This window comes from Triturus cristatus, chromosome 2_2 (assembly GCF_964204655.1).
Source record: "Triturus cristatus chromosome 2_2, aTriCri1.1, whole genome shotgun sequence".
Lineage (NCBI taxonomy): Eukaryota > Metazoa > Chordata > Amphibia > Caudata > Salamandridae > Triturus > Triturus cristatus.
In genome coordinates this window covers 238,365,313-238,437,401 of record NC_140582.1, presented here as the reverse complement: position 1 = coordinate 238,437,401, position 72,089 = coordinate 238,365,313, and positions in this window count along the sequence as shown.

The following is a 72,089-nucleotide window of genomic DNA, read 5'->3' as shown; positions in this document are numbered from 1 at the left end:
CTTTTTTATTTAAAAACAAAAAAAATCATTTTGGGGAGGGGGGCCGGGTGGCCCACCTCCTGGGCCACTAATAGCCCCGGGGACCCCATCCCCCGGGGCTGGCCTACTCCGTTGGGGACCGTGGGAGTCCCCATTCCCCCCACAGTCCCAGCCGGCTCCCCGCATCCTGCGGGAGCCGGCATTGCTTTTCCACATGGGAAGCAGCTAACAAGCTGCTCCCCATGTGGAAAAGCAATCTGCTTTGCTATTTGGAAGAGAGAGCAGGTTTCCTGCTCTCTCTTCCAAATAGCAAAGCAGTTTGCAATGACAGGGTGGGAGCCGCAAGGCTCCCGCCCTGTCATTGCAAACGGCAGTGTCCCGGGGGTGGGCACCCCGGGACACTGCAGGAGCCGGCCCTGGGGGATGGCGGTCCCCAGGGCCATCAAGGGCTCCAGGAGGGGGGCCGAGCCGCCCTCCTCCCACCTGTTTCAAAGCCCCAGGAGGTGGTGGTCCCCAGGGCTGGGGGGTCCGTCACGGACCCCCAATTTACATATTTAGAGCCCCGGGAAGGTGGCGGTCCCTGGGGTGTGTGGGGGGCTTGAGTCCCCCCACAGGGTATAGTTTAAAAAAATAAAGCCCCGGGGTGGTGGTCTGAGAGCCCTCCCAACAAAGAACTTGAAGCCCCGAGCGGTGGCGGTCCCTGGGGCTGGGGGGGGCCTGAGAGCCCCCACACATTATTAAATAAAACCCCATGGGTGGCGGTCCCCGGGGCTGGAGGGCCCCTCTGGGCCCCCTTTACATAACTATTGCCCCCGGGATTTGGCCCCCCGGGGGCCAATTGCCAAAGAAGCACGGGAGCCCGCGCTTCATTTTCTTTTTATTTTCATCCAAAATTTGCGCTGGGTGCGCGAATCTCGCCGATTTTTTATTTTAAAAATATGCTTTTTTAGGCCCTGGTGGTCCTTGTGGGACCCCCTGAGCAGGCCTAGGGTGTCAGGGTGTTTCTACCCTGCCCCCTTTTTGCGTTTTTTGCGTTTCTTTTGCTGATATCTTGTGCCTCGGTTTTACCGAGGCACACGATGGCTACCAACACTTCCTGATTTGGAGTGTTGACAGCCAATTAGAATACAGCTCGTGCATGGCAGGGTGCGCTTAGGCTGCGCTTAGGCTGCGCTTAGGGTACGCGGACCCTCCGAGGCCATAGATATATAAGTACTTTTAAATGTCATTGTCTCAGGAACTGCTGAACGGATTTACACCATTTAAGCAAAAGGCACGAGTCTGAACTAAGGACTGCCTCTTTGCCAAATTTGGTGTAATTCCGTTCAGCAGTTTGGGGTGTAGCTGTGGCTAAAGGACCTCTGGGAAAATGCATGGGGAAAACACGTTTTGGGACCCCCTTTTTTCTCTGCCCCCGCTCCATGAATCATCCCGAGACTTTCAGGATAGGAGCGGACCAGAGCTGGGCAAAAGTTTTGAAAATTTCGCGAAGATTCGTCAATCGGCGCCAAAGTTATTCCAAATAGAATATTGCGGATTTCCTATGGAAAATAGGCCCTAACTATAACTATCTACTGGCGACCGCCAGTAGATAATACATATATATATATATATAAATTCCCTTTTTAACAAAGGTTACAGGGATGTTATAGTTTTAAACAAAACCATTGAAATTCAGCTGTTATAATGTTATCTCAAGTAAATATAACCCATTCCCTAAGGTAGCTGCATGCCCGCCACCCATTTACAAAAGCTGCTGGGCCCTAAGACTAACCCAGCGTATGCAGCCAACCCATGCAACCCTCCTACCTGTTCCAATTCCGGCCCCTGGTTACCCCATCCCCCAGGGCCAGGCATATTTTTTAGAGGAGGGGACATGTGTCCCCCTTCCTGGGCTGATTTTGGCCCCGGGCACCACAGGGCCTGGTGTATTTTGTTTATGGGCGGTATGTGGCCCTCCTCCCCGGCCCAATGTTTTGCCCTGGTTCCACATCCCCTGGGAACCACTATTGTAGTTATGGGGGAGGGGGATGCAACCCCCCTCCTGGGCTGATTATAGCCCTGGGGACCCCAACCCAAGGGGCCCAGCACCTTTTGTAAATAGGAGGATGGCATGCAGCCCTTCTCCTTGGCAGATTTTGCCCTGGGGTCCTCATCCCCCAGGGCCCAGCACATTTTTTGGGGGGAGGGAGGCATGTAGCCCCCTCCCAAAGCTGATATTGGCCCTGGGGACCCTATCCACAGGGCCTGGCCAATGATTAAAAGAGGAGGTGGTCATGCAGCCCTCCTCCCTTGGCAGATTTTGGCCCGAGGACCACATTCATACAACAAGCAGTGCGCCAGGAGGCATGTTTGCAGAGTGGTGGAGAAAGGAACGGGGCCTTGGATGAGCTCTCAGCAATCCCGCTTAGTGGGACATACTGGCTGTAACAGAAGGGGTTCTTGACACCCAAGGACCGTCAGCATCCAAAGGGACCTCATCCCCCAACAAGTAGTGTGACAAGAGGCACGTTTGCAAAGTGGTGGAGAAAGGGGGCACTGACTCCGATGATCTCTTAGCAATCCCTCTGTGTTGGATTTACTGGAGGTAACAGGAGGGGTTCTTGGCCACAATGGACCCTCAGGATGCAAGGGGACTTCATTCCCCAAGCAGTAGTGCTTCAGGAGGTGTATTTTCAGAGTGGTGGAGGAAGGGGGTGTGGCCTTGGATGAACTTGCAGTGATCCCGCTGTGTGGGACCTATTGGAGTTAACAGGAGGGGTTTGTGAACCCCAAGGACACTCAGCATCCAAGGAGACTTCCTCCCCCTAACCAGTAGTCACCAGGAGACATGTTTGCAGAGTAGTGGAGAAAGGGGCAGGGCCTCATGCGTGCTCTCAGCAATCCTGCTGTGTGGGACTTACTGGACCTCAGCATCAATGGGGACTTCACCCCCCCAGGAGGCCCTTTTGCAGAAAGGTTGAGAAAGCGGGTGGGCCTCCGATGACTTTCCCCAGGCTGACTTTAAAAAAAAAAATTATTAGGGGAGGGGGGACGCATAGTCCCCCTCTCCAGGCCGATTTGGGCCCTGGAGACCCCATCCCCCGGTTCCCTGCCTTTTTGCAATGGGGGAGGGGCACTGCGTGGCCCCTCCCCATGCCGATTTTGCCCCTAGAGGCCCCGTCGCCAAGGCCTAGCCTTTTAGCAATAGTGATGTCATCAGTGATGTCACTGACCATGTCATGAGTGATGTAATATGTGAGGTCACAGCAGTTCATTGTGGGGCGCATAAGTTCTAGTTAGCTCAGGTAACTATAACTGCTGAAAATCTATGCTTTTGCACGTGTGAATCAGAGCCTAACTATAACGTCCCTGTAACCTTTGTTTTTTTCAGGTGAATTTCTAAGTTTTTTAATACTATTTCCTAACTATAAAGACCCTGTAACCTTTGAGTTTGTTAGTGAATTTCAAAGATTTTTCAATTTTATGTCCTAACTGTAACCTGTAACCTTTGAGAGTGAGTGTGTGAGTGGCTGTATATGTCTGCAAGTGGGTATGTGAGTGGTTTTGTGGGTCTGTGACTGGCTGTGTGAGTGGCTGTATGGGTGTGTGAGTGGGTGTGTGAGTGTTGGTATGGGTGTATGTGTGGGTGTGTGTGAGTAGTTTTGAGGTTGTATAAGTGGATTTGTGAATGAGTGTGTGAGTGGCTGTATGGGCCTGTGAGTGGGTGTGTGAGTATCTGTGTGGGTGGGTGAGTGGGTTTGTGAGTGGCAGTGTAGCAGTGTGAGTGGGTTTCTGAGTGGCTGTATGATTTGGTGAGTAGGTGTGTGAGTGGCTGTATGGGTCTGCAAGTTGGTGCATGAGTGGTTTTGTGTGTGTGAGTGGCTGTAAGGGTGAGTGGGTGTGTGAGTGGCTTTATGGGTCTATAAGTGGGCTTGTGAGTGGTTTTATGGGGGTGTGAGTGGCTGTATGGGTCTGTGAGTGGATTTGTGGGTGTGTGAATGGATATGAGAGTGGCAGAATGATGGGTGTGTGAGTGGGTGTACACGCAGCTGTATCGATCTGTGAGTTTGTGAGTGGTTTTGTGGGTGTGTGAGTAGATGTGAGAGTGGCAGAATGGGTGTGTGAGTGGGTGTCTATGTGTCAATGTGTTGGTATGTCAATAGTTATCTTTTGATTGGACCACAACAGAACCTCACCTGCCCGTTTATGCACAAAGTATCTACTGGAGTATTTTCTAGCAGTTCATTACTAAGTGCTACCTCAGTGGATAAATGTGTTTTGCATATGCTATACTACATCTGCATAAGGGACCACTAGGAAATGTCTCTTCTGACCTCGTGTGCATTTCAAAAATGTGATTTTTCCTTGTGTGGATTTATCTAGAAATCAGTGATCCAATAGTGGAGAGAGCGAGACTACAAACAGGTAAATCTCCACAAAACAAGGGTACTTCTCTTAACTCTATGAAGTAAGTGCTTCTTTGTTTTGTGGAGATGTCTTCATATTCCTTGGCATAAAGAACCGGTCACAAAAATCAGCAGGAAATGCGCTGAGGGGCCATTTGGTAAGCTGTTCATTAACGTGAGAAAAGGCAGGAAGATCTTTGCATACTACAAAGGAAAACGGGACGGAACCGAACAGGCGGGCCTTGCAGATGATTTTCAGCATTTGCATACTTAGGGTAATGAAAAGGGAGAACAATGGACTCTGCTCTTAAGACAAGAAAGAAACCACTTGTCACAGTCACTACACATCAGATTGTGCTCCAGTAGATCAACAATTCATTCACCTTCATTAAGGATTTCATTATGCTTTTCCACTTAGAATACGAGAGGAAACACACTTCCTTTGTCTTCACCAAGCGTAAGAAGTTGGGATAATTTGTGCTTTACAGAACAACTAGGGCACCTGCCTTGTTTATATTTCTAAGTGCTTCCAGTTGAGGTTTAATTTCTGTGAAATGAGCATCAGAGCCATGATGGTACCTCATTTTTTCCAAGAAGAGGCCACAGTTTTATCGAAAATGTCGACCCAACTGGATCACTTTCTACTGCTTAATTAGTATGTGCTACCTTGTAGTTAAATGTCTAGCTCGTATTTAATAAACAGTTTTGTAAAGGATCACAAGATAATGTCTCCAGTGACCTAATATGCATGTCATTTTGGCAGTGTGATTGTTCCTTGAGTTTCTTGATCCACAAATCTGTGATGACATGAATCCTCATCAAGGGAAGACAATGAGATTGCAAAGAAGTTAATCTCCACCAAACATGGGTACTTCCCCTGAACCGAATGAAGAAAGTGCTTCATTTTTAGGTGGAGATGTCCTTGTATTCCTCTGTATCAAGAACATGTAATTTGTAGGAAACATGCTTGGGGGCAAAGAATTAATAGGGAAGACCACACGGAACTGGGGACACCAATGGTAGGCAGCATTGCTCCCACATGCAGGGAGCAGCCAAAAATACTACTTACTGTGTGTGGGAGCAACTTTTTTACCTGCTTTCTTGCCAGCTGTCAAGTAAACAGGAAAACAGATAAAAAGTCAGTTCCCAATGAGCGGGAGCAGTTTTCCTGCTCCAGCCTGCTGGGAGCGGACTTCCTGTTGACTCTCTCTTGGCGAGAGCTGTCTTAGTTTCCACCAAGAGAGAGTCCCAGGGGTGGGCACCCTGCGACACAGGGAGCCGGCTCTGGGGGTTGAGGTCCCTAGAACCAATAATGGTTTCAGGAGGGGAGGCACACAGGCCCCTCCTTTATTATTACAGGGCCTGCCACAGTGCGGCTCCCTCCCTTTTACATTTTGGCCAAGTCCGAGGAGGTGGTTGTCCTCAGGGACATAAAGGGCCCTGGAGGGGCATCTGTGCACTTACCCTCCCTGGGGCTGTAAACAGCCTGGGGTGGGGGCTGTGCAGCTCCTCTCCTCCATTTTAGTATATTGGCCTGGCCCTGGGGAGGAGGCGGTTCCCTGGGCCGATATTGGCTTTGGGGAGGGGGGCCATGTGCCCTTCCCTCCCCATAATATTTATTAAATATGCTCCTGGGATCTGGCCCACTCAGGGGCTGAAATACAAACAAGCGCGAGAGGCACCACTTGTTTTGGTTTTTAATTTTCATGCAAATTCACGAATCTGTTGTGATTTTTGTGACAATTAAAAAAAAATGCTTTTTGGCCCTGGCAGAGTCCCTGGAGGACCCGGCCACCAGGCCTAGGGGTCAGGGTAATCCTACCCTGCCACTTCTCTTTTTTGAAACATTTTTGTTTGGGACTCAGCTGAGTCCAAGTTCCCAAATAGCTGCCAACGCTTCCTTGTTGAAGTATACTGCTAGATATCTCTGTTTCTTTTGTTTTCAATATCTCAAAATCTACTGAACACATTAAAACAAATGACAAAAAAGCACTCTTTCTGAAACAAGATCTTGCTTTCTGCCAAATTTGTTGTAATTCCGTTCATTGATTCAGACTTTAGTTGTGCCAAAAATCCCTATGGGAAATTGCATGGGGAAAACATGTTTCAGGACCCCTCCCCTTTTTCTCTGCCCTCGCTTAACAAATCATCCGGAAACTTTCTGGACAGCAGCTGAGCTAAGTTACGTTTTAGTTTTGAAAATTTGGCGATGATTTGTCAGCAAAACAAAAAACGATTTTCCTATGGAAAATAGGTCCTAACTATAGCTACCTACTGACGACCGCCAATAGGTAATTAGCCATTGGCAGTTGTCCCTGGGTGGTTATATGTATATGTATAGTAGGCTGTTATAGTTAGGACCTATTTTCCATAGGAAATCCGCAACATTCTATTCCCAATAAGTCTGGCGCTGGTTGACGAATCTTTATGAAATTTTCCAAACTGTTGGCCAGCTCCGGTCCGCTCCTATCCTGAAAGTTTCGTGGTGATTCGTCAAGCGGGGGCTGAGAAAAAAGGGGGGTCCCAAAACGCGTTTTCCCCTTGCAATTTCCTATAGGACCTGTTGACGCAGCTACAACCCGAACTGCTGAACGGAATTACACCAAATTTGGCAAAGAGGTAGTCCTCAGTTCAGACTCGTGCCTTTTGCATAAATGGTGTAGATCCGTTCAGTAGTTTCTGAGAAAATTAGAGTAAAAAAAGATAGATATATCTATGGCCTCGGAGGATCCGCGCACCCTATGCGCACCCTAAGCGCACCCTCTGCGAACCGAGCGTGCACCCTCCCGATCACGCGCTGAATGCTAATTGGCTGTCAAGTGTCTGTCTACATTCGAAACCAGGAACTGTTGGCAGCCATTTTGTGCCTCGGTAGAAGCGAGGCTGATAAGTAAGGGAAATAAGTGTGTGAAAGATGTAAAGGGGGCAGGGTAGAAATACTCTGACCCTCTAGTGTTGCTTAGGGGGTCCCAGAAGGACCCCCTGGGGCCCCCCTTTTTTTTTTTTAAACGGCGAAATGCTCACAGGGTGCGCGGATCCGGCTAAAAAAGAAAAAAACCCGAAGTGCGGGCTTCCGCGCTTCATTAATAATTGGGCCAAATCCCGGGGGCAAAATGTTTATAAATTAATAGGGGGAGGGGGGCTGTGTGGCCCCCCTTCTGGACCCCTCGAGGGCCCTGGGGACCACCACCCCCCAGGGTGTCCTGGGGTACCCACCCCCAGGACACTGTTGTTTGCTATGAGAGGGCGGGAGTCTCGATGCACGGTGCACGATTTCTCTCGCATTGGGTGCGTGGTTCCTGTCGCGTTGGGTGCGCAGATGCTTTCACGTAGGGATCGAGAATGGTGCGCATAGGGTGCGCGGATCCCCCAAAAAATGGGAAAAAAACGTTTTGAAAATATAGTTTAAATACTATTTTAAAAAACATAAAAAAATATTTTTAAAACAACATTTGTTTTTGAAAAAACAATTAAAAAAATAATATTTTTTAATTTTTAAAAGAATTAATTGAAAAAATAAGTTTAAAGGATGGTGAAAAAAAGTATTTTAAAAAAACATAATTAAAGGAATTGACACGCTGAAATAGAAAAATTTAGAAATCCAATGAAAATCATTAAACATCATAGCTTTAGACATAAATTATAGATAGGAATAAGCATTTAAAAAACCTTTGAAATTCACTGAAAAAACCATAGGTTTCATGCATGTTATAGTTAGGAATTGGCATTTAAAAAACCTTAGAAATTCACTGAAAAAAACCACAGGTTTCAGGGGCGTTATAGTTAGCTGGACATTTCCCTTGTACAAAACCCTAGAAATTCCCCCGTTATAGTTAGTTCAGCTAACTATAACTCGCGCCCCCGCAATGCACTGCTGATGACATCACATATTACCTCACTCATGACATGGTCAGTGACATCACTGATGACATCACTGATGACACACAGGAAATCCCGAAGGAAGACAGCACTCGTGGGGGCAGGTTCCAAAAGTTTATTCACTGAAACGCTGGCACTAAAACAGACGCGTTTTGGCAACGGCCTTCATGGTCCTTTGTTAGTGTCGATAATGGGATGATGGCAGTTAAATGACAGGGAGACCGGCGTTTCCGGTATACATAGATGAAGGCTGTTGCCAAAACACGTCTGTTTTAGTGCCAGCGTTCCAGTGAATAAACCTTTGGAACCTGCCCCCACGAGTGCTGTCTTCCTTCGGGATTTCCCGGGTGTTGGAGGAAAGTTGGAGCTTTATATGTTATGTGGGTGCACCCCCACATTGAGCAGCACCCGCTTGCGAGTGCAACGAGTTGGTGTTCTGGAGCGTGAATATATATATCTATATCTATATCTATATCTATATCTATATATATATATATATATATATATATATATATATATATATATATATATATATATATATATAACCTACTGGCAGTCGCCAGTAGGTAGTTATAGTTAGGACCTATTTTCCATAGGAAAACTGCAACATTCTATTTGGAATAATGTTGGCGTCGATTGATAAAGCTTCGCAAAATTTTCCAAACTTTTGGCCAGCTCCGGTCCGCTCCTATCCTGAAAATTTCACGGTGATTCGTCAAGCGGGGGCTGAGAAAAAAGGGGGGTCCCAAAACGCGTTTTCCCCAAGCATTTTCCCATAGGACCTGTTGACGCAGCTACAGCCCGAAGTGCTGAACGGAATTACACCAAATTTGGCAAAGAGGTAGTCCTCAGTTCAGACTCGTGCCTTTTGCTCAAATGGTGTAAATCCGTTCAGTTGTTCCTGAGAAAATCAAAAGTAAAATCACATATATATCTGGGCGGAGCATAACCACACATCTCATCGTGAGATCTGATTGGCTGTCAGCACTTCATCCAAGAAGTGTTGGCAGCCATCTTGGGACCAATATACATGATAGCACCTCATTAAAAAGCATTGCAGTTAATAAAAGGTTTTAAGACTTTAGTTACATTATAAATCATTTGTTGATGGTACCGTACTCATTTTAGGAATTGTGGTGTGTTCTAAGGTGATTCTACCATGTGAAAAAGCCTTCTGCTGTGATATCATGAATCATGTTTGAGAGAAAACTATTTTCTCCTGCTTTTCCCACAGAGGTTTGGAAGGTGATCTATAAGCTAAACTGAGAGCATATTTTCTGGAAATTCACATTATCTTTCTCAGTCATGTGAGAATGAAGTCTGACATTCTCAGTAAAACATGTACATCCAACAAGGGCAGAGACTTGGCGTTCTACTGCAGCTTCCCAGAGTGTTCTAAAGAACAACTAGAGCGCTAACAGTCCTACTTATGACAAACGTATGGCACACCTGAAGTCATCTTGGTTGGAATAAAGTGGTAACTCTTAAAACATTTAATTTAAATAAGAACAAAATGAGGGGGTTCATTTTGCCATAGAAAGTATGATAAGTGCTGCAGAAAGAAAAATGAGGGCACATTTTGAGTGACTTCTCAAATCCTCTTCTAATTCATAAAAAAATTCTGACATGCAGACTGAAACATGCACTTTCAATACCAGCAGCAGACTTCCCTGGTGAGCAGTAGCTTTACTACAGTGATCTAATGAGCAACTAGCGTGCTAACATTCATAATTTATGGCAAATGTGTGACACATCTGAATGCCTTCTTGATGGAACCAAAGTAAAAAACTGAAAGTATTTCCTACTGAGGAGACTGCAGTAAATGAGGAAATTAGGAAACTTCATAACAAATAAATCTCCCAAGATGGCCACCAGAGACAAAAGAGCCCAAATGTAGCCCAAATATCACCCAGATGTAGCTCAAGTATAGCCCAATGACAGATTGTCCCAGAGTGTTCTAACGAACAACTAGAGCGCTAACAGTCTTACTTATGACAAAAGTATGGCACACCTGAAGTCATCTTGATTGGAATAAAGTGGTAACACTTAAAACATTTAATTTACAAAGGAACAAAATGAGGGGGTTCATTTTCCCATAGAAATTATGATTAGTTCTGCAGAAAGAAAAATTAGGGCACATTTTGACTTCTCAAATCCTCTTCTATTTCATAAACAAATTCTGACATGCAGACTGAAACATGCACTTTGAATACCAGCAGCAGACTTCCCTGGTGAGCAGTAGTTTTACTACAGTGATCTAATGAGCAACTAGAGTGCTAACATTCCGAATTTATGGCAAATGTGTGACACATCTGAATGCCTTTTTGATGGAACCAAAATAAAAAACTGAAAGTATTTCCTATTGAGGAGACTGCAGTAAATGAGGAAATTAGGAAACTTCATAACAAATAAATCTCCCAAGATGGCCACCAGAGACAAAAGAGCCCAAATGTAGCCCAAATATCACCCAGATGTAGCCCAAGTATAGCCCAATGACAGAATGTCACAGAGTGTTCTTAAGAACAACTAGAGCGTTTACTGTCTTACTTATGACAAAAGTATGGCACACCTGAAGCCATCTTGATTGGAATAAACTGGTAACACTTAAAACATTTAATTTAAAAAGGAACACAATGAGGGGGTTCATTTTGCCATAGAAATTATGATTAGTGCTGAAGGAAGAAAAATTAGTGCACATTTTGAGTGACTTCTCAAATCCTCTTCTATTTCATTAAAAAATTCTGATATGCAGACTGAAACATGCACTTTTAATACCAGCAGCAGACTCCCGTGGTGAGCAGTAGCTTTACTACAGTGATCTAATGAGCAACTAGAGTGCTAACATTCAGAATTTATGGCAAATGTGTGACATATCTGAATACCTTCTTGATGGAATCAAAGTAAAAAACTGAAAGCATTTCCTACAGAGGAGACTGCAGTAAATGAGGAAATTAGGAAACTTCATAACAAATAAATCTCCCAAGATGGCCACCAGAGACAAAAGAGCCCAAATGCAGCACAAATATCACCCAGATGTAGCCCACATGTAGCCCAATGACAGAAGTGTGCAAAACACTTATTTTTTGTGTATTTGCAGTTTTATATAGTGCAGACTTATCAGGTATTGGAGTGCTTTACATGAGCATTGGCTATATCACACAAGATCAAATTCATTTTGGTTGTAGACATGGGGAGATTAAGTGATTTGACCAGAATCACAGAATGTTGAGCTGAAGCAGAAACTCCAACCTGGTGCCCCAGTTGCAAAGTCTGCAGCTCTGGAAGTAACATCACATCCTCTCCCCTAGGTGCAACATTTAATCAAGTGGTCAACTGGATAATAAAACATAAAGATTAGAAATAATTTAAAAGTTCTTTGTCGCTATTTGAAACCTCAGAAAATATGTCCTCATTTTAGTTTTTTAGAGCACTAACCATGATTTTGATGCAAAGAAGACCCTCTCATATATGTAATTTCTAAAGGAAATACTCTAGGTTTTATAGTTTTGATTACATCAAGATGACGTCAGGCGTTCCACACTTTTGTAATAAATATAGAATGTTAGCAATCTAGTTTTTCATTGGTATACTTTTGAGAGGCAGAGACCAGGGGCACGGACTCTGAAAATTGAAGGCAGGTAGGAGAGTGCAGAGGCAACAATTTGACCACACTGGGCAGGCAGGAAGGGCAGTGGCAGCACAACAAACTATGGAGGGCAGTGGAAAGGGGGGCAGGGGCAACAAACAACAATACAGGACTGGCAAGAGAGGCTGTGGCAATATAATAGACCATTGTGGGCAGAAGGAAGAGGCAGTGGTAGTACAATCATACATGCCAACAGACCCGTTTCAGCCAGGAAACGTCCAATGTTTTTAAGCTCAAATGGGCTTTATTTGATCTGTCTCCTGTCTACAATCTCCTCTTTTTCAATGTAACTCAAAGGGGAAAATCAATACCCCAGTTTTTTTTCAAAATCTCCCTCTTACAAAGTTCAAAATGTTCGCAAGTATGGTACATTGGATCATGGTAGGCAGGAGGAATTGGGGTAGGGACATGGACTCCGATAACAGAGGACAGGAGGGACATGGAGAGGTGCACCAAACTGACCCTACAGGGCAGGCATCAGGGTTTGCAGCAGCACAATACACGACACAGCACATGCGGGACGGGAGTGCAGGACAACAATTCATAGAAAGCAATAGGGAGGGGACAGGACCATGCACATGGACAACAGAAAACAGATGGGAAAGAGGCAATGGTAGCTAGCTGACCATAATGGACAGACAGGAGAGAAAGCTGCAGCATAACAGACCATAAAGGGCAGGAGGGACGCATCAGGGGCATTACAATGGAACAGACAAGCCAGGAGGGAGGGAATAGTGGTCTGCACATGGAAACAGAGGGCTGGGGGCAAGGGGGCAGGGCAGGAGCAGCAATATGACCATGGAGGTCAGGCAGGATGGGCACTAGAAACAAGACACACCATGGAGAGCAACAATGAGACTATGGTGGTATACACACAGACCATGGAGGGAAGGTGGGAGGGGGTCATGGTAGTATAGGGGCTATGGCAGCACAGAGGACCATGCATGGCAAGCGGGAGGGTTAGTGGCAGCACAATGGCTATGATGGGCAAGAAGGAGGGTGCAGGGGCATGCACAAAGGACCATGGAGGATAAAAGATAGGGTCAGGGGTAGACGCGCGAGCGCGCGATTCAAGATGGCCGCCACCCGGTGAGCTCCTCCGCGTTTTCGCCCGTTTTTTCATTTAAAACGACGATTCTCTGTCAGAATTTTGCTTAAAAGGAGGTCGCTGCTAACACTATAGGCTTACCAGCATTGTGAAGCGTTTTCGGGCCTTTTTGATCGTGGGAAGTCGTGTTTCTGGCTCCCTGGTTCCTGCTCCGAGCTCTGCATTGAGGTACTGCCTGGTTAGTCTGTCAGGGGGGCGGAGCATACTTCAGGAAAGGGCCTGGCTTGGGCCTAGCCACTCCCCTAGCCCAGTTTAGCTGCTGCACCAGTATTTTTGAGGATTGCTTTGCATCTTTTCGCTCTTTTTACTCATAATTTCTTCATTTTTATTCAAATTTCATTATTTTTCTCAAAAATGGATAATAAAAATCCCCTCAACAATAAAAGAAAACAGCAGATTTCACCGCCCCCAATAAAATCAAAAGTGGTGGAGTCATCTGAACCTTCGCTTTCTTTAATTTTGGAGGAAATTCAGGCTCTTCGTGCGAATACAGAAACTATTGCGACTGAAATAAAAAATGTACGAAAGGAAATGGCGAGTATGTCGATGAAAATCTCAGACAACTCAATTAAAATACAGGACAATAAAGTTAAAGTCGACGTTTTTACTCCACTTGTGGCGAAAATATCTCCTCTGTGCTCACAACTTTTGGACATGGAAAATCGCAATAGACAATACAACCTTCGCATATTTAATTTACCAGAAGAGGTTGAGGGTTCTAACTGTCGACTATACTTAGAGAACTTAATTCCTGGTCTTTTAAACGTCAAATTTCCAGAAAAATTTGAAATTGATAAGGCTCACAGAATTCCTTCACGTCGCAATCCTCAACATACCAAGCCTAGACAAATGATATTTAAAGTTCTCCGTCATCATCATTTGGTTATGATCAGAAAAGCAGCTGGAGAAATTCCTTCATTGTTGGTCAATGGTCACAAAATCTTTATTCATCAAGATTTTGCCAAGGAAACTGTTGCAACGCGTAAGGGATTTACTGATCTTCGCCCTCGATTGAGAAGCCTTGTATACCAATATGGCCTTTTTGACCCTTCAACTATGCGCATTTGGAAAGATAATTTTTCAAAATCCTTTCAGCGTCCCAAAGATCTGCGACAATTTCTGGATCTACAAATACAGCAAACTATGGACACTCAGGGTCCTACCACTTGATTTTTTCCTGTATGATCTTCTTTGACAGAGTTATATAACTCATAATATTTTGGGCTCCAGCGGTTCTGGCCATGCTTGTAAAGCGTGTGTGCGTCCCAATGTTCATATTTATGTCTTTTTTGCTATATTTTATTTCTTCCATTCCCTTTTGTGTGTTCTGGAGCTACTTTCTTCTTCACATTTGTGTCTTTTTCTGACCTTCTTCTTTCTAATCCTTCTCTCCTATTTATTTTGTCATGGCTAATATTAAAGTAGTGTCATTGAATGTTAAAGGTTTACGCCATCCTGTGAAACGTACAAAAATTTTGGATTATTTGGGTAGTTGCAAAGCTGATTTTTGTTTTATACAAGAAACTCATATAGATGATAAAATTTTAAACTATATGAAGAAAAAATGGGTTGACAATATTGTTTCTTCTCCTGCTAATGGCAAGAAAAATGGTGTAGCTATATTATGTGCGAAAAAAGCGCATTGCCAAGTTTTGAGCAAAATTACAGATACGGATGGCAGATATTTAATTGTTAAGGTTAAAGTTCATGATTCTATCTTATTTTTATTAAATGTTTATGGCCCTACTGCAGATGACCCTGTTTTTTGGTCTACTCTTTCAACGGAGGTTGTAAAAATTGGTAATGTACCTTTAATTGTTGCAGGTGATTTTACTGTCATATCTGATCCTTTATTAGATAGATTATCTAGTACTAAATTGCACCCCCCTAAGGTTTATTTTGCTTTTAGATTATTTCTTCAAACCACAAAGTTAGTTGATATTTGGCGTTTACACTTCCCTACAGAAAAATGTTTTACTTTTTTTTCTAACCCACATAATTCTCATTCTAGGATCGATTACATATTAGTTTCGAAGCAGCTGATCAACTGTGTTAGTAACCCTAGGATTGGCAACATTGACGTCTCTGACCATGCTATGGTTTCTTGTATTTTAAATTTAAATTCCACCTTTACTAACCAGCCTAGATGGAGAATGAATTCTGGTATAGCTCTCAATGAACTTAATAAACCAAAGCTCCTCTCTGCCATTCATGATTTTTTTCAATTTAATCCTGAAGGTACTACCTCATTGGTTAATAGATGGGATGCTTTTAAAGCTTATATTAGAGGGGTTACTATTTCTATTATGGCTCACGAAAATAAGATTTTTAATGCCAGTATTAAAAAGCTAGAAAAGCAAATAGCGGAAAATGAACGACTTTTTATTTCGTCTAATGACCCTCAATATAGAAGTAAGTTGCAAAAGCTTCGATATGAATTTAATACAATTCTTAGTAAAAGAGCTGGCGTTCAGATTTCTAAGGCCAAAGCTAAATTTAGTTTTAATGCAAACAGATCTGGAAGATTGTTAGCGAATTACTTGCGTATCAAAAAAGATAAAACTCAAATCACTTCTATTCACGGATCCAATGGTAAAAATGCTATATCTCATAAAGATATTGTGAATGAATTTTTGGATTTTTACTCCAAGTTATATGATAAACCTGATTTTCATAATGACTCTTTAGTTGATTCTTTTTTATCTTCATGTGGTCTACCTAAAATTTCTCCATCAGATAAAATGGGGCTTGACTCTCCAATTACTAAGGATGAAATTTTAGTCGCTATAAAATCTCTTAAAAAAAACAAATCTCCGGGTCCTGATGGTATCCCGGCGGAGTTTTATAAAGAGTTTCAATCCCATCTTTTACCCTTATTATTTCAACTTTTTACAACATTTGGCTCTACGGGAATTACTTCAGGATCCTTTACTGAAGCTTTAATTATCGTTCTTCCCAAACCTGATAAAGACCCCACCCTTGTATCTAATTAACGCCCTATCTCTTTAATTAATCAGGATTGTAAATTATTTGCCAAAATATTAGCCACACGATTATCCCCTGTACTAGATTCTATTATACATTCGGATCAATCTGGTTTTATGAAAAATAGACACTCTGCAAATAATACGAGAACTTTATTACATGTCATTGAACAGGGTCATACGTTAACTACTCCTGCAGGAATTATGGCTCTGGATGCTGAAAAAGCCTTTGATAAATTGCATTGGCAATTTTTATTTCATGCTTTATCATCATTTAACTTTGGTGATAATTTTATTCGTATGATTTCAGCTCTATATTGTGCTCCTACTGCTCGTCTTTTTATTAATGGCCAAGTTTCAAATCAATTTTCCCTATTTAGAGGTACTAGACAAGGATGTCCCCTTTCCCCGCTATTGTTTTTAATTGGCATTGAACCCTTCCTTACAGCTATAAGAAAATGTGATAACATTAAAGGAATTATTATTAATGAGATTATTATTAAAACTTTAGCGTATGCTGATGATGTACTTTTGTTTATTAATGACCCCTTATCCTCATTTCCTTCTTTATTAGAGATTATAACAAAATATTCTATGGTGTCTGGTTACAAATTAAACACTAATAAAACTGAATTTTTCCCTTTAAACATGTATTGTACTCCTGATATGATACCTATGAATGAAATTGTTTGGCAAAAGACTAAATTAAAATATCTTGGTATTTTATTTTCCTCATCCATAAAATCTACAATGACTTTAAACTCTAATTTTGTTTTAGATTATATTAAAGATAAAACGTCTAAATGGGCATCATTACATCTTTCCTGGTGGGGTAGACTGGAATCTATTAAAATGAATATTGCTCCAAAAAATTTCTATACTCTTTCCATGATTCCTACTCAGTTCCCATTAAAATTTTATAAAGATATTGATAAACTTCTCTCCAAATTTCTTTGGAATAACAAATCACCTCGCATTAGTTATAAAAAATTTAAAATGTCTAAATGTAATGCTGGATTTGGTATCCCAGATTTTTTTCTTTATCACAAAGCTTTTATTTTAAAACAAAGTGCCATATGGTTTATTCATTCTCCTTTACATAATCCACCTTCTTGGCTCCAAATTGAAAAATCTATTGTAAAGCCGTTCCCATTACCAACTCTGGTAACTATGTCTAACAACTCCTCATTTTTTCATAAATCTATCATTCTCAAATCCACTAAAATGGTTTTTAATGATCTAGATTCCATTTTTCTATATCCCATGTATAACACTGTTGAATTATCATTATGGTATAGCAATATCATTAAATTAAATAGGAACATTAGATTTTGGTTTTCATGGATTAAAGCGGGTATTTTTTATCTTGGAGACATTTATTCCAACAATACCTTTCTACCGTTTGAGGATCTACAAACAAGGTTTGGTTTAACTCAATCTGATCTTATTAAATATGGATATTTAATTAATTAAATTTTAGATTCCTTTCCACAAGCTATTCCGACTAGTGTTACAGCTGACCTATCCGTGTATATTCAAACTATATCGTTGAAAGCTAATGGTGTTTCCATTTTATATAACAAATTATCTAACACTCTAGGAAGTAACATAACGATGATTGCAACCTTCTGGAATAATGAACTTTCACTTACATTGTCTAATGATTCATGGGAAATTATATGGATTAGAAATATTTCTGGTTGGTTACCTGTCTCACTTTATCAAACCAATTCCTATATTTTATTTAATACTTTATGGACTCCATTACGTTTATTCCAGGCTAAACTCCTTCAGGCTGACACTTGTTGGCATTGTAAATTACATCCTGGTTCGTTACGACATATGCTTTTTGATTGTCCTTTAATTGCAAAATTCTGGAAAGAAGTTTGGGATGTTATTAAGAAGTTGTTAAATATCCAGGAAGACTTATCTTATAAAATGTTAATTTGCAAATCAGTTACATTATCACAATCTCTAAGTAATCTTGAATGTAGGCTTTTTGATTTTTTGATTTCTGCTGCGTTAAAATCTATTACCTTTTGTTGGAAAGATGTTTCTAAGTTATCAGTTCATGCTTGGTGGTCTTGGGTTATCTTTACAAGAAGAGGTGCTCAATTATCTTTGTCTGGGGTTAATCATAATCCTATTTCCTATCATTCTTTTTGGATTCCTGTTGATATCTATTTTGCATCTTAGGGGTATATTTATGTATTGTAATGCTTTTTACGATTTTTATATTATTTACTATGTCATAGTAGCTCTATTTATTGCTTACACAATAATTTGGTAGTATATGTTTCCCTTCCCCCCTCCTTTTAAGTTTATAAGAATATGACTATTTTCTTTTCTATTGAAATGAATTCGATAATGTTTTTATACGCATTGTATTAGATATTTTAGTTTATTATTACTCTTTTTTGTATGTTTATGTTGTTGCTGTTCATTATAAAATTTCAATAAAATATTTTGAACAAAAAAGATAGGGTCAGGACCTGGGAACAGACAAGAGAGTTCAGGGGAAGGGGCCTTACAACAGACCACGTGAGGCAGGCAGGAGGAGCAGTTGCAGCACAACAGACCAGGGAGAGCAGAAGGGTGTGGTAGTAAAATGGACCATGGAGGACAGTAGGAAGGGGATAGGGGCATGGCATGTGGACAGGCAGGGTGGAGGTGGCAGGGACAGGTTACAGTCATCTGACAATGCTAGGCAGGCGGGAGGGGAGTGACAGCTCAACAGAACACTCAGAGTAGATAGGAGTGGCAGGTCCATGGAACATGGTGGGCAAAAAGTATGGAGCAGGGGCATGCACAAAGACATCGGAGGGCAGGGGGAAGGAGAATAGGGGCAGCAAGCTAAGCACAGAGGCTAAGCAGGAGGTCAATGATGGGCCATAGAATTGGGCAATGGAGGGCAGGAGGAGTGGACTGGTACATCATGCTAAATGGAGGGCAGTGGCAGCACATCAGACCATGCATGGCAGGAGGGAGGAGGCTAGTCCATGGATTCAGACAACAGAGGATAGGGAGGAGGTGGATGGGGCAGAAAGCTAACTGTTCAGAGAAGGTGGGTATTAGGAACTTTATTGTTTTTAAAATGTGTGTCTGTGCGAACTACTTAAAATATGAACAAGTATGCAGCATAATCTCACTTTTATTCAGGAAGAAGAGGACGTTTGTGACTGTGACTCCGGGCTCACTTGGTAGAAACACCCCCTGACCCTCCACCCCCCATCGCAAAATGTAATGCCCGTGAAAAGGGTAGGTGGACGCAGTGTTGTATAGAACATAGTCCTGAGAGCACGAATGAAAATGAAAACTAGATATAGTATATGGTATACACTATGCACCAAAAAGTGTGATATAAGATGAACCGGGGGTGAAATATAATATGCAATACATTGTGTGCAATAACAGATTCATTGGAGAGCGCGAGATAGCACAGGCACTAGCGCGTGCTATGCGAAATGCGCCTTGGAGTGTAATATGCACAGGGCAGTGTTGGGTAACCCAACTAGTCTCTAAAGTTGTAATATAAAATATGTGCTGGGGAGTGTAACATTGCATATGCACTGTGACAAAGATATGGATCCTAGATTGTAATATGTATGGCTTAGCGCTGTGTGTTATAAAATAGGCATCGAGGAAGGCACGTTGGATGGGGCAATATAACCTGTGCGAAGGCAAGTGTGGCATGACATATTCACGGGGTGGTGTTACAGTGCACATGGGCTAGAGAGTGTCATAGCATACACACTAGCTGGTGGAATACAACACAGAGGTGTGAGGCACTCGGCGGGCACTGGTGGGTGTAATACAGCATTGGGCTCAGCCCGGCGCACGCTGTGACTCTCAAGTGAGGTTCGTCTCCTTTCCAGAGAGTAAAATAAAAAGTATTACACATCCGGCGGTGGATGTGTGTTATATTAACCGTGAGGGGGGTTTCTTGCATAGTTTGGTCGAATTTTTGTCGAATCCCCTTTGAATGGCTTGGTGTGCGTGTATATTAAATGTGCCCGTCAATAGCTACCCATGTTTGTATAAATAAACGACAAGGGTGTCTACTTGGAGAGTACACACCGGCGGGGGTGCCGGGATTAGGCACGGTAGGGCGTCAGACACGTCAGAGGTTCACTAGCGGTGTAAATACATTCCATGTGGATTCATTCTATGCATAGTCACCTTTTAATGAATATCACGCAAATCGTCATGGTGATAGGTACATACGGTTTGTCCAGCATGTCCTAGGTGTTTCTATAAATATATATTTTTTTAAAATAATAAAAAATAAAGACCGGCCCTGGGGGATGGGGTCGCCGGGGCCATAAATGGCCTGAGGAGGGGGGCAACGCAGCCCCCTCCTAAAGAATTTTAAAAAAACAAAAAGGCCATGGGAGGGCCAAATTAATTTTTCCAACAAAAAAATTAGGGTGCAGGCCCTGGGGGATGGTGTCCCCAGGGCCAGTAAATTAGAAAAAGAAGGGGGGCCACACAGCCCTCCTTCTTAAAAATATAAAATAAATAAAAGACCGGCATCGCACTGGAGGCCATGCCCCTTCCTTGCAGCACTCTGCAAACGCACCCCCTGGCCAGTTGTAAGTTGGGGAATTAATTCCCCTTCAATACTCAATAGGGTCCCTGAGGGCCAACTAGCCCAACAGGTATCTCCAGTATGCGCCAGGGAGCTGCGTTGCAGACAGGTGTTCTGAGGCCACGCCCCTTTTTACACCTCTATGCAACGCAGCTCTGTGGCGCTTACTGGAGGTACCTAGTGGGCTAGTTTGACCCTTGGGGCCCTTAGGATTCAAGGGGACTTAATCTCTCAACTTAGAATGGCCACAGGGCGCATTTACACAGTGGTGAAGGGAGGGGACGGGGCCTGAGGTGACGTGTGAAAACACGTCCTGTGGCGCGTTTTAAGTTGGGGAAATAATTCCCTTTCAATCCTGAGGGACCCTGGGGGCCAACTAGCCCTCCAGGTGCTTCCAGTAAGCGTCACTGCTCTGCGTTGCAGAGAGGTGGTGCAGGCCGTGCCACTTTTTACACCTCTCTGCAACGCAGCTCTGTGGCGCTTACTGGAGGTACCTAGTGGGCTAGTTGGACCCTAGGGACCCTCAGGATTCAAATGAACTTAATCTCCCAACTAAAAACGGCCACAGGGCGTGTTTACACAGTGGTGAAGGGAGGGGGCGGGGCCTGAGTTAACGTGTGCAAACAAGCCCTGTGGCACGTTTTAAGTTGGGGAAATATTTCCCCTTCAATCCTGAGGGACCCTGGGGGCCAACTAGCCCACCAGTGCTTCCAGTAAGCGCCACTGCGCTGCGTTGCAGAGAGGTGGTCGAGGCCGTGCCCCTTTTTACATCTCTCTGCAACGCAACTCTGTGGCGCTTACTGGAGGTACCTAGTGGTCTAGTTTGACCCTAAGGACCCTCAGGATTCAAGGGGACTTAATCTCCCAACTTAAAATGGCCACAGGGCGTGTTTACACAGTGGGGAAGTGAGGGGGCGGGGCCTGAGGTGATGTGTGCAAACACGCCCTGTGGCACGTTTTAAGAGGTAGTTTTAATCCCCTGCCCTATTATATACTATTGGCTAACAGAGGAGGTCATGCTGATCACAGGGGGACCCCAACGCATAGTGTTCCCTAGTGTATGTAGGTGTTTTCACTGTATTCTGAGTGTCTTTTAACATAGCACTGGCTCTAGGACTGGTTAGTCAGACTCAGTTACCACCAGTATCCGTCTGAAAAAGTTGAGGGTACAAGATGATTTTGCAACAAGGCTTCTTTCTGCTCTTCTGTTTGTTCTTTCTGCACGTTATCCTTCTTCCTGCACTTTTCTTCGTCTTTGAGGACTTCTGTTGCTTCTTTCTGCATTTCTTTTTTTTCTCTCTGTGCGTTTTTTCTTCTTTCTTCACATGTCCTATCTCTGTAGGCATAGTTAGAAACTAGCATTTAAAAAACCTTTGAAATTCACTGAAAAAACCATTGGTTTCAGGCACGTTATAGTTCGGAATTAGCATTAAAAAACCTTAGAAATTCACTGAAAAAACCATAGGTTTCAGGGGCGTTATAGTTAACTGGACTTTTCACTCGTACAAAACCATTGAAATTCCCCCGTTATAGTTAGTTCAGCTAACTATAACTCGCGCGCCCGCAATGCACTGCTGATGACATCACATATTACATCACTCATGACATGGTCAGTGACATCACTCATGACATCACTGATGACATCTCAAATTCCTAACTACAACGTGCCTGAAACCTATGTTTTTTTCAATGAATATATATATATATATATATATATATATATATATATATATATATATATATATATATATATATATTCACTGAAAAAACCATAGGTTTCACACATGTTATAGTTAGCTGGGTATTTCCCTCGTAAAAAACCAATGAAATTCCCCCGTTATAGTTAGTGCAGGCAACTATAACTCATGCGACTGCAATCCTCTGCTGATGACGTCAGATATTACATCACTGTATTTAGACACTTATTTACCCATGTCTTCTTCCATTCATCTTTATCTATACATATATTACATTTTTTTTTTTTTCAGAAAGACACATATGTCATCAGTGATGTAATATCTGACGTCATCAGCAGAGGATTGCGGTCGCATGAGTTATAGTTGCCTGCACTAACTATAATGGGGGAATTTCATTGGTTTTTTACGAGGGAAATGCCCAGCTAACTATAACATGTCTGAAACCTATGGTTTTTTCAGTGAATTTGCAAGGTTTTTTAAATGCTAATTCCTAACTATAACGTGTGGGAAACCTATGGTTTTTTCAGTGAATTTGTATGTTTTTTAAATGCTAAGTTATGTATTTATTAATATATTTTTTTAAACAAAATTTTTTCACGGCGCGCTCGCGGTGGGCACACGGTGCGCATCGCGCACCGCGCGCCCACTTTACGCAGTTCGTGCGCGCACGGAGCGCTTCGTGCCCAAGGGCCAAATACATTTTTTTTTTCCGATAAATCGCGGAGTGCGCGCACGCTGCACGAACTTCGCAGAATTTATTCCGTTTGGGTGGTGCGCACAGGTTGCGCGCACTCGGCGATTTTTCGAAAAAAAAATAAAAAAAATGTTGGCCCTTGGGGGTCCTTCTGGGACCCCCTGACCACGGCTAGGGGGTCAGGAACTGTCCACCCTGCCCCCTTTTCACGTTCTCCACATTTGTTTTTCACCCCCTCAGAGTGCGAGAGACAAAATGGCGGCCGACACTTCCTGGTTTCGACCAATTCGAATGTTTACTAAGATCTAACAACCAATCAGAATTGCGCTCGCGCACGGCAAGGTGCGCGCACCCAGCTCGCACGCTGCGCGCATACAGATATATATATTGATTTAAATGCTATTTTCTCTGGAAATACTGAACAGATTTACACCAAACCTGCAAAAGGCACTTCATGGACCTTATGGCTACCTCTCTGCCAAATTTCACGTAATTCTGTTCAGCCGTTCGGGCTGTAGCTGCGACTAAAGTCCCTATGGAAAAATCCATGGGGAAAACGCGTTTTGGGACCCCCATTTTTCTCGCCCGCCGCTTGACGAATCACCCCGAGACTTTCAGGGTAGGAGCGGAGCGGAGCGCCCCATTAGTTTTGAAAATTTCGCGAGGATTTGTCAATCGGCGCCAAAGTTATTCAAAATAGAATTTTGAGATTTCCTATGGAAACTCGGTCCTAACTATAACTATCTACTGGCGACCGCCAGTAGATAATATATATATATATAAATATATATATATATATATATCCAAACAAAGAGAACTCCTCTGGAGATCGTAGCCCGTTGGGTGATGGCACGACGCCGGTGGTGTAAACCGGTGTATTCTATAATTCACGAAACGGAGTTCCAGTTGTGCGCTAGGGTTTATGAGTAAACCCCTTTTGAATGACCCTTGGATTGTGGTGAATTCTTTTGAAGATCTGAGCGCACGACTGGAACTCCGTTTCGTGAATTATATATATATATTCACTGAAAAAACCATAGGTTTCACACACGTTATAGTTACGAATTAGCATTTAAAAAACCCTGCAAATTCACTTAAAAAAACATAGGTTTCACACATGTTATAGTTAGCTGGACATTTCACTCGTAAAAAAACAATGAAATTCCCCCGTTATAGTTACTGCAGGCAACTATAACTCACGCGACCGCAATCCTCTGCTGATGACGTCAGATATTACATCACTGTATTTAGACACTTATTTACCCATGTCTTCTTCCATTAATCTTTAGCTATACATATATTACAAGTATTTATTTTTCAGAAAGGCACATATGTCATCAGTGATGTAATATCTGACGTCATCAGCAGAGGATTGCGGTCGCGTGAGTTATAGTTGCCCGCAGTAACTATATAACGGGGGAATTGGTTTTTTACGAGTGAAATGTCCAGCTAACTATAACATGTGTGAAACCTATGGTTTTTTAAGTGAATTTGCAAGGTTTTTTAAATGCTAATTCGTAACTATAACGTGTGTGAAACCTATGTTTTTTTCAGTGAATTTGTACGGTTTTTTAAATGCTAAGTTATGTATTTATTTATTTATTTATTTTTCAGGTTTTACACCGTGCGCGCACCGTGCGCGCTCTGTGGGCACTCGGTGCACTTCGCGCACCGAGCGCCCACGGTTCGCAGTGCGTGCAGGGTGCGTGCACCTCGCGATTTTTTTTTAAAAAAAAAATTGTTTTTTTCTCCCTTGGGGGTCCTTCTGTGACCCCCTGACCAAGGCTAGGGGGTCAGGAACTGTCCACTCTGCTCCCGTTTTCACGTTCTCCACCTTTGTTTTTCACCCCCTCAGACTGCGAGAGACAAAATGGCGGCCGACACTTCCTGGTTTCGACCGATTCGAATGTTTACCGACATCTAAGAACCAATCAGAATTGCGATCGCGCACGGCAGGGTGCGCGCACAGTGCGCGCACGGTGCGCACGTATAGATATTTTGATGCTTTTAAATGCTATTTTCTCAGGAAATACTGAACAGATTTACACCAGACCTGCAAAAGGCACTTCCTTGACCTTATGGCTACCTCTCTGCCAAATTTCAAGTAATTCTATTCAGCCGTTCGGGCTGTAGCTGTGTCTAAAGGTCCTATGGAAAAAGGCATGGGGAAAACGCGTTTTGGGACCCCCCTTTTTTCTCGGCCCCCACTTGATGAATCACCCCGAGACTTTCAGGGTAGGAGCTGAGCGGAGCGCCCCATTAGTTTTGAAAAATTCGCGAGGATTCGTCAACCGGCGCCAAAGTTATTCAAAATAGAATTTTGAGATTTCCTATGGAAACGAGGTTGTAACTATAACTATAGTAGATAATATATATATATATATATATATATATATATATATATATATATATATATATATATATATATATATATATATATATATATATATATATATATATATATATAGTATATATATAAAATCTTTACTTGACTTAGTGGATAGATTGTGCTCACTCTCTGTCAAGGAAGTATATTTTGCGTCTGACAACTCCATGACACCGTTTTTTAGCAGATTCATATAGTGCGAACTCGACCCCAAGGTATTGGAGCGCTTTACATGAGCACCAGTTATGTTACACAAGGACCTATTCATTTTGAATAGGATCGGTGAGATTAAGAGATTTGGGCAGAATCACAGGATGTTGAACCAATTCCGAGAGTCAAACCAGGTTTCCCTGCTCCAAAGCTGGCAGCTCTGGCTGTTATGCCTAAACAGCCTTGTTCACATTGAACCTGGAATTGTGCTACATTTGGTTATTTTCACAGCAGTCTTCAGGGCAGTCAACAAACTCTAGTTGCCTTTGTAATTCCTAATATTTCTGAAATGGTAGGTTCCACCCCTTCCTGTTTCTGTGGGCTACAGGAAGTGGTATCCATATGTCGAGGGCCTCTCTCTAATTCAATGTCTTAATAAGTAACCTGTCATTTATCACTTTATGGTTTTTTGAGCATACTGATTGCATAATCATACCAAAGTTATCCACAGAACAAAATACCTGCTGCAACAATTTACTTTTCAGAATCTAGGGAACTCTCACATGCCCTATTCCCTCAAAATCAGGCTGTGCAATCAGTGCAATAGATGCGAGTATTGCAGCCAAGTTTTAGCTCCTAAATTTTCTTTGCCCAAATGCCCATTTAACCGGAGCTGATTTCTGACGGTATGTTTCCGGTGCTTACGTTGGTTAAGCAAGTCATTTGGGATCATCTTGGACAACAATTCTCTTTTTTTAAAACAATGCTCACAACCTTGAAAATGGAGAGCAATATCCCTGTGAAATAGGATTCACACCACCAAGAAAATACTGAGGCATTGTGTTACATTACAGCATTATCATGAAACTAAGTTTATGCATTTATCAAACTCCACACTTTCTTTCAAACGATTTTACAACCTGGTCCAGACAAAACATACCCCCCTGTAAAGTGAGTTTTATTGTGTTTTGGTGTCATTTGGTGGGAAGATAAGGGAAGAGGGACGAGAGAGAATAAGAAATCATTTTTGAAACTTGAAACATGTTTTGCCTCATAATATATTTTTCATTTTAATTGGAACATTCCAAAACCAGTTAGACATGAGTCACTGTGAATCGCCTCCCTGCCAAATAATAATTTAGTTTGTTTTCAGAGAGTTGTAGACAGTACACAAACTAAGGGTACAAAAACAGACCTAAAACGAAAAAAGGGCAGTTTGTCATATATGCAAATCTAGGTCGGCATACTGCTGTTTTCCTCCTTCTGTTTCCTGTTCTTTTTGTGGGTTTTTTTCACACAAAAAAAGACAACCTGTGTTGGTTATTTGTGCTCCTCAGTTTTTTATATATTTTACTGCAATTTACAATTTTCTTAGTGTTATTTTTAAAACATTTGGCAATAGGAAATTCCTAATTACACAATGTGTAGTGATGTTTTCATCAGTATACATTGCCATGGAAAATGTGCTTGCATTTCTCATGCACTGAGGCTGGCACCTTATCTCCTTGCCTATGTTTCTCAGCCCGGGCTGTCATGCTATTTTCTGTCTGGCAAAAGTCAGATGACTACTTTCCTATGTCTATGTGTCATGCCTATGCGCCACTGCAGCTGCTGGCCAGCGCCGTGCTTTTTCTGGCAGCCAGGGTGTGTGCATTCTCTGCTGAGTGGTCCAGCTTTAGCAGACTGCTCATTACCCCTGCACTCCTGTGATGCTGTGTTCCTGCAGGCTGTGATTCTGCTTCCTACAACCCCAGGTGGGTGCTGCATATGGTCACTGTTGGGCGTAAGAGGTGGTCTTCATATGGAATGCAGCAGTGGTGTTCTGCTGTGTAGCATGGCAGTTTTTGTCCCCCTCATACAGCGGTTGCTTTGTAGGCCCACATATGATGAGGTCTGCCGCCTGGCCTGACGGAGAACTTGCATACCTCCCCCTCCTCTGTGCTCCTGGTTACCATGCATTTGTTTTCAAGTTCTAGTGACTCTTGTTGGTTGTTAATTTAGGGCATTTTGGGCAACATGTTCTGTATTCAGGCCCTCGTTCAAGCCTTGCATGTGTGGAGTCAGTCCCTAGTGGGCTGCTGTGCTCTTGTTACCTTCTGTTATGCTGGGGTGGGCTTCCGCCTCAGCCATGTGCAATGTCCACATGTGCAAGCATTGGGCTGCAGCATTTGGTCCATGGAAATTGGTGGACCTCCCACACCGGGGACAATGGTAATGTTAAAGACGCACAAACAAGTTCGTTTGTTAGTATTCACTAGATTACTGCTCTGAAAAAGTTTTGGGATGTGCTTAGAATGTGTGATGTTACAACGCAGTCTTTACACCGGGATACGTTTACAACGGAGTCATTACAACGCAAGCCATTACAACAACTTGTGCTAGAGGTGCTGGACTTAGGAATAGTATGATTTACTATTTGTTCTGCTTGGGTTTTCGGATCAGATAGAACCCGCTAAGCAGAGCCTCTCTAACCCAAACCAGAACGTTACCCCCTCCCTAGGGCCTGTTCACACCTAAATAACCACATATATGTACCACCTAAGGACAGGGAATTCCTACTATATATATATACCAAGACCTACAAATCACAGCCTCGCGGTCCCAAATGGACCCAGGACTTCCTGCCCAGACGGCAGCCACAGACTTCCTGCCCAGACGGCAGTCACAGCCTCGCGGTCCCAAATGGACCCAGGACTTCCTGCCCAGACGGCAGCCACAGACTTCCTGCCCAGACGGCAGTCACAGCCTCGCGGTCCCAAATGGACCCAGGACTTCCTGCCCAGACGGCAGCCACAGCCTCGCGGTCCCAAATGGACCCAGGACTTCCTGCCCAGACGGCAGCCACAGCCTCGCGGTCCCAAATGGACCCAGGACTTCCTGCCCAGACGGCAGCCACAGCCTCGCGGTCCCAAACGGACCCAGGACTTCCTGCCCAGACGACAGCCACAGCCTCGCGGTCCCAAACGGACCCAGGACTTCCTGCCCAGACGGCAGCCACAGACTTCCTGCCCAGACGGCAGTCACAGCCTCGCGGTCCCAAACGGACCCAGGACTTCCTGCCCAGACGGCAGCCTTAGCACGAGTTCATCCTATAATTACCACAACATCAGTGTTACTATATATCAGATCACACAAAGACAGCTAGTTGAGCACAACTTGTTCCCCAGTTCGAAGGGCTCCTTTCTCCCTTATTCAGTTACCACCTACCTGATCAGGATTCCATGTTAAGTCACAGCTGACTAGAAGAATAGGTTACCCTCTTACACAAGAACACGTAGCACATATTGCTTTACTACAAACTGAATACTTTATTTAGTTATTACATGCACACTCACGGAACATAATACATATCACATGACCTGCAAAGAAAAGTGAAAGATTAAGTTGTACACTCTAATAGTAAGGGGTTGACATCACCTTGGTCGTATGTAGCCTGCACTCAATGGTCATCTAGGTTCCCTTCTCGTCTGCGCCTCGGCTTCGCCTGGAAGTCACACCTCCGCAAGCACGGGTTTACTCCCGTCTCCCTCTCCGAGTCACTGGGACCTCTTCCTCATCGGCTACTCTCTTCTCTTTAGAATATCTATCTCTCGGTTTTTCTCCACCTCCAAGTTTGTCATCTGTCTTCCCTGGAATGAGTAGCAGCTTTACTACTAACGGCCAGGTGCCGCCCATGGACAAGAAGCAAGTGCCAGTATCTGCCTCAGACTTTCACTAATATAGAGGTGCATTTTCTCATGGAAAATTCCAGCCCGTAACCTGCCGCCCACCAAATTCTTGTACCTCCCCGTACCAAGGACACGTTCCCAGCCGGCCGGCCTGATGTAGTGTCTTCGGCATGAAGAAAAATACAATCCTTCGATAAGGGCCGGCCTGAACCGGTTCTCTCCAAGCGAATAACACCTCGTAACTAAAACATCACCCTCGACCTAGAAACTTTCCAAGCTGCCGGAGAGGAAAGAAAGATGGAGTCTCTCCCGTTTAAGGCCTACCAGGCCTGGATTCAGCACGACTCCATGAAATACCCTCACTATAGAACAGATTACCCCTAATACTAACGGATCTATCCTCTAGGATATATGTGCAAACCCTAATCTATGGGGAAGAACACAGGATCATGTCGAAGTGCCTAATAAATAGGCTCTATACACTACTCTAACCCTTAGACTTAAATGGAAAGAGACTGAAGTCACCTAAATCACCCTTCAACACAATAAGACCGGAAAAATCGAGCAGTACATTTCACCCTTGACTTCAGTCTATTATACATTCATTAAATGGAGTTAACATCTGTGGAAGAATAATATGAAACAAAGCTAACTGATCTATGTCTAGTACCAAGTGTGCAGAATTGAAATAATGAAGGAATACACTGAATAAAGCAACAGATAGAAATCAAAACAGCAACAGCAATCAAAATACCACCTAATATTTGGCGTAGCGCGTGTATATCAGGTAACCAATTAAAGAGCCAGTCAAACCACCCCTGGTCAATGTGTTTTCTAACTTCTTCTGTTAAGTCACGCAACTTGTCGATGTGAGCACGAATGGACTGTGTATGGTCAGACAAGTTAAAACAACAGAGACCTTCGAAGTCCGAACAATCATGTCCATGTTTAAGCAAAAGATAATCAATGGCTGCTCTATTTTGCAAAATGGCCCTACGTTCACCCTGGGCGTCTAATAGCATGTCAGACAAAATTGTAGAAGTATGATTAATAGATTTCACCATCCAGCAGGCCATTTTCCCAATAGATTTGGCATTATAAACCGCCAAAGCAGGAACACCAATAATTGAAACAGCTAAGCTAAGGTATTCAGACTTGGAATATAAATGCAAAGATGGGTCACAATCCTCCTGTAACATTACAGTATCTCGAAGCACACGAGAGTTGGCATTCGGGTGCGATGCAAACATCAACAAACTGAGTCTCGTAATGGCACAAGGGCCTCCGGAAATGTTTGCAGGGACAAATGGCCAGGAAGTATTACCACATGAGAAAAGCCATCCGGCAGGTAGTAACATCGTGCGATAGTGACTGGGGGTAACTACCAAACTATTACAAGTCATATTGTTCTGAACTGAAACACATGTGGTCGGTGTCCTTTGAAAGCACAAAGTCCGTTCGTGAGCGGTAAATGAAGTGGCGCCTTTTAGTTTGAGGCGTAGACATTCAGAGATCGCACTAGGATTACACGTAAGAAAGAAGCACAAATCACCTTGTGTGATATTATAAGTAAGTATTTGGGACTGGATGGGGGTTTGCTCGTTCGGCAATTCAATACATAGGGGGCAACATGGGTAGCAAAATCACCCAGGAGAATATTGGGACGGGCCTTCGAGACATTAAAAATATCAGTCAAAGTTTCCAATGAGGCGGGGACAGCAACCAGGCAGGTCGCCAGAATGTCATGGACAGATCTCATCGGTGTCAAACAGAAGTGAGGGGCGTCAGTCACCCTCTTGGCAAGTGCGGTCCAAAAGTTCGATGATGAATCCCATGCAGCGAAGGAACGCAACACTCGGGTTCCCAGTTCATCCCGGGTTGATAGGATCCCTCCTTTCTCGTCGTACCAGTCCGAAAACAGTCCGGCTCCGACACATCCTGCAGCAACAATCCAAAGAATGATCTGAAAGAGAACCAAATACAGACATTAATAATTCTCGTAAATAACATTTATCAGCCGGGACCGCTTCCCAGCTATCTTTCCCTGGTCTCATAACCAAAATGGTATTATCCTGACCGGTGGCAATTACCTCTGCTTGTTCAGGGGGATTCTTAGTCGACTGCACCCAAACTCTGGCCCCAGGATTATCCGTGGAGCCAAAACCTTTCTGGCCACGTACAGTTAGCAACGTTGGAGCAGTGCCTTTCATTAATACACCACTGAAAACAGGCATTATCAGTAATTGAGCCACTCGGTCAGTGCGATGTATCAGTAAGTCAATCTCACTGCTATACAGCAGGAGCACCTTAATCTCTCCCTGATAATCACTGTCGATAATTCCTCCAAGCACCTGAATGCCTTTTACAGCCAGCCCCGATCTAGGGGCGATAAATCCGAAATTTCCAGGTGGTATCTGAACACCAACACCTGTCTCTATGATGACTCGATCTCTACTTTTTATAACAATGTCATCCATAGCATGCAAGTCTAAACCTGCCGACCCTGGGGTCGCTCTACATGGAGCCAAAGCTCCGGGAGTAATTTCCCAATACATCACGGTTTCTCTGATTTCATTAGGCATAGCCTCAGCATTCGGGGGAAACAAACGCATGAGTGGAGATTCAGCATTTAAAAAAGGACGATTGTTCAAAATCAATAGTGCTTGGGGCAAAAAGTCTCGCCAATTTTTATACTTGTCATCCGTTAACTTACGCAACTGGTCCTTTAGCAGACCATTCAATCTCTCCACCAGGCCCGAGGCCTGTGGGTAGTAGGGGATATGGAATATCCATTCAATATTGTTTTCCGCACAGAACTCCTGTACCAATCTTCCACGAAAATGGGATGCATTATCAGATTGAATTTGGAATGGCACACCATAGTACATCATAATTAATTCTAATGTTTTAATGGTATTCAATTGGGTAGCTTGCTTACAGGGAAGGGCTACCAGCAGGCCACTGTATGTATCAACAATAGTGCAAACATATTGACAATTCCTACTCATGGGAAGTGGACCAATGTAATCGATCTGCCAAATTTGAGCGGGCAATTTGCCGCGATGTAAATGACCTTTAACAATTTGGGGCACCTTACGCCGTCTGATATGCTGACAAACGGGGCAGTGTAAAATAACATTTTTGATTAAATCTAAGGGAATGTAAATTCCTCGATCAGCAGCCCACCTGCTAGTGGCCTTCTCTCCAAAATGTCCTGCCTTCTGGTGTGCCCATTTCGCCAATCCCGCAATATCAGAATCTTGCCTGTCCACCACTGCCTCAGCAATTTTAGACTTCTCATCTGCAATGTTATGAAAAAATTTGTCAAGAGAATCTATCGGGGTGTGAGCGTCCACATGGAAGATTGTAACAGTACTCTGTGGGAGCATCTCCCAAATTTCTTGCCATAACTCTTTTCCCCATAATTCTTTGGAATGTAACTTCCAATTATGGGAATGCCAAGTTGGCAACCAAACAGCCAGTCCATTGGCAGTGGACCAAGAATCAGTGAAAATATGACATGTACCAGGTAACTCTTGTTTCAAAACTTGGTAAACAGCGTAAAGCTCGGCAAATTGGCTGCTTTTACCTTCACCAGTTGTGCTCAATAATTTCTGTGTGATCGGATTATAGGACACCGCCTTCCAGTGCCGTGTCATCCCTATAAACCTCGCTGAACCATCAGTGAACCAAACATGGTTTCTTTCCGCTGCGGACAAATCATCAAAAGGCTTACCCCACTTGACAGGAGACTCCTGTGCTAAAGGTACGGAACATTCACTCTCAGTCTCAGTCGATGGCGCTCGCGCCACCTGCTCATGTAAAGAAGCAACTCCTTTCGGGCCCACACGTGCCCTGTCTTGTATGTACCATTTCCATTTAATCACACTCGCCTCTTGAGCGTGTCCAATTCGGTGAGTTTTCGGCGAACTCAGAACCCACTGCATGATAGGAATTTCCGGACGCAGAACTATATCATGTTCCAAAGTCAATTGCTCGGTATCCACCAGAGCCCAATAACAAGCAAGTAACTGTTTCTCAAAGGGTGTGTAACGCTCACCAGCATCAGGTAACTTTTTGGTCCAAAAACCTAACGGTACTTTACTCCTGCCTTGTTTCTGCCACAAACTCCAATTTGCATAAAGGCCCTGTACAGACACATTCAAATCCACGTCACCATCACGTACAGGCCATAAATCCAGAGCATGTTGAATTGCCTCTTTTGCCAGACTAAACGCATCTTGCTGTGGTTTATCCCATTCAAATGCATTCTTTTTACGCGTGACCCGGTACAAGGGGGCCAATATTTGACTCAAATGAGGAATATGCTGGCGCCAAAAGCCAAACAGACCAATGAAGCTCTGGGCTTCTTTCCTATTTCTAGGAACTGCAAAATCAAGAATCTTCTGTTTAACCTGAGGGATCACTTCACGGTGCCCTTCATGCCAATTAATACCCAAAAATTTTACAGCCTGGGACGGACCTTGCAATTTATCTGGGTTGATTTCCCAACCTTTCTCACGCAGGCACTCAATGACTCTGTCTAATTGGGTCTGAACTTCCTCTTGTGTTTCGCCTTGGATCAAAACATCATCAATATAATGACATATCTGAATTTGGGGATGAACCGGTACCTCAGCCAAATGCTCTGCCACCAGCCGGTGACATATCGTAGGACTATGCACATAGCCCTGGGGAAGACTTCTAAACGTCATCTGATGCCCGTTCCACGTAAAACTGAATTGTTCCTGACACTCTGGGGCAATCGGAATTGAAAAGAAAGCATTAGCAATATCAATGGACGCGTACCATGTACCTGGATGCTTTTGGATTCTCTCAATAAGTGTAATAACATCCGGTACTGCAACAGTCAAAGAGGGTGTGTGCTTGTTCAATTCTCGATAATCAACGGTCATGCGCCAAGAGTTATCACTCTTACGCACCGGCCAAACAGGATTATTCCAAGCAGAAGTAACTGGGGTTATGACTCCTGCATCCACTAACTCCTGAATAGTGGTACTAATCTCCTCATGACCACCTGGAATACGATACTGCTTCTGACAAACCACTTTTGTCGCATGGGGAACTTGTATGGGGGGCATTCTTAAACGACCAACCCGTATAGGTCTGGACGATATATAATGCGTTGTTCCAAATTGGTAACATCCGTCATCTAGATGCAAAGTCATTCCTCTCAAAATATCAATCCCAATTATGAATTCTAGAAGTGGCACTACTAGTACAGAATACTCTTTTCTAGGAATTCTACCTATTCTCATTTCAAGCAAAGTTTGAACTGCAGGGGTTTCTTTTCCACCTAATCCGGTAATAGTAAAAGGCTGACCTGTAAACTTCTTTGATTTTCCATGAATAAGAGTGGCCTCCGCTCCTGTATCTACCAATGCTCGGGCCCTTTGGATATTACGATGTCTCCAATAAATATCAATATCTACATAGGGTCTATTATCTCTGTGAGCCCATCTGTGTACCGGAGCTTGACCTATTTCCTAGTCATTCTTACTGCATTCTGTGTACCAGGATAGATCAGGATAAAGACTCTCACGTTTCTTAGGTATCGGTACCTCCTGTTCATATCCATTCCCAGTACGGAACGGATTCGTATCTTCTGCATTGTACTGCGGGTTACGATCGACCAAACTGTGACGATCCTCTCTCCTCCTCAACTCAGGGGATTGATCCCTATCATCTCTACGTCTGCTGTAAACATAGTCAGTTCTCCCCCTTTCTCTTTCCCCCTCTCTCTCCCTGTCTCTCTCTCGACGGGGGGACACATCATGTGCAGAACGTCGATCATCACGACGAACAGAGCGCCCACGGCGGTCGTCATCACCGCTACCGTCAGAACCACCACGATCACACTCAGTGGTCCGAACACGCCGGGCACCCTCCTTTCGATCCAAGCCACGTTTGCGAAACAACTCCCACAAACGAGTAGTAGTCTCACCATCAATGTCCTCCCTCCGCACACCATCAGCCAGAAGACCAGAAAAAATATCACGTCTAGTAAGTTTATTTTCACCAGGAGTACGAGTGTCAGGCCGGGACTGACGTTCAGGTTTAAACCACTCACCCAACTCACCGAGTTGGCGCACCGATTCCAAAACCGTAGATAATACGTTACCAGTCTGATTAATCAATAAAGTCATCATGACCTGCTTATAGGCAACAGGGGAAGATCGAATGATACGGTTCCGCACAGAAGATGTCAATGAACCATCAAGCAACCTGTCAGCAGTACCCAGAAAAATTGCCGTTTTCATCACCTCCTCTTTGAGACGTTGAGCAGCATCACGCAAAGTATACCACGGCTTGTCATTCACAGGCCAGTCAGATTCAGTAGGATATTTTAGATTACAACCCTCAGTCGCCAATTGGAGTAAAGAAATCTGACCAACACCAGAATAGTTACGAAAATGTTCCTGCACAGTAGAATCCAAACTCAAGGAACAGAACTTTAAACAATCGCCAGTATCCAACATAATACCAGCAGCGCCCAGTTCATAAAGGCGCACCATCCATGTGAGCAAGGACTCACCAGCTCGCTGCCGAAATCGCTGCAAAATATCACTAATTTCCTGCTGAGTAAAGTCTTCTAAACAGTCCAAAGAAATACCCTGCGGAGCATTGGGAGACTGCTGCAACTTCCGACGGAAAACTGGATGCGCAGAAACCGCGGGACGAGCATCACAAGGAGCCCGATCAGTACTCGTAGAGGGACAATCAGTGGAAGAGGCATTGATCCCACTCGAAGAACGAGCGTAATCACGGGGTGCACCATCAAAGGTGCGAGAAGCAGATTTACAATCATGGCGGGAGCGAGAAGACTCGCGCTTGGCAGACTCCTCACCCGAGGAACAAGAATCAGTCGAGTTCCAGATATTACCATCCCATTCATCAGGATTCCAATCCAGCCCGGCTGTCGCCACGACCAGACGCACCTTTCGCGTCGAAACCCGACCACGCCGATTCTTGTATTTATAACGAGCAATTCGCACAGCCGCCCGTTCGGCAATAGTTTGGTAAGTCTCAAGTTTATCAGCAAGCAACTTATTTTGACACCGCAACAAAGTATGAGAATTCTGAATCTCAACAAAGTGCGCTTCCACATCTTTAAGAGAGATCTGTAACTTCAACAATCTCTCATGCAGAATCCTGTATGCAGACAAAAGAATCCAACCTCTGCGCCCCAAAATGGGAATCTCCTCACCCTTCGATACGGGTGCCTTCTGCAAACAAGCAATCACATCAGCCGGCTCTGCCAGCTCCAAAGAAGAATTCCAATTCTCACTCAAACCAGTGGAATCAGCCCACTCACGGGCCAAGGCTTCATAAGGCGTTGAATCCCATCCGGGAATATCAATGGGCAACTTAAAAGTAGATTTAGACCTTCTAGAAAACATCGTGAAAAAGGAAAAAGAAGAAAAGAAGAAAAAGAAAAGAAGGAAGAAAAATAAAAATTATACACACAAATATACAAAAATAAAATGCAAACAAAACCACGCACGCGCCGAAAGCAAACACAAGACAAACACAACGCACACAGGTTTCGTAAACGGTTCGTGACGCCAAATGTTCTGCTTGGGTTTTCGGATCAGATAGAACCCGCTCAGCAGAGCCTCTCTAACCCAAACCAGAACGTTACCCCCTCCCTAGGGCCTGTTCACACCTAAATAACCACATATATGTACCACCTAAGGACAGGGAATTCCTACTATATATATATACCAAGACCTACAAATCACAGCCTCGCGGTCCCAAATGGACCCAGGACTTCCTGCCCAGACGGCAGTCACAGCCTCGCGGTCCCAAATGGACCCAGGACTTCCTGCCCAGACGGCAGCCACAGACTTCCTGCCCAGACGGCAGTCACAGCCTCGCGGTCCCAAATGGACCCAGGACTTCCTGCCCAGACGGCAGCCACTGCCTCGCGGTCCCAAATGGACCCAGGACTTCCTGCCCAGACGGCAGCCACAGCCTCGCGGTCCCAAACGGATCCAGGACTTCCTGCCCAGACGGCAGCCACAGCCTCGCGGTCCCAAACGGACCCAGGACTTCCTGCCCAGACGGCAGCCACAGCCTCGCGGTCCCAAACGGACCCAGGACTTCCTGCCCAGACGGCAGCCACAGACTTCCTGCCCAGACGGCAGTCACAGCCTCGCGGTCCCAAACGGACCCAGGACTTCCTGCCCAGACGGCAGCCTTAGCACGAGTTCATCCTATAATTACCACAACATCAGTGTTACTATATATCAGATCACACAAAGACAGCTAGTTGAGCACAACTTGTTCCCCAGTTCGAAGGGCTCCTTTCTCCCTTATTCAGTTACCACCTACCTGATCAGGATTCCATGTTAAGTCACAGCTGACTAGAAGAATAGGTTACCCTCTTACACAAGAACACCTAGCACATATTGCTTTACTACAAACTGAATACTTTATTTAGTTATTACATGCACACTCACGGAACATAATACATATCACATGACCTGCAAAGAAAAGTGAAAGATTAAGTTGTACACTCTAATAGTAAGGGGTTGACATTACCTTGGTCGTATGTAGCCTGCACTCAATGGTCATCTAGGTTCCCTTCTCGTCTGCGCCTCGGCTTCGCCTGGAAGTCACACCTCCGCAAGCACGGGTTTACTCCCGTCTCCCTCTCCGAGTCACTGGGACCTCTTCCTCATCGGCTACTCTCTTCTCTTTAGAATATCTATCTCTCGGTTTTTCTCCACCTCCAAGTTTGTCATCTGTCTTCCCTGGAATGAGTAGCAGCTTTACTACTAACGGCCAGGTGCCGCCCATGGACAAGAAGCAAGTGCCAGTATCTGCCTCAGACTTTCACTAATATAGAGGTGCATTTTCTCATGGAAAATTCCAGCCCGTAACCTGCCGCCCACCAAATTCTTGTACCTCCCCGTACCAAGGACACGTTCCCAGCCGGCCGGCCTGATGTAGTGTCTTCGGCATGAAGAAAAATACAATCCTTCGATAAGGGCCGGCCTGAACCGGTTCTCTCCAAGCGAATAACACCTCGTAACTAAAACATCACCCTCGACCTAGAAACTTTCCACGCTGCCGGAGAGGAAAGAAAGATGGAGTCTCTCCCGTTTAAGGCCTACCAGGCCTGGATTCAGCACGACTCCATGAAATACCCTCACTATAGAACAGATTACCCCTAATACTAATGGATCTATCCTCTAGGATATATGTGCAAACCCTAATCTATGGGGAAGAACACAGGATCATGTCGAAGTGCCTAATAAATAGGCTCTATACACTACTCTAACCCTTAGACTTGAATGGAAAGAGACTGAAGTCACCTAAATCACCCTTCAACACAATAAGACCGGAAAAATCGAGCAGTACACTATTCCAACTCCAGCCTACGTAACAGTAGGGTAGGTGTTGAATAGTAAATAATACTATTCCTCAGTCTATAGCGCCATCCAGCACAAGTGGTCGTAACGACATGCGTTGCAATGGCCACGTTGTAAACGTATCGCGGTGTAAAGACCGCGTTGTAATGGATGTCTCCCGTACTCAATTCAAGCAGACGTGAAAATCTGTTTCAGAGGGAACGATTCCAAAATAAGCAAGGGTGTGGAGGAAGGCAGGTAAAATATATTCCCAGTGAAAAAGAAAAAAGGAATTTAAAAGTACAGATGCATTTCAGCATCTCTCATCGTATGCAAAAAATTTACAGTAATCTGGAATAACTGAGCCCTTCAGGGGCAACTAGAAGTACATGTTTCATTCTTTTTTAAATCCAAAACACTCAGAAATGCACTCAAAATGTAGGTGTATGCCTGCATGAGTAAATAAGGCATTGGTTATGAATCAGATCCAATATGGCAGACACTTCTTTGAGTTACAACTATTAGATAAAGCACAAGGTCACTCCAAGCAGTGACCCTTATTTTTGGATTTGGGGCAAATGAGTCCATGCTATCCATGTTGCAGGTGCAAATGCATGTGCTCAGGGGTTCTACTGCCCATGTGTGTCATAAATATCTACTATTATGCATTGAACAAACACCTAGTTTTCAAAGTGTAGATTGATGGCAAAGAGCTTACAAATGGAAGAAGCATGTGTACCCCCTTTGAATCTTGCAACTATATTAATGAAGCAGAAGCATTGCCTGCACATTGATGGAGTGGGCATGTTTACTGTTCTTATGCAATGTATAGGTGATTAAATAAATCTGGCGTGTGTGGAGTTGTATACTACAACAAAAAACAACACGATGTTCCCCCTGGGTCACATTCCAGACCCTCATTATTCATCTACTCACCGTTTTAGCCGAACTACCAGTCTGCTTTAATATATTAGAACATTAGTAGCGTCAGACCAGTTTTGGCTTGCTAAGGCCTTAGCAGAGAAGTATAGCTTGAGCCCAGTGGCACAGTGAGGACAACACCCATGTCTCACCATACCCGCTGCGTTTACGGCATCTATTGCAACAAAGAAAGTGATGGAAGGGCTGCTTGAATGAATCTCACACACTGGCTTTCATTCGGGCCACAACCCAGGCCTTTGTTTTTTACTCACCATGCCACTCTAGATGGAAATGAAGCATATGGAAATCGGTTTTGGTCCTACACCAATAGAAACAGTCAAGTTCAAACTGCTAGGCGAGGCCCCATCCAGATGGGAGTGACACAACCTCCAGACTGGTTTTAGCCTATGTAGATCTCTTCACTGAGGTACAGCTTGAGTCCTCCATCACAGTTAAGTATGGGCTACACAACCAGACAAACCCATCACACTAGGTCAATTAATACAACACAACTAACTGATGGAAGAAATTATTGAATTAATCTCAGTCACGGGGTAGAACTAGGGGCTGTATTCAATACCATCATTTTTCACCCACTTTGCCACTCTAGACAAAGGCCAGCCATGTGCAAATTAGTCTTGGTCATGCTCTAAAAGGAATAGTCCATTCACAGCTGCCCTGGAAGGTCCAGGTCACACAAAAACAAACCATGGATGACTTTTTGGAAATTGGCTAGGAAATAGATGCTAGCATTTACTAGATTGGGGCTTGGTTTGGGAACCGGAGTAGCTGTAGTGTATAGGAGAAAAGAAAAAACCTTCAAAACACACAGCTGTGGTGCAGATAATGCATTTTTGTTAGGCCACAACTAAAATAATGCATATGTGTTCTGGACAGAGCCTGATGTTAGTAGAGGCAGTACAGCATGTATATTTTACATGTCCTGGGATTGCATGTGACATACATGTTGTTATCTCCTGTGACGGCTTTTGTACAAGGTAGCTAATATGATATTGTTGCTTAGTCTCTACCATTGTTTGATGTTCTCCTCACGCTGTATTTCTCTAACTTTGTATATTTGTTCCACACACAGCCTTACCACAAGGTCTGACCAGGTGCAGAAGTCGCTGTCTGGGTCTCCGTCATTCTGGCTATTCTGTAAAGCGGTTTCAAGGGGGATTGTGTGTAGGTGAGTTCTATAGGTCTCTAGTAATTTCACATTGTGTGTATCTGTTGTCACTTGGGGTAAGATTTTGGTACTAAATCCTCCAGCCCTAGGTAGCTCTACATTGTTTGGGATTAAGTTTTGTTGCAGCAGTCTTATCTGGGCCCACGATCTATTTTCATCGGGATGTTTATGCAAGCATATGCAAGCAATTCAAAAAAGTTCTTTCTTCTGTACGTTTTTCTACAAAAATACACATCAATATGAAAGCAATTCAACAATTAAGCCTGTCTGCTTCACTAAATGGAAACTCTATTTCCACTCCCACAAGGTAACTAAATTATTCTTCTATATTCTAAATTGTCACTCCAAATGAAATCTCGACCAGCGCAACTTCACCCCATTTGATACCATTACTCCCTGTGCACCCGAGACCAACTGTACCAATCACTTATCACTATCACACAAAGAAAATTCCCTATCTATAAAATAGTATTTGTCTATGTCTCACAGCAAACACCACAACACAGCAGACAGCTTCATTCAGTGTCTTCTACATTGAGACCGCCACGTAGGTGCGTATCCCGGGATCTTAGTAGACCTGGGCGAAGCACTACGCTACGCTCGCGTAGTTTGCGAAGTTCGCGCTACTTCGCACTACGCGAACTGCACGTAGCACAGTGCGAACACGCGTAGCGTAGTGTTGCGTAGTGCTGCGGTCATTTTTTGCTTGCTCGCGGTCCTCAACGTCAAGTTGGCGACCGCGAGCAAGCAAAATGACATCCTGGCGAGACTTTTTCCTTGTTCGCGATCGCGAGCATGGAAAATAAACCTCCCGGCGAGATTCCCAACGCGAGGAGGTCAGGTTTCTCATTGCGAGGGGTCGCGTATGCTCGCGACCGCTCGCGATGAGAAACTACCAGTTCGCGTTGAGAAAGCTGCAGCTCGAGTAAAAATCTACTCGAGCAGCAGAAAACTACAGCTCGCACTGTGCAAGATGCCATTTTCAATGATTGCACAGTGCCGGTTGCTTGTCCGCACTGTGCAATCATTGAAAACAACATCTTGCACAGTGCGAACATGTTACTTCGCAGTTCGCGAAGTGCTACGCGTAGCTCGCGTAGTGCGAACTTCACTTTGCGTAGCTTCGCGAAGTGCTACTTCGCGAACTACGCCCACCCTTAGATCTTAGGCCACAATGGATCCGATAACCACTTCACCTTCAAATTGTATGCATTAAAAGCCACACTCACACAACTTTTTCAACTTCGCATAACATCACACAGCCATTTCAATAACATCTCAAGCGAAGTCAAAGCAATTGCAATGTACATCCCTATTAATACTCACTCTCTTTTGCTGCCATAAGTCGTCTAAACTCCGTTGGTACTCCATCAATCCTTCGGCCAAATCATAGAATTTTTTACTTTTTAGCTGGACGGGGATTTTTTTTTCTCAGGCACCCTACATCCTTATGTTTATGGGCTAAACCATTCGAAGTGTTACTAAGTTTTGTTGCAGCAGTCTTGTCTGGGTCCACAATCTAGAAATGTATTTCCGATATCTTTATCAGTTAAGTTAATTTTGAGACACACCCTTAGAGGCTTTGGTGCTCTGATGGATCTTGCTCACTGCATTGAGGGGTGAGGAATTACAGTGTCTTCTGTCGGCCACGCAATGAGGACCCATAATTGCTAGCCAACTCTGAAATTAGTGATAAAGTTGAAGTACCCCACCCTCAGGACCATGCTATTAAGATGGAGAATAACAACAGTAAGACCGAAACTTCTAAAGAAATTCAATCTAACCAGAATCATACAAACCAGTAGCTTGGCTGCAGCCACCCAGAATAATAGAAGAAGAACCTGATGGTCTGAAAATAATCTATGACTATCTCTAATATGCATTAGAAATATAATTTATAAATGCACAGTCTCTGTGGAAAGAACATTTAAGCACAAATAATGAAAGACAAACAATTTTAGAATATATCTGATATTGTATTAAAAAATCCAATATCAATGCAAAAAAGTAGTATTTTAAACAATTCTGTCATGAGTCTCACAGCATGCAGTATAAAACTATATGCTAGGCAGGAACTGGGTAGAGGTGGTGGGATATGCAACAGCAGATTTAGATCTCACAGAGAAGGGAGAATAAACCATAATGTGATCTTACAGGTTTGATGTGGGTGGAGGGCAGTTACTTGGCAGACTGACTCTTATGAAGTAGGAGACCTGTGTGCAAAGTGATTCAAAATTTACCAAGTGGGTATTAAGGGTGAGTAGAAAAAGTAGGATGCATTGACTCAGTGACAAGGTGAATGGGGTCTTGCATGGATAAAAACATGCTGGTTGAGTGGTTTGAAATGTCAATGAAAGCTAGGTGATAGAGACATTGCACACAAACTGGTTGAAAAAGCCACCAGGTTTTTGTAGTTATACTGTAATATTATTTTTAAAGTTTATGATTCAACTTGGTTTTCTGGTCTGTGGTTACCATCCTTAGTACCGTAAAACCAGACCCTGTATTTTTGGAGGTAGAATGCAGTATAGTTGCTGAGATACAAGTTCACTTGTGACTGGCGACTGTGAATGAAGATTAGACGGGTGGTATTGACACCACCCTTTATTAGCACAGAGGAAGTGGATTGATGTTAAGGCTTCTAGATTTGCCTTCAATGTTTTATTTCTGCAGCTGTTTTGACTTCTTTTAGTATGCACTGAGCTGGGAAAAAGAATATCAAAGTAAGATCTGCATGTTTTATTAAACAGCTTATAAGAGAGTATAGTTTAACAGTTTGAGGGTTTGGATGATAAGGTATAATAGCCTGATAAATGGAAGTCTCTGGCAGTCAAGTCTAGAAAAAGTGTTAAAGAGAGGTTTATCTATACCGGAGACTTTCCTAAAGTTTCTTTAAATGTTAGCATATCAAATATACTGTACTCACAAGTTGTAGTGTAATCGGTGGGTTTGATTATATTTGGTCATGTTATAGGACAGGTCTTTCTTACAATTCCTGTCTTTCTTAGATGTCGGCTATCTATTTTGCTTCTAGTCTTGTTTCACCTTTTAGATCTCCTGAGGCTTGAGCCGGGAGAACACGGAGGCATTTGTTGTCTTGCTTGCACTTTGCACTTTGGTATTTGCACATTGCTCATTGAGACGCTGAGTTGCACAGAGTTCTGTATTTTAAAAATAGCCTTTTTTAATTGATTTTTTCAATTGAAAACTACTTACTCACACGCAGTTGCTGCTTACAGGGGCCAGTTCGGAGGGCTGATTCGGCTCAGACTCACGGAGGGTCGCCATCTTGGGGAGGACTTCGGTCAGCTGACTAGGCTTTCCCTGACCTAAACATTAAAAAATGAGGCTGGCGCGAGCGCGCAACGTTAAATCTCCTGAGGCTTGAGCAAGGAGAACGCGGAGACTTTTGTCGTCTTGCTTGCACTTTTCACTTTGCTATTTGCACATTGCTCATTGAGACGCTGAGTTGCACAGAGTTCTGTATTTTAAAAATAGCCTTTTTTAATTGATTTTAAATTGAAAACTACTTACTCACATTCAATTGCTGCTAACAGGAGCCAGTTCGGAGGGCTGATTCGGCTCAGACTCACGGAGGGCCGCCATCTTGGGGAGGACTTCGATCAGCGGACTAGGCTTTCCCTAACCTATACATTAAAGAACGAGGCTGGTGCGAGCGTGCCGTAGGCGCGCCAAAGGCAAGCCTGTCTGCGCCCGTCCGTGCTTGGCTCGCGCACAGCGTAAGGACCTCTGGCAGTTTTGGGCCAGGTAAACCCCCTACCCATTGTTATGGAAGAATAACACTGCTGGATCTAAATGGGGAGGGCAGGGCAGGGATTGTATTTGCCTTTCATTGAATGCCGGTTCCCATTCCAGACGCATGCTCCAACTGTAGAATGTCCCTCCCCAAAATCATAGTGCATCCCATTTGCTCAATGGTCGATAAGAGTTCAGGGCCAGTTGGATGCGTTGATCAAGTATTTAAATGCATAATGCTTATTGCTAGGTCCTTGTTCAAGCATAGACTGGAGTGCACAAGGCTGATAGAAGAAGAGGAGGTAAAAATTGCCTTCATCACAGAGTCATGGATGGATAATTCCTCTGGCCCAGATATAGTGAAAGCTACCCTTCTGGGGTTTTATGGTACACTTTAGACAGGCCTCATAAGAAAGGTGGAGGATTGGCTGTGATCCACCATGGTTTGATCAAGGCAGCTTTTCAGTCCATCCCAGCGGAAGCATGTGAAGCCTTATTTTTCAATTTCAATTTCAGTCTATCTCACCATCATACTTTTAAAGGAAGTTTACTGTACAGGCCACCAGGAGTCAGCTTTTCAGTCCATCCCAATGGAAGCATGTGAAGCCTTACTTTTCAATTTCAGTCCATCTCTCCATCATACTTTTAAAGGAAGTTTACTGTACAGGCCACCAGGAGCCAGAAACTCCTTCATAGCCTCACTTGATAATGTACTGGAAGAAGGCTTATGCACTGACGCCTATACAATTATGGGAGATTTTAATTTTTAATTTAGAGACACTTACTGACCCGGACACTATATTTCTGAATGATATGATGAATGGCGCTGACTTGAGGCAGCTGGTAACTGGTCCCACTCATGCAGCAGGATATATCTTAGATGGTATTTTTTCTAACCTCCCATGTCTCAAGTTTATTGGGGCTACTGCCACTTGTTTAGTCGGATCATTCTGCCGTCCGATTCGAGTTGACATTGATGGTGCAGCACGTGAGTGGGCAGTGCCCAAAAGGCCCTATAACAACAAGAGCATGGACCAAAATTGAAGGGACAGTCTTGCAGGATCTTCTGACAGCCACGGCAGGTCAACTGCCAGTGGGAGTGGATGAAGCTTCTATGGTTTATGTGAAATGGCTGGAACAAGCCTGTGAGACAATAGTTCCAGTTAAGACTCTCCGCTCCAAAAGATCACAACCCTCTGCTCCATGGCTCACGGAGGATTTGAGAAACCAGAAACTCGTGTGTAAACGGCTGGAGCAGAATTTGAGGAAGGGCCTTAGAGAAACTGAGAAAACATTATATAAGCTCAGCCTTCAAAACTACAAACAACTAATTTTTTCTGCTAAACAAAAGTATTTTGCAACCCGCATTGATTTAGTGAAGAATTCAGCAAAAGAGTTGTTTAGAACTGTCTCCAGTCTGGCTTCCCCAAGTCCAGCCAGAGTTCAACCAAGTCAGGAACTTTGCGAAGATATCGCCAAGTTCTTCCTGACCAAAGTAGAGTCCATCTTTCGGGCTTTTAGGGGGTCAAGCACTGGTGGAATCAATGCAACTAGGGAGGAACCAAAGCCAACAAGAGTTCCAACTGCCATTTTTGGGAATTTATCACCAATGTCCCTTGAAGACATTCGAGAGCTCCTCATGGCAGCAAACTCAGGGTCTCCTTAAGACCCAGGTCCGGTTGCAGTGGCCAAGTTGGCCCCGGTTCTGATTGCGTAGTTGCTATCACCAATTTTTAATGGCATGTTTGTAACTGGGCAGTTCACTACATGTTGGAAACTGGCCTCCATCTTGCCCCTTTTAAAAAAAAACAGCCTGGATCCCAAGGATCCAAATCATTTTCGCCCCATTTCTAGGCTCCCGCTCCCAGCGAAACTGATAGAAAAAAACATGAATACACAACTAAGTGCCTTCCTAGCAGAGACACAAGCTTTGGATCCTTCCCAATATGACTTTAGAGAAGGCCATAGTACAGAGTCGGCTCTCATCAAGGCCACCGATGAGATTAGGGGAGCTGTGGATCAGGGTGGCAGGGTAGCTCTGGTTTTATTGGATCTGTCCACTGCCTTTGATATGGTCCATCATGACATCATGATGGACCGTCTAAAGACATGCCGGATCCATGGGAAAGCCTGGGACCTTTTAAGATCCTTTTTATCAGACAGAAGACAAATTGTTGCACTTGGATATCATCAGTCAAAACTTTTTGCATTGCCCTGTGGGGTTTCACAGGGGTCCTCCCTCAGCCCCTCGCTTTGTAATGTGTACGTTTCTTTCCTAGCTCCTATTATGAGGGCGTTCGGATTCGGCCTCAACTCGTATGCGGATGTTACCCGGTAAGGAGGCATAATTAGACAATCGATTTCAAGACTGTATGATATCAGTGGGGAGTTGGATGGCAGAGAACTGCCTAAAACTCAACAGTTGTAAAACCGAGGTCATATTGTTTGGCAACAATATTAACTTCTGGACTCCGAATTGGTGGCCAGATTCGATGGGTTCTCTGCCCTCTCCCGCAAAAAAGGTGGGAAACCTGGGTGTGATAATGGATGACAGTCTTACCTTTAGTCACCAGGTAAATTCAGGGGCGTCAAAAACCTTTTATGTGATTAAAACAATCAGGAAAATATTGTCATTCCTGCCCTAGAGCAGCCGTTAAACAGCAGTCGCGACTCTCGTAAGTATAAATTATGCGACCCCCAGCAAATAACTGCCAAAGATTAAAAAAGTGGGAATTTTTTTTATATACATTTTTCTTGATTAAAAAAAGAAATTTATACATCAAGAAAAAACATGTTGCCCTAGTTGGTTGTTTATAATTATACACAATGTGGTTACACCTGTATGTTTAACATATGCCTGGAAAGTTTATACCTGTTGTCTAATTGAAAGCTTGCTTTTGGTCCTTTACCTACATGGATTCGGACAGCCTTACTGAATCGGTCTGTCTGACACAGAACTTTGGGGGCCCGTAGCAGGTCCCCCTTCACCCTGAGGTCTCCAGTTGGAGGCCCGTGGGGGTACCCATGGGACCCATCTTTACAACCATGCACAGTGTGGCACCATGTGTTGCCTGAGACAGGGTGCAAGGTTTTTCGCAATCACACCTTTTTTTTAATGGGGCATCCGTTGTCGGTCAGAACGCATGCTCCCATTGAAGTCAATGGGAGTGCGACACGGAACGGTATTCGGAAACATTGTAATCGGTCTGTCGGACTCGCGAAATCCGAGCTGGTCAGAACTGAATCTGACAAGGAGTCGGTCAGAATGCTTTCCGACCAACATCGTAATGAGGCCCTAAGTGTGCCACCAACACACAATGCAATGCTGGCCTTAATCTCATCTTCTCTCAATAACATCATATTTAATATGTAATAAGCCACAAATATGGCCCTCATATTTATTTCAATTCAATAAGAACTAAACACCAAATTTTATCTGCACTCGCAGACTTTTATAACAGTAGCAACATTCTATGTTTTGCATAAAGTAGAGCTAAACATGCACCAGTGAAAAACTTTAGTACATCTACTGCCAAGGTCTCCTATTCGGCCAACTGCCTAGCACAATCGAATTTCAAATCACTGAATATTGATCAACAGCAAATATATTTTTAATTAATTCTGCTAATAGAAATGCATTGGAAACCTATTGAGTAAATACACACCTTGCTGCTGACAGCAGAGACTGCCATATCTGGTACTGGATATAGAAGTAAGACCTCCATCAACTCTAGAGATCAGTCTGATTAGCATACATTTATTGGAACACACTTGTTCTGAAATATCTATAAGCTACAACTCATCCTAGATACACATCTGTCCTCAGATCATTAATGTCAGTAATATTGCATTCTGCTACCATGTAGAATAATGCCTTGGTGGAATCTGTTATGTATCTGATTATACATAACTCTATCCCAAAGAGTTACATACCATCTGCTCATGGTAATGGAATCAAAAGTCAAATGTTTTCAACATGATATTGTTGTGTTCTCTAAGGATGAGGATTATCACTTGGGATGTCTTAATGAAGTTTGGCACGGTTGCAAAATAAAGGTTAAAATTTGAAGAGGGATAAGTGCAAACCTTTTGAAAAGCAGGTGTTTGATTTGGAGTACATAACACCTGAGAAGCCGGTTATCTGAACGAGGGGACCGTGAGGTGTTGCTGGTGTCCCCTCAACCTCACCTGGAGTCTCGTTGCTGTCTGCCTGGGCTCCTCTCATCGCCGCTTCACCGCGCGGCCACAGAGCGGGGAAAACTACCGCTCCCAGGTGCCCCAGCGGCCCCTGACGACGAAGAACGCGCCTGGAGGCGCTTAAAACACTGGTGCTCCCTTGGTGGAGTGGGGAAGCCGGTTATCTGAACGAGGGGACCGTGAGGGGTTGCTGGTGTCCCCTCAACCTCACCTGGAGTCTCGTTGCTGTCTGCCTGGGCTCCTCTCATCGCCGCTTCACCGCACGGCCACAGAGCGGGGAAAACTACCGCTCCCAGGTGCCCCAGCGGCCCCTGACGACGAAGAACGCGCCCGGAGGCGCTTAAAACACTGGTGCTCCCTCGGTGGAGTGGGGAAGCCGGTTATCTGAACGAGGGGACCGTGAGGTGTTGCTGGTGTCCCCTCAACCTCACCTGGAGTCTCGTTGCTGTCTGCCTGGGCTCCTCTCATCGCCGCTTCACCGCGCGGCCACAGAGCGGGGAAAACTACCGCTCCCAGGTGCCCCAGCGGCCCCTGACGACGAAGAACGCGCCCGGAGGCGCTTAAAACACTGGTGCTCCCTCGGTGGAGTGGGGAAGCCGGTTATCTGAACGAGGGGACCGTGAGGTGTTGCTGGTGTCCCCTCAACCTCACCTGGAGTCTCGTTGCTGTCTGCCTGGGCTCCTCTCATCGCCGCTTCACCGCGCGGCCACAGAGCGGGGAAAACTACCGCTCCCAGGTGCCCCAGCGGCCCCTGACGACGAAGAACGCGCCCGGAGGCGCTTAAAACACTGGTGCTCCCTCGGTGGAGTGGGGAAGCCGGTTATCTGAACGAGGGGACCGTGAGGTGTTGCTGGTGTCCCCTCAACCTCACCTGGAGTCTCATTGCTGTCTGCGTGGGCTCCTCTCATCGCCGCTTCACCGCGCGGCCACAGAGCGGGGAAAACTACCGCTCCCAGGTGCCCCAGCGGCCCCTGACGACGAAGAACGCGCCCGGAGGCGCTTAAAACACTGGTGCTCCCTCCGCGTCGCGGGACGCGCGCGGGCGGACGCTGGGCTAAGCCCGGGCAAAGGGCGGGCCCTCTGTGGCCCTCAGAGGACCGATTGAGGCCGGGACGGGCCCCTCCACTAAATCGTAAGACTTTGGATTGTTTTTAACTGAGTGGCTAATAAGATTCACTAGGTATATTGACACATGTTGGCGTCGCCGCTCTTGTGAAAGTTTAATTGAAGTTTTAGGCCCTCTCAGGGGCAAAATAAAACATGGCCAAAGTGATAGCAGGAGGTAAATCAGCGCCTATCTCAACGTTGGATAACTACCTAGTTAAAGTTGTCACCAAAATCAATAGTGATAGACGTAAATCACTAGGTCATGGTTCAAATTCTTTGCCTGCAGGTCCTTTGTTGAATGATATAGACATCGTACTTTCTACTTCACCCCATGTCACAAACTGTGAAAATGAAAAGAATGATGTAACACCTTTGGTTGATCACACTCCTAGGGATCAGGATCTATTTGAAGTTAATAGAGACGTAACAACTGACGTAATTGAGACTGTAGAAGACTCTCCGGAACGGCCATCCCAGAGAATGTTAAGATCCCGCAAACGGACTCATCTTAAACAGGGTCCCACTCGTAGCAATTTTAAGAAGACGGGCTCTGTGCCAACCATTCAGGCCACTAAGGATACAGCCACTACTAATCATCCTATGGCTAAGTTAGATTCTGATCAACTTGAATCCCTGTTAGGCCTCGTAGAGACTAAAATCTTGAAAATTGTTGAACCCTTAGTTACCAAAATTGGTGAACTATCTGTCGAGATTGAAGGTCTACGTAATCTCTTGGCAAATAAGACCATTTCTTCTGAGAATCCGACCAAAGCCGCGGAGGACCTACCAGTCTCTGTTGATATCACGAAGCATTCAAAGAATACTCTAAACAGCACAGCCCCACCGGTGACTGTTCCATCAGTAAATGAGAAGATTACCTTTCCCTCTGGCAGTTGCCCAAGCAAAAATGATGCAACATTAAGTACACACCTGGGAGGTGCAAAACCAGATCTCCCCCCTGATTGTGCCCCTTTTGTCATTGTCTTAAAAAATGTTCCTCCTTTGAAGGATGTTGCCCAGAATTTCTCCTCTGAAACCCATGAATCTCTTAAAAATAAATCAGTATCGTGGCTAAATAGGAATTTTGGCTTTCCAGTACATTTATCCCATTTGATTTTAACCACGAGAAGAGTTTCCTGGGTTGGGCGATCACGCAAGACTATAAAGGGGGATTGTGTATTAATAAATTTTAGTAATCCCCATATAGTGCACAACATCCTATCAAAAGCCACCTTGCTTCCCTATACAGGTGAGGGTATCACCCTCCATTCATTGGGCCATTTTTATAAAGAACAGAAAATACTACCCCACAGTGTTCTATGGGAGCCCAGAGCAAGTCATCCTGAAAGCCAGTTTCCTCAGGGACTTGCCATTTCAAATCGCTTTCAGGCCCTGAGTAACTTAGACTCTAATGATTGACTGCATCATGGGGGCACTATAAGACTTAGTATGGAGAACTTGCCCGCTGTGGAGGGTGAGTTCATGGTACCAGGTGGTTCTGCATCAACCATATGTGGAGAGGACACACAAAATGTTATGCCTGCATTGGGGGCTGTCAATGATGAAAGAGTGGATGCAACTGTCAGTATCCCAGAATTGCCCCTTGGCTCAAGCGTCCTTAGCTGGAACATAGCTGGATTAAACAACAATCAATCAATCAATCAATCAATCATGGAACTTATATCGCGCACTACTCACCCGTAAGGGTCTCAAGGCGCTTGGGGAAGGGGGTCTGCTACTGCTCGAACAGCCAGGTCTTGAGCTGTTTCCTGAAGGCCAGGTGGTCCTGGGTCATCCGCAGGTGGACGGGTAGGGAGTTCCAAGTCTTAGCTGCCAGGTAGGAGAATGACCTTCCTCCAGCGGTGGCTCTCTGGATGCGAGGGACGACGGCGAGGGCGAGGTTAGCGGAACGTAGCCGGCGGGTGGGCGTGTAGAAGGTGAGGCGGCTGTTGAGGTACCCTGGGCCTAGGTCGTGGAGGGACTTGTGTGCGTGGGTGAGGAGTCTGAACGTGATCCTCTTGTTGACAGGGAGCCAGTGCAGGTCTCTCAGGTGGCACGAGATGTGGCTGCGTCGGGGGACGTCCAGGATGAGTCGGGCGGAGGCGTTCTGGATACGCTGAAGTCTTTTCTGAAGCTTGGCTGTAGTACCGGCGTAGAGGGTGTTTCCGTAGTCTAGTCTGCTGGTGACGAGAGCGTGGGTGACCGTCTTCCTGGTCTCGGTCGGGATCCATCGGAAGATCTTTCGGAGCAAGCGGAGGTTGTGGAAGCAAGCTGAGGAGACGGCGTTGACTTGTCTGGTCATCGATAGGGAGGAATCCAGTATGACGCCCAAGTTGCGTGCGTGGTCCGTCGGTTCAGGTGCGGTGCCTAGTGCCGGGGGCCACCAGGAGTCGTCCCATGCGGAGGGTGATGGTCCCAGAATGAGGACTTCTGTCTTGTCCGTGTTCAGTTTCAGGCGGCTGATGTTCATCCATTCAGCGACGTCTGTCATCCCTTCGTGCAGGCTGGCTTTGGCGGTGTCGGGGTCTCTGGAGAGGGAGAGAATCAGCTGGGTGTCATCGGCGTAGGAAATGATGTTGAGGTTGTGTTGGCGTGCGATGGCAGCGAGGGGTTTCATGTAGATGTTGAAGAGAGTAGGGCTGAGCGACGATCCTTGCGGGACGCCGCAGATGACTTCGGTGGCCTCGGAGCGGAACGGAGGGAGGCGTACTCTCTGTGTTCTGCCGGAGAGGTATGAGATGATCCATTCCAGAGCCTTCCCTTGGATGCCGGTGTCGTTGAGGCGTTGGACTAGTGTGCGGTGGCAGACAGTGTCAAATGCTGCGGAGAGGTCTAGGAGGATGAGTGCCGCTGTTTCGCCGTTGTCGAGCAGGGCTCGGATGTCGTCGGTGGCTGCGATGAGGGCTGTCTCGGTGCTGTGGTTGGCTCTGAATCCGGACTGTGATGGGTCGAGGGATCCGTTCGTCTCGAGGAAGGCTGCCAGTTGCTTGTTGACGACCTTCTCGATGACTTTGGCCGGGAAAGGAAGGAGCGAGATGGGGCGGTAGTTCTTGAGGTCGGTCGGGTCCGCTGTTGGTTTCTTCAGCAGAGCGCTGAGTTCGGCGTGCTTCCAGCTCTCCGGGAAGGTTGCTGTGTTGAAGGAGGTGTTGATGATGTCTCGGAGGTGGGGTGCGATGGTAGAGGCTGCCTTGTTGAAGACATGATGGGGGCACGGGTCGGTCGGAGATCCGGAGTGGATGGTGTTCATCATGCGTGACGTGTCTTCGGGGGTCACCTCGGTCCATGTCTGGAGGGTGGCGGCGGGGCGCGAAGGTACAACCGATGGGTGCGGGGGTGAAATGTCGAAGCTGTTGACAAAGTGCATGATCCTATCTGGAGGGACACTCTATTAGGTCATGAAATTATTGGCCTGCAAGAAACTTGGGACACTGAAAACACTTTTCTACTTGATGGTTTTTGTGCCTTTTGGTCACCAGCGGTTGCCTCAAATAGGGGAAGGGCTAAAGGCGGTCTTTTGACCCTTATTGCATTAACTATTGATGGCAAATACAGCAAAGTAGAAACGGGTTCACCTTACTGTTTAGCAGTTGAAATTAAATCCAAAGTAAATGGGATCTGGCGTATAGTAAATTTTTATAATTCGTTTATTCAGAATATGCCTAGTGAACACTTACGCAGTCTATCTGATTTTTTACAAATGTATAATGAACTTTGTAAAAATCCGTATTCGGTTATTGTGCTTGGCGATTTTAATGTTCATCTATGTTTTAAAGATTGTTTTATATGGGACAGTTTAGGTCCTCAAGATCAAGGTAACTCCCACTTTGAACATACACCACAGGGGATTCTTTTAAACGAGCTTCTAGTTGAGAATCATTTAGTTTATCCTGCAAATGATATAAATGACACCCCGACTTTTAAAGGAAGCGGAATAGGTTCCACCATTGACTACATTTTTGTTACATCAAATTTAGTTGGAAATGTAAGTCATTATAAGGTTAATTGGTCTACTTTTAGCGACCACAATCCTGTCCAGTTAACTCTTATTGATGATCTTAAAAAAGGAATAGTGGATAAACCGACTGTCAGTTTACTGGACATAAGGCCGACAGACCAAATGCGACGCCTGAAATGGTGTCAGTTGGTCCCAGAAGATTTCACCAAAAATCTGTGGGACACGGTCGGGGAGGAATTACTTCTGTGTTCACAAGATGGGATCTGTAGTGATGCAGTGCTGACAGCTTATCAAAAAATCTGCTGTCAGGTGAACAGTGATCTTAAAAAAGTATGTAAGGATAATCCCAAAGTCGGGGAGAAATGGTTTGATCACAGCTGCTCACTCTCCCAACGGAAGCTTATGTCAGCTCTTAAAGCGGTTCCACCGGACAGAGCGGAAATTGCCATCTGTAGGAAGGCCTATAGATTGGCTCAGAAGAAACGTAAAATTTAAATCAGGGAAAATGCATGGAATGATTTACTGTCCACTGATGTCATTAATAATAGTGCGAAATTTTGGTCTATTATAAATAAACCTTTTTTTAATGGTAAAAGCAATACTGAGCTTGAATGTGGCATCCAAGAGGATGCCTGGTATGCTCATTTTAAACAGGTTTATGATGGAGATGGTTTAAGGGTGGGGCCCCCATTTAATTCTGATAATTACACGTTGACCTTCACAGAAATAGAGGTGACAAATGCCATTTTACAAATGACAGGTAATAAGGCCCCGGGACCGGATGGAGTCCCGGCCGACCTTTTTAAATCAGATATTAACCTCTGGTCTAAAATCCTTTTTAATGTTTTTATAAATGCATGTCAAAAGGGCCTCCCATCATCATGGGCAAAATCGGTGATCGTCCCTATTTTTAAAAAGGGGGATAGAGGCGACCCGAGCTGCTATCGACCAATTTCTCTTATAGACTCCACAGTGAAAGTCCTGGGGAGAGTTGTTTTTGCCCAACTAAATGGTTGGCTAGAGGAATCTGGAAAACTCTCTATGGTCCAGTATGGATTCAGGAAAGGGATGGGTACCATAGACCAATGTTTAAACTTACAACTCTTAATTGGTAAATACACGGTGGCCAAAAAAGGAACCTTATTGGTTGCCTTTATGGACCTGTCTTCGGCCTTTGACCGTGTCAATAGATCAAAACTATGGCCCATGCTCCTAGATCTTGGTGTTGATAAAGAGATTGTTTATTTTTTAGCGGACCTACATAGAGAGTTAATAGCCACAGTTCGTTATGACCAAAAGGGAAACTGTACCAAAGATATACCCATATCCTATGGGGTAAGGCAGGGGTGCATTTTGGCACCTCTCCTTTTTACCTTATATATAAATGATTTGGACACTACCCTTGTCGCCTCATGTAAAGATATCCCCCATGCGGGGAAATATTCAGTCCCTGCCCTTTTATATGCTGACGATGCTGCCCTAATTGCCAGAACGGGAGTGGGCCTTCAGCTTCTGTTAAATTCTTTCGCTGATTTTATGAAGGATTTGGACTTATCAGTAAATTTTGTAAAATCTCATGTCATGGTCATTGGCCCTAAATCTGCCAAATCCAAAACTTTTTCTTGTGGGGGCCATCAATTATCGAGAGTCTCTTCTTTTCCTTATCTGGGCGTCCTCTTTGATGATCGAGACTCCTGGGTAACCCAGATACAGGCAAAAAAGATTGTGTTTTCAAGAGCTACAGTAGGAGTGCTGGGTTTTGCCAGAAAACTGGGAGCCAGACCACTGAAGGCTCTTATCCAAGTCTACAAGGCTAAGTGTCTATCCATAGCCTTGTACGGAGCTGAGGTTTGGGGCATTAAAAATGCTAAAAGCATCCAGACTGTCGAGGACAGATTTTTAAAAAATCTCCTCTCAGTACCAGTTTGCACGGCTAATTATATCGTCCACCAGGAACTAGGAATTGGTTACCTTGAAGACAGCATTGCCCTGGCCCCGATCCTGAAATGGATTAACATCTGGCTCAACCCGGATTTACAACTCAACCACACTATTTTGAGAGATTGTCTCTCGCTCGATTATGGCCCGCATATACCATGGTTGAAATATATTCGGACCATGGCCAACAATCTCGGGAGACCAGAGCTGTACCTTTCCCCCGAGAATTTGGTAAAAGGTGACATCAACTGGTGCAAAGAAAGTTATAGTTGCATATCCTCTTTGGCAAGGGAAGAGAAGGAGCTGGTTAAGGGTTCCGTTAGGAGCCACCAGCTCTGTAAAACAACACCTCTCATGGAACCCTATCTGGGATATGTAACAAACCCAAATCATCGCTTTCTCTTAACCAGATTTAGGTTGAATCAACTATACTCTTTGATCGGAGCTAAGACAGATTGCAAAAGGGTGTTAGACCCTAGCCCTTGTTCCTGTGATAATTTCTCCCCCCAGGACATTATACACCTCTTTTTCTTTTGTGAGCACTTTATTGACATCAGGAAACGTTTCTTAATCCCAATTTTAAAAGATAAAGGCTTTGTCCAAGTGAGACCTGCTTTTTTGTATCTACAGCTTTTAAATAATGTTTGGGAAACCTTTAATATTGCAAGTTTTTTAACTGTGGTAATTCGTACTCTGAAGAAATGAACTGTACCCTTTTTAAATGTTGGTATTGTGTTATTAATGAAATCTCTGTTTTTAATATGTATTTATTGTAGTATGCTTTTATGGTTTGCACTAAACCGAATAAAGACTTTTTGACTGACTGACTGACTGATTTCTACTTAAATGGAATTGATGGATGCTACATGGTGTGCTCCATCACTGGATTTTAATGAGAAACTTTAATATTTTGCTGGATTTTGAGGATTGTATCTCAAACATCAAGTTCTTAAGAGTGCTATGCGGTGATTGCTTTACGCTTGGTAACTGATACAGAGTCATAAAAAAGACTTTGCTAGCTTGTGTTAGGGTGGTAGAAATTTCCATCATGAGGTGTGGGAAAGTGAGGTCGAAATCAGAACTGATCATAAGCTGTTAATTTGTAAGAGTCGATAGCATGCATCAGTAGGTTCAGATCAAAGTTGCATGAATACTGTTTGATAGTGAAGTATATGCTTGGCAAAAAGAAACCTTGGCACAAGCTGTCTATCCTTGCCTGCGTATGATACTCCAGGTAGTCTGAACTGTTGTGAGGGGGAAGAATAAGATATTGCTGCAACTGTGTGTGATGTGGTAAAAATGTATTTGTGTTAACAACAGAAGATTTGTGACAAACTGGCAAAATGTGGTGCTAAAGAAGAAGTATGTGCTGAGTGGGCAGCCTGCAAATTAAATGTCACCAAGTAACATAGGATTATATGTCCAGTGTTTCATAAACTTGGTGTTGAATGGATTTGATAACAAGATTTGAAAAGTGTATACCATCAGAGGGCAGCCATATAAAAACATTAGGGCGTGCTCCTGTAGAGCATGGGGTCCACAATGAAAAGGTCACTCATACGTGTGTTTTCCGGGGCATGTATGAACCTTCAGTTGTATGTAGGTGGGCGGCAAAGTACGCCAATGGTGACTGGATGTTGGAGCTAGAATTGGCTCTGATGACAGCATCAAGGTGGCCCAACATGCTTGGCTTAAAGTGGCTTTTGTTATTTTGCATCCTATTTTGTTGTTTCTATATTTTTTAGAATTCACACTGCTCATGGTGGACTTCCACTCCAAATGGGAGGAAGTTATGTTTTTAGAGATGTTTACTACTCTATGGTGGTGTCATTTTCCAGGGAAGATTATTTTAGGGGTAGGCTCCCCTGAAAATCTTTTTTAGGATAATAGAGTTCGGTTGGTGTCAAGTCAAATGAAAGAGTTGTTTTGGGCTTATGGGGTCAAGCATGTAACTTCCACTTTATATAAGCCTCAAAGGTCTGGTCAGGTAGAGTGGTTCAAAATAGTGTTGAGGGTACTGTCACAAATGATATTATTAATGTGTCCAATTCTGTGAGAGAATAGTTTTAATGAACATTTCCTCACTGGTGAAGATCCTTCCAATCTGTTGAAGAGTATGACACAGATGTTTAAAGTTTGTACATGCTTTTAAAGAAAGAAAGTGATGGAGGATAAGAAACTATGCATTCCAAGGAAAGGATACAGAATGGGGTGGTGAGTAAGGAGTGGGCGAAAGAAGTCATGTTCCAAGGATTATGAAAGTACATAAGTTACATAAGTGAATCATTTCAGTGTTGCAATCAAGTACTTTAGGATTTGGAATGTGAAAGGGGTGGCTAAGTGTAAAAATATTAATTAGTGCAAGGGTATTAATTAGAGTTTACTGGAAATTGAACAATGTTCTTTGTTACATTTTAATATTGTCAATAAAAATGGGTATGTGAATTACAACATTGTATCTCCAATACAACATGATTTCAATTGTGAAGATATTGAAGCAGAGGGTGAGCAATATATATAATTATATTCTTGTGTATAAGTCTGCTCATGTCATAGTGAAGCAATTAACTAGAGTGAGGCAATCTTCTTGAAAGCTCTTTGTATAAATTTCAGTTTTATTGATCAGTTAGGAGAAACGATGTGATGCATTTTATTTACATGTATTCCATGTTATATGCCCACATTACTGTGCAAATTGCAGGTATGCATTGCCCTTTCATAACTCCCTATTTATGTCAGACTCGGTGGTGCGTTATCTGACTGAATGTTCTACTGAATTGAACAATAGGGCAGAGAGTCAGTGGGGTGATGTCTTATTAAGAGGCTTTCTTATAGAGGCTGTGCATTTCCTGCATCCCCTTTGTTTCCTCATTCCTAATAACAACAATTAGATTGCTAATATGTGCTATCGTGGTAGCCTGCGATTTCACAAAGTGCAGTGGACGCATTATTACACTATCTCTCATAATGATAATATGGTGTTGAGCATCAGAGAATGCCAGAAGGAAATGGATGAAACTAAGCGACTTGTAGGCGTTGATGAGGAGCCAACTGAATGTGAAATAACTTTTAGTGACAAGGTTGTTGGTGAGTTAGCTGATTTTGGCTCTCCTTATTTTTGATATATTGCTTTATGATAAAGGTGTGGGTAAGCATGTAGAGAAGTCTTTTGTGGAGACATTTTTATATTGGAAAGAACTATAAACATTTATGGTTATCTTCTGTTGAATTCAAAAATAGGAAGGGACAGATTTACGAGGAAGTGCTGCAGCGCAGCAATGCAAGCCCTTTTGCTGCGCCATGCTGCGGCACTTCCAAAGCACTGGAATACGACATATTTACAATAATATGACGCATTCATGTGCTCTCCCCTGCGCTGGTGCACAAACAGCTGCTATGTGCCGGCTCAGGCACCCTTGCACCATGGTGTAAGGATGACTGTGTCATGGAGAGATTGTTTTTGTGCAGGAAGGGGCACCTTCCTGCACAAAAACAATCACTACAGGCATTTTCCTCTTTCAATGCGTGCTGTAGAATGCAACACACATTGAAAGAGGAAAAAACGAGGAGAAATGAGAACATTTCTCCTCGTTGCGCCTCCCTACACCTCCCCTGGGGCGGCGTAGCATTCACACGCATTTCCAGATTTATGATTCCTCGTAAATCTGGAAATGTGTCTTGTTCCATGAGTGTTGGGTGGGATCACCCACAGCAACACCGATGGAACGCCCCTTTCACGCAAAGTGCTGCGTGTAAAGGGTCCATATTTACAAGGAAAGGAAAAGCCACACAGGGTGGCTTTTCCTGTCCTTGAAAATATGGAGCAGTAAAATACGCCACCAGTACGTCACAAAAAGTGACGTACTGGTGGCGTAGGGGGCTTGTAAAACGATTATACCAATATACGTATACAGATATCAATGAAAAGATCTGCCATTTTTATACTTGCTTATGTCCCGATGTGATGACTAGCGGCGTGTTCAAGCACCACTTGCATTTTTAATGTATCAAAAAGATTTGCTATTTCATGCTTTAACTCAGCATATTCCATCATTGGTTTTTAATTAACTTTGTTAGGACATTGTTATATCCCCTTTTTTTACATCTTTCTCCCCCACAGGTAATAATAACCTTCATTTAGGAGCTCAACGAATTGATATTTGACCTCCACTCTCACTCCTATAGTGGGCAATACCCCCACTTATCACCATCCAACACCCCTAAGGTCCTGATGAAAGCCCCCCCCGACCCTACGGGGCGAATAAGGAGCTGAAACATGTCGACCCACTTCTTGGACTGATTGTGCAGTGGACACATCACACGCCCGCTCTGCACAACTTCCTCCTATTTTATTCTTTTCCCATGCACCAGACATAAATACAAAATACAGTCTAGGTAGCATGAGGAAATATCTCCCCCCTTCTTTTAAAACATACTCTTTCACTGAACACGAGCACTTTACTTTATTATATTTTTAATTTTTTATCTCTGATCACTACTGCAAATATCCAGTACTTTCCTCCGGATGGAGGAAGCATAAACAAAACCCAATGATGATGCTATCACGTTATTTAGGCGGAGAATCAAGATATACCGCCACACGAACCACCTAAACGTGAATGAGGGTTTTTTAAAGAACAGTTGAGAAACCATATAACCCTGGACAACAGGTACAAGTGATTCATTCTATTTTTGATTACAAACTATCTTCTGTTGAATTAAAAAATAGGAAGTGACAGATTTACGAGGAAGTGCTGCAGCTCAGCAATGCAAGCCCTTTTGCTGCGCCATGCTGCGGCACTTCCAAAGCACTGGAATACGACATATTTACAATAATATGTTGCATTCATGTGCTCTCCCCTGCGCTGGTGCACAAACAGCTGCCATGCGCCGGCTCAGGCACCCTTGCACCATGGTGTAAGGATGACTGTGTCATGGAGAGATTGTTTTTGTGCAGGAAGGGGCACCTTCCTGCACAAAAACAATCACTACAGGCATTTTCCTCTTTCAATGCGTGCTGTAGAATGCAACACACATTGAAAGAGAAAAAAACGAGGAGAAATTAGAACATTTCTCCTCGTTGCGCCTCCCTACACCTCCCCTGGGGCGGCGTAGCATTCACACGCATTTCCAGATTTATGATTCCTCGTAAATCTGGAAATGTGTCTTGTTCCATGGGTGTTGGGTGGGAACACCCACAGCAACACCCATGGAACGCCCCTTTCACGCAAAGTGCTGCGTGTAAAGGGACCATATTTACAAGGAAAGGAAAAGCCACACAGGGTGGCTTTTCCTGTCCTTGAAAATATGGAGCAGTAAAATACGCCACCCGTACGTCACAAAAAGTGACGTAATGGTGGCGTAGGGGGCTTGTAAATCTGCCCCAAAGATTTTAGTTAAGGTCTACTTGGCCAAAGAAGATCAACCTGTATATGGGTGTAGAGATCAGGAAAATTTAGAAATGAAGTTTGAAGTTAGAACAGAGACTTCTGTATCCTACAAAATTTACTTGGGTCCTGATTCACAAAGGTAAACATACAGATTTGTGTATATTGAACAACTATAATTTATTGGTAACTTTATGGCTATGGAGGCTCCACAGTCAGGGTGGAGAACACTGCACATAAAAATATAGAACAGGCCTATGACAATGTAATGCTATTAAAGTGTCTTAAATAACTAGAGAATTTATGTTGTTTTTCTGTGGCAGGAGCACAGATGGGAGGAGGGCAGTCATTAACCTACCTGGATGTTTAGATCTGGCTTGACATTGCAACGTTCACTTTTTTAACCTACCCCAGTATTGTTGTACAGTTCTTTGCTTCTACACAAATACATATTATTCCCATGCCATTTACCATACAACATTCTTTTAAAGCCAGACCTATAGACATTGCCAATGCTTGAACTTTATTTTTTGGCCTATTCGAAGACAGAGCAGCCATGCAACAGTTGCATAACTAAATACTTATAAGGTCCCAAAAGCGAGACCTATTGGCTATGCCAAGCGGCTGTGCTGCCGCGAAAGTGATCGCGATCAAACATAAAACCGGCCGTGCCGCCGCGAAAGTGAAAGTACTCGCGTCAAGCGTGGCGTGCGCGGCCGCGCACATGCACTGTAGCTCTAGGCTGGCCTGGTAGCACTTTTTGGAGCCCTCTCAAAAAGTCTCCCCAGACCAGCGCATGCGCTGGGTCAGGCGAGACCTAAAAAGGGCAGAACCATTGATCAGTTTCAGGCACTCTTTATTTGGCAAGTTTTTGTAATTCTTGATAATGCTAAGTATTGATCCGATGTCTCATCTGAAATGCAAACTTGAGGGTGAAGGTTGAGCCCAGAACATGGGGTCAAAAAGAGGAACGCCGTTACACAACCCTCTGTGTCTGGTCATTTAGTACAGCCCTGTAGTGATCTAGCTTTCCCTGCACACAAAAGCACAATGGCCTTTTGCACATTCTTAATGATCCATTTTCTAAACCTTCAACTGTTTATTTTTTTTTATTATTGCGTTGATCTTTGTCTAGCTGTCTTCCTGTTTTCTACTCATTGCTTATTTCACACCTTACAAATTGTTCAAATTTCTTCTCGAAGTTCTTAGTTGCTTGTCAGGTACAGGTTTTTCTCCCTTGTTAAACACAATGGCAGTTGAAGTACACATCGCTCGGTTAGACTTTTATTGCCTTTGACAGTGGAAAGTTGTGTTTCTGCTGTTTTATTTTCCTATCTTGCATTGAAAAAATGTGGTCTGACCGCATGTAATTCCCCAGTTACATTTCTAAGTACTAAGTTCATCACGAACCCTTTGCACAATCATGTGTTTCTTTGCTCGGCTGAGAAGTTCATTAGATTTTTTTCATGTTTGCACGCTTCCCTCTTCCAGCTGACATATGAATTTCTTCTGCACATTTTTCACGTTTTCCGTCTGATTACATTTTTATAGACCAGCGTGTTCCTTCGGGTCGCGTGCTCGTGTGCTTTTCAATAGAATTCAATAGAGGAACTTTTTTTTTAACTCACGCAAGTTCAGAATGAGCAATTTGGCAATTTTCACACGACAAATAAACGCTTTTCAAAAGCTAAATATATTGATTTCTTTGAACAAAGGATAGTTCGTTCTAAACGACATTAAAGCACTTTACGACATATAAAAGATTGTTTTACAATGTGCAGAGATGTTTAGCATAGTGAACAGTTGTGAAAAATATAGGGGCATATTATCAAGACAGGCGATAAAATTATCGCCGCTTTAGCGGCAGAAAACTGCCGCTAGAACGGCGATAATGGGCTTGATAATATGCTCTATGGAATTCCAATTGAAGCCCATGGGGCATATTATCAAGAAACGGCGTTAAAATTATCGCCGCTTTAGCGGCAGAAAACTGCAGCTAAAGCAGCGATAATGGGCTTGATAATATCCCCTGGAGAATTCCCTTAGAAGCCCAGGTTCACACCAGAACATGGGCTTCTATGGGAATTCTCTGCGGCTTATTATCAAGCCCATTATCGCAGCTTTAGCTGCAGTTTTTTGCCGCTAAAGCAGCGATAATTTTAACGCCGTGCTTGACAATATGCCCCCATGTTAGATGTGAAGGACATCTAACATGGGCTTCAATTGGAATTCCATAGAGCATATTATCAAGCCCATTATCACCGTTTTAGCGGCAGTTTTCTGCCGCTAAAGCGGCGATAATTTTATCACCTGTCTTGATAATATGCCTCATAATTGGATACATTCACGAAAATGTCCACCGAATGTGAGACCGCAACAGAGCCAATAGCATCATGTAACATTTGGCCAGTCGAGGTCAAAGGTTATAGATTATTTTGTAGGTCTTGGTGCGGTATTACGAGATAAGTGCTAGATAAAAAAAAATAAGATTGCCCGATATTGTTCCTGGTAACTATGCACCCTGGAGAAACTGCATAGTATTTAAGACAGGTAGGTGAATGCATGGCAGTGAAAGCGCACCTCAGACACTCCATGAAGAAGTAGTGGCTGACTTACTTGGAAAAATGATGACAGCAACCACTAATAGAAAGTTTGTGAGCGTTGTGGGCCAGAAGAAATGGTTGTAGTCCCTTGCAAAAATATTTGTTCCAATCTTTAGGCCAGAATAACCAGCACTTTGTACACTAGAAAGTTGCTTAAAAGTAATGCAAAGGGTTCCCCTTGTGCTGCTCTGAGTTACTCTGCATCAAGGCAGCGTCTCATGGTTACTGCCTGGATGTTCCCATTCTACCACCCATGATATTCACAAAAAGCCCTACCTACTAATCTTCGAAGACGGCTCTTTGTGCCAAAAAATACATCTCCTTGCTTGTGAACTTTACTGTACAGCACATATACAAAGTTGGGAAAGTTTTAAAGTACGTCTAAGCATCTTATATTGTATTGGAAGGTTTCCCTTCCAGCACGAGACCTATGCTAGACATCACTTTAGCGCAAAGGTGTCTGGGTGGCACAAGGCAGCCTACTTGACCGCCAGAGCTTGGGAAGAGAGCAGCAGCGCCACATCTCAGTGGTACCCTGCTGCCCTGTTCTCTCCATTTGACTTAATGCAGCACAGCAATTTGTTGCTGTGCTGCGTTGCTTGAAACAATAATACGTTTGCCCCTTTGGCTGGCCTGTTGACTGCACTCTCAATCAATCAATCAGTACATTTATAAAGCCCACTACTCACCCGTGAGGATCTCAAGGCGCTCGGGGGTAGGGGTGCTGCTACTGCTCGAATAGCCAGGTCTTGAGAAGCCTCCTTAAGGTTAGTTGGTCCTGGGTCTGCCGTAGGAGAATGGGGAGGGTGTTCCAGGTCTTGGCGGCGAGGTGGGAGAATGATCTGCTGCCGGTGGTCGCTCTTCAGATGCGGGGGACGGTGGTGAGGGCGAGGTGGGCGGAGGGAAGCTGTCGGTTAGGGGTGTAGAAGGTGAGTCGTTTGTTGAGGTATGCCGGTCCAGTGTTGTGGAGTGCCTTGTATGCATGGGTGAGGAGCTTGAAGGTGATCCTCTTTTTGTCAGGAAGCCAGTTCACTTCTCTCAGGTGCGGTGTGATGTGGCTGTGGCGCGGTATGTCGAGGATCAGGCGGGCAGAGGGGTTCTGTATGCGTTGTAGTCATTTCCGGAGTTTGGCCGAGGCTCCTGCGTAGAGGGCGTTTCCATAGTCCAGCCTACTGCGGACGAGGGCCTGGGTGACCGTTCTTCTTGTTTCGGTGGGGATCCACCTGTAGATCTTGTGGAGCATGCGGAGGGTGTTGAAGCAGGAGGACTCTAACGAGAAGTTGGTTGTTCTCATTGCCAGAAATATCAGCAGGTAGCAGTAACCAGAAGTAATGCTGTCAGTACTAATAGGTAGAAAGTTGATCTCCACCCCTTGCAATAAATGCTGTCTTTCATAATTGTTTGTAGCATCCCTTAGCAAAAAACAAGGATGTTGTTACAGGGATTAATCTTGGTAAAATTAGTAGCTTTGTCGATGGCTGCATCTCACGATGGTGATACTCCCAAGCATAACGGACGGCAGCAGTTCAAAGCATAAATCATTTCTGTGATGCCTGGCATAAATGTTAGCAACAGTCCGATTTGTATTTTTCCCCTGTTTTTCGCTTTATTGTAGTAATTATATAATGTGTAGTAAAGAACAGCCATACATGTAAAATTAACAAATTCCTTAACCACTAAAAACTAATCGAAATTAACAGTTATCGAAAACTGGCAGTATAAGGCAACATTTTCTTAGATACATACCTCTCAAGCTGTTGCAGCAACTTGGCGAGTGAGATTTCAAGAATGCAATGGGTCAGTTTTCTTTTTTATTTAAACTTTTAGCAAAATTTAGGAGCTCTGAAATCAAATTATTTTGGTAATTTTGAAATTTGTGTCCACATCTTTTTTTAGATGCATAGCATTGCAATTTATTTTTAAAATTGTCATGACATTTTAATTGTGTGTGATGGCTGTAATGTTTGTTTTACCTTGTCGGCAATATATCAAACAAATAAGCATGAACTGAACTATACTGAACAGGGTGGTCTCATGCATAGCAATACTAATTTAGGGGACGACTCCCGGGTTTTCTTGTACCCTACAAATGACAGGTATTGCTGGGTTACTTATTCATCCTTGCTCATTTGAAGCACTGAACACTCATCAATTCTTATGATGTCATGTATTTCTAAAATCAGCATTGCTTTCAGTAGCTTAGCAAGAATGCCATAGTCCCTGTTGCAAGCAATCAAATTGCACCTTTCACTGCTATTGGGATAGTAAACTACAGCAATTATCAGAGTATAATGAGCTCCTCAAGGCTCCAGACATGGTGCCACTGCACCTGCTGCACAGACAGTAGCTACATCCCTGATTATTTTGATGAAAGATCACCTGCATGCTGCTTTAACTCGACAGTGAAACTGTCAGTAAGCAGTGTAGTGGTCAGAGCGCTTTGGTCATCTACAGAGCATCTGAACTACAGGGCCGACTGTCGTGCTGGTGGCGCTCGGCCAGATAATCTTTGTCGGCACCCGGATGACCACCTCCTCCATTGAATCAGAGCCAGAATCTGCCCACACATTGAAAGAGAATCTGCGAGTGATTGATGAAACCGACATGGCTGCTTGTCTTGGAATCAAAATGGTTGCTTTTCTGAAAATATATGTAAACGTGATATTTCGTTGCCATTGCATGCCAAATTTGGGAGGCTTGTTACAAATATGGTCAGAACCGGCTTTAGAGCTGATGGCGCCCAGTGCGATAATCTTTTTTGACACCCCCACCCAGACTATCTCCTTTTCCACAGATTCTCTTACTAACACCCTCCAACACTATCCATAATCTCTACTTAGCCCCTCTCACATGCATTTCATTTGTTTTATAGCACTACTCATGCCAGAGTAGGGAGTCAGCACACTTTACATCACACACATTATACAGATATTTTGTATCACACTTGTGTAAATCAGTGTATAGGTAATGTTACATACGACAATGAGAACTACAAGAAGTAGTTATCACTAAGCCTGGGCAAAGGACTACACTACGCTCGCGTAGTTTGCGAAGTTTGCGCTACTTTGCACTACGCGAATTGCACGTAGCACAGTGCAAACACGCGTAGCGTTGCGTAGTGCAGCAGTCATTTTTTGCTTGCTCGCGGTCCTCAACGTCAAGTTGGCGACCGCGAGCAAACAAAATGACATCCCGGCGAGACTTTTTCCTCGTTCGCGATCAGCAACATCAAGTTGGCGATCGCAAGCGTGGAAAATAAACCTCCCGGCGAGATTCTCAACGCGGGGAGGTCAGGTTTCTCATTGCAAGTGGTCGCGTATGCTCGCGACCGCTCGCGATGAGAAACTACCAGTCCGCGTTGAGAAAGCTGCCGCTCGAGTAAAAATCTACTTGAGCGGCAGAAAACTACAGCTCACACTGTGCAAGATGCCGTTTTCAATGATTGCACAGTACCGGATACTTGTCCGCACTGTGCAATCATTGAAAACGGCATCTTGCACAGTGCGGAACAGGGTACTACTCAGTTCGCAAAGTGCTACGCATAGCTCGCGTAGTGCGAAGTGCACTTTGCGTAGCTACGCGTAGCGCTACTTCGCGAACTATGCCCAGGGTTAGTTATCACATGCACTCCATACTAGTAAGCAGAATATAAAATCCTGTCAATACTATCCAAATCTACCCTACTCATTGTACCAGCCTGCAGCTTGGTGAACATTTTAGCATCAAAATGTATCGAGAAAGCCGATCTTTAACTTAAAAACAGCCTCGAAATTTATTAGGCTTTAATACAAATATTGTATGCCACGTTTTCCCCGATTTCAAAAAGAAGTTGGTTGTGACCCTAGTGACTCTTTGTAAACATTCAATAGTGTTTGAGATAGCTTATCCTTAGCATGCCTACAACCTTTGAAGGAAATCGCTTCTGGTAGTGGAAATTTGACCTTTCTTAAAAACTCTATCACAGTATGTTCAACAAGGTGACCTCCTGATCAAAAAGGTAGACGTAATCGGTGGATAAGGTTTAGAGCGGATGAACAAGTAAGCCTTTTTGGGAATACTAGAGGATGTGGAATGGTGAAGATTCAATACACTTATTGCCATCAGGCTGATATGGATACAATATCAGGTGATTAGCTGTGCTTTATAAATTTTGATTGATTGATAAGTGCAAAGCATAATAATTGCCCATCACTGGAGTGATGCCCTTACTCCCACAAAGGTGAATTGATTAAGAGAGCTTAAATGATATATTCAATCAAGAGGCTGGGTTACTAAGCAAAATAGAACCAACAGACGCATTAAAACATTTAGGGACGAGGCTACGGTCTTTCCATACTTTTTGAGCAAAGGAAGGGGCATATCAACAAGGGGTGGCGATAATATTATCGCTGCTTTAGAGCCCGTTTTCGGGCGAAAAGCGGCGATAATATTATTGCATTATCAACAAGCGCGTGTTTCCTTTCAATAGCGCCTCTTGTCAGCATGCCTCCCATCGCATCGCTAATGAGATGCAAAGGAGGCGTGCCTGACAAGACTCCCTTGGGAAAATATCGCTAACCCAGCTTCGTCATATTGACAACGAGGGGTAGCGATATATAAAATCATGTTAGGTATGCCTTAATGCAAGAATTTAACGTCTGTTAAATTCCTGACTAAGGCATACCTAACATGGGGGGTGGATTGTGTGGCTAAGACCACAGGCCCTATCATCTAGGGTATTGGCATTTTCCATGGTGGAAAACGGTGATTTCCCCACCATCTCTGGAATTTTTATCACCTCGGCGATGCGCATTGTTGATAACGCGCTAACCGGGCGATAAATTCCAGAGATAGTCGGCGATAAATATGCAAGCGCTATGCGCGCTTTGCGATATTGATTGCCGGCCCTTGATAATATGCCCAGAAGTGATCTAGAGGAGTAGCCCTGAAGAAGAGGACTCACTACGGAAATACGGAATGCACTAATCTGCTTCTACGGTAGGATGTGATGGGTTGAGGTGAGGCAGGGATGGTGTTCACCTTCTATCTCATTAATGAAACCAGGTTGGTGGATGCTGATGCAATGCTGAAAGTTAAAAACAGAATGACTGCTGTTTATGGCAAAGCCGGTAAAAACATTCAAGCAAAAATGATGGCTGCATCAAGTGCCAAAAATATGATTTTACTTCCTGGAAACAATATTGTTAGCACCAATCCCTAGCACATTTAATGGCACCAGCTTAATATTCACCATAGTATATAACTCTTTCATAAATGAGGGACACCAGTTGCAAAATAAACCCCTATGGCAGGTATACTGATCATTCGATTTCACTCAATTATTTTTCTGCAACAGGACGCCTAATGCAATATTCACTGTTACTTAGTCCATGCCTTCTGGCAAAGCATAATTCATCTGGAAGTGGGAGGATTACACCAATCTTACATACACAGACCTGAGACAGCAATAAGGATATTAGGATCAAAAGTGTTATCAACGTAGATAATGAATGACAATAGATGAGTCAAAGGATAAGAGTCATAGCAGATTTCTTTTACTTGTCGCAAATAATATATGTGCAATAAGCCTCCCAAATTTGGCATGAAATGCCAATGAAATGTCAAGTTTAGGTATATTTCAGAGAAGCAACCATTTTCTCCAAGGATAAATCGTCATATCTTTTTCATCAATCCTCTCAGATTCTACTTCTATTTATAGACAGTCAAAGCCATTTCTTATTTTCAAAGGTAAGGCAAACCAGTAAATACATCACATAGGAGTGATTATCGCGGCCATTATGTCAGGGATAACTGGAATCATTTCAAGATTTTTTGTTGTTTTTGCAACTTGACCAAGGAGCACCAGAGAGCTTAACATGGGCAGCAGATTACATTACACACGTGTTTTTAGGCACAGGGGGATTTAGTGATTCCTCCAGAATCATGGGATGTTGAGCTGAGGCCGGGATTCATACCTGGTTCACCAGTTCTAAAGTCGGCAGCTCTGGCCATTAAGCCAACTCTTCTCCCATTTGACCACGCATGCCCAAAATTAGGTTGAGTACAACCATAATATGCAAATGGGGTACAAATATATTAGGGCCCCCTTTTCCAGAAATAGAAACAATTATGTCAAAAATTTCACTCACGTCAAGGATTGTCACCACTAGACCATGGGTGCTATAGTGCCAGGGCTCCCATTATAATAGAGATAGCCCCAAATATGCCGAAGGCGCACCCTGTGCTAGGGATAGTCGCAGTGTTGTCCAAAAAGTACCCAAAACGCCATAGATCAGCACAGGCTCTTCTTCTCATTGGCAGACTCTCTGAATGATCGTTCGGGAACCTGTCGTCTGGGCCTGCCTGCTGTGAGAGCGCAGGTCCAGACGATGTCTTTCTCGCAGGTCTGGCAAAAGCAACACTTTGGCAGGACCAAACACGCAAAAAAGTTAATCACGCACACACACTCACAACATGTCAATATTGGAGTGAATTTGAAGGCGCCCAATGTTGCATGCAAATAGTGTGTGTATGTGGGGAGGTCCACACCAAACACCCATGTGTGCAAGCCCACTGTTGTCTTAAGGGTTTTTGGGGCCCCATGCCAGAAATGTTTTGGGGCTCCTGTGTGTAATAAACAAAGCTTCAGAAACTAGTTTCGAACAAAAACTGTTGAAATATGCCTTTCTAAGGACCCCAAAAATCCTTAAGGACCCCAAAAATCCTTAAGGTGACACCATGCAAAGAGAGACGGAGAAAGAGGTGGGCAGAGGGAAGAAGAGAAGCTCAGACCTAGAAATAGACAGGTGAGTTAGAGAGAGAAATCAAATTAAATTTCCCGTGGCACCCTGGAAGGTGGGGCCCTGAGCAGTTGCCCACTTTGCCCATGCCTTAAACCGTCTCTGTTTCCCTGTGTTCCTCTGTCCACCTCTGTTTTACATTAGAAAGCTCCGAGAACGACCTCTCATTGATTGGCTCTTATTGCCGTAGTTCTTTTTCAAGTTGGAAAAAACGAAGCCCGATCACTCCAAGGCAAATAATCACACTTTTTGTACAGGTATGTCAGGTTTCATTAGGTTTTTACTTCTGGTAAAGATATCACTACATTTTTCCCCAGATGTGATATCTCACTGTGTGTCAATTCGCAAACTATATTAACCAGTTGTGCCACACACTTTCTCTTGTGATGAAGGGCAAAGTCATCACACTGCCACAGATGAACGATTTGAACACACTTTTTGGAAAGATTTTAACGTTTTTCTTTTTATCTTGTAAATATTTCTGCTCTCTAGCAAGACCAGCTGGTAATACTTATTTTCGTTTGAATGTTGATTTTAATAGAAAATTATCTCGAGACATGTTGGAGCTAAGATTGTTTTCAAAGAGCACTAAGCAACCAGAGATTAATAGCTTTTCGTCTATTATTTGACATGATTGTATTTTCGTTTCTTAGATAGACTTTGGGTAAAGAAATCCCTGAAGAATTCAATTTCCATTTCTCACAGATGCTTATTTTTTAAAAGTGAAGTTTTTACCACATCATAGCCAGCAATATTTCAGATTTCCATAACACTGGTTTGCAAACCACATCGAACCTAAATGAAACGATTGTATGTTGTAACTTATGAAATATTTCAGGTAGAAAAACAGAAAATATGCTCGAGTAATACACATGCATTGCTCTTTCTCCGTTAGGCTACTGTACTTAAACTTTGCCCTGCTGCAATACAGAGAACATTTTGTAATTTCTTTCTGCATAACAGAGAATGGAGCAAATAGATTTTGTTCCATTACAAAGTAGCTCTGCAAAAGACGACGGACAAGCTCAAAAATGCTTATTAAATGCATCTGAGTAGTAATGTTGGGTGTCACAGAAACGAAATACCATTGAATTTTGAATCAAAGTATTATAAGAGGATGTGACTAGTCAATGAGGCACTCGAAGTTCATCGCAACAAATTATTGTGAATGAATCAGAGTAAACAACACTGAGGGGCATATGTACAAGCACTGGCAATAACCATCGCTAACGCGAGTTAGCGGCAGTATTTTTATCGCTGCTTACCGCTGAAATCTATCACCATGTTAGCGGCGTATTAACAAGCCGTCACTACATGGCAATAGTATCAGGGATCGCGGTAAAAACTGCCACTAACATTAGCGCAATGGCGAAAGGGATTACAGCGTTAGCGGGCGAACACTACGGTTAGGCCCATTAGCAGCAAAAAAACTCACGTTAGTCAGCCCACCGTGAGTTTTTTTTTGTCTCTAATGCAAAAAATAGCCAATCAGTCAACCGCCAATAGAAAATAGGCATAAAAATCAATAAAATGCAGAATGGAGCAGCCAGAGCCAACTGCAGCACACAACAACAACCCCTGCAAGCCACCCAACATCCAAGATGACCAGGATGAGAGCCAGGATGCCTCGCTGGACCTGCGTCTGGAGTCTTGATGTCTCGCTGGACCTGCGTCTGGCGCCTGGATGCCGCTCTGGACCTGGGGCTGGAGCCT